General features: G+C 33.0%; 3 protein-coding genes across 26 annotated transcripts; 1 reads left to right on the forward strand and 2 right to left on the reverse strand.

The window, feature by feature from the left end:
- Positions 1-5,493: 5,493 nt before the first annotated feature.
- LOC108329675 (phosphoglucan, water dikinase, chloroplastic) lies at positions 5,494-9,376 on the forward strand. 18 transcript variants are annotated; one of them, XR_008247050.1, is made up of 9 exons: positions 5,495-6,270; positions 6,369-6,440; positions 6,509-6,615; positions 6,770-7,175; positions 7,281-7,367; positions 7,448-7,665; positions 8,097-8,649; positions 8,811-8,880; positions 9,149-9,376. XR_008247050.1 is itself a non-coding variant. In XM_052873173.1 (5 exons), exons 3-5 carry the CDS (start codon positions 6,972-6,974, stop codon positions 7,592-7,594), a joined length of 438 nt encoding a protein of 145 aa, XP_052729133.1. In that variant the 5' UTR covers positions 5,510-6,270; positions 6,369-6,440; positions 6,767-6,971; the 3' UTR covers positions 7,595-7,829. The 18 variants fall into 18 exon arrangements, 2 of the variants coding, with proteins under 2 accessions (XP_052729133.1, XP_017419497.1); XR_001832256.2 differs by having other exon boundaries at positions 5,496-6,270; positions 6,369-6,615; positions 6,767-7,175; positions 8,097-8,270; positions 8,367-8,649; XR_001832262.2 differs by having other exon boundaries at positions 5,494-6,270; positions 6,369-6,615.
- Positions 9,377-13,313: 3,937 nt separating this feature from the next.
- LOC108328032 (CASP-like protein 1F2) lies at positions 13,314-15,107 on the reverse strand. The gene is made up of 3 exons (XM_017561807.2): positions 14,603-15,107; positions 14,389-14,509; positions 13,314-13,730 (listed from the first exon to the last, which is right to left on the reverse strand). The coding sequence occupies exons 1-3, from the start codon at positions 14,848-14,850 to the stop codon at positions 13,473-13,475; spliced, it is 627 nt and encodes a 208-aa protein (XP_017417296.1). The 5' UTR covers positions 14,851-15,107; the 3' UTR covers positions 13,314-13,472.
- Positions 15,108-32,016: 16,909 nt separating this feature from the next.
- Positions 32,017-42,911, reverse strand: LOC108329602 (phytyl ester synthase 2, chloroplastic). 7 transcript variants are annotated; one of them, XM_052873398.1, is made up of 15 exons: positions 42,779-42,911; positions 42,200-42,609; positions 38,347-38,398; positions 38,141-38,196; positions 37,784-37,942; positions 37,492-37,596; positions 36,453-36,559; positions 35,999-36,120; positions 35,340-35,454; positions 35,068-35,198; positions 34,449-34,818; positions 33,237-33,368; positions 32,724-32,809; positions 32,484-32,593; positions 32,017-32,404 (listed from the first exon to the last, which is right to left on the reverse strand). In XM_052873398.1, the coding sequence occupies exons 2-15, from the start codon at positions 42,534-42,536 to the stop codon at positions 32,214-32,216; spliced, it is 2,073 nt and encodes a 690-aa protein (XP_052729358.1). In that variant the 5' UTR covers positions 42,537-42,609; positions 42,779-42,911; the 3' UTR covers positions 32,017-32,213. The 7 variants fall into 7 exon arrangements, with proteins under 7 accessions (XP_052729358.1, XP_017419376.1, XP_052729356.1 ...); XM_017563887.2 differs by having other exon boundaries at positions 33,237-33,350; positions 42,200-42,651; positions 42,779-42,886; XM_052873396.1 differs by having other exon boundaries at positions 42,200-42,651; positions 42,779-42,886.
- Between the last annotated feature and the right edge of the window lie 29,178 nt (positions 42,912-72,089).

Consider the following 72,089-nt stretch of genomic DNA (forward strand, 5'->3'; position numbering starts at 1 on the left):
TAAACATTAACATCCTAAACACATAACATTACTCTAAAAATAGAGTTCACTATACGCTATAGTGCACATATCAAGTTAAACACTAAAAGAATAAATACTTATACAAATAGTACTTTTTTGTCTATGGTGTTGTTTTCTCTATTTTTGTGCAAATCATAAAGAACAAAGCTTTATTCAAAAGTTCTGCATTGGTTCAGAAGAACGTTAAGAGTTAGGAAGACATTATGAGAATGTTTCATCAATGCCTTTTGTTTGACGTATCCATACAAGTAGCACAATTGTATCTAGAAAAGCAACATAGCATTTGACCTTTAACCAAAAGGCTATACACTTACGTGAAAGTCAATGCTCTGAGTAACAAATCTCTTTTGAAGAAGCCTGTATAAAGAGAATCACATGAAGAGAAGACAACAAGAATCAAGAATTATTATACCATAAGCCAAATTACATTGTTTCAAAAGTTTATACCAAAATAACTTTTAAAGAAACCCAAATATTTCCCCCGTCATCTCTCACATCTATCATGCTTCTAAAACATCTACAATATCATCTGCTCATGTATAATATATTATACGATCATCGCCGATAATTTCATTTTCATAAATAAACAAACACACACATGTATGGGTAACTTACCGATAAAATAATCATAAAAACAAGATATAAACACACTAATTATATCAACCATAAACAATCACCCCATACATAGTAGTAATAAAAATACGATTCCTAATCCTCTAACATAAACAATTCAATCATAATTAATTACTTGATCCTCGATCCTTCATCTTTAATCATTGATGTCATCTCCAACATCTCACACCTAGACCCTTGGTCTATCTATCCATTAGCACATATGCTAACTACTTACTATAACCATCATAGTAACACCACTATCCACATAGCATAACTAGGAGCATATTCAATACCATGATTATCATCATAGATACACCAACATCATGACTATCTCAATCATGAATAACACCATGAGCATCACTAAACCGTGAACTCCATTTTGACAAGACTTAGTTACAATCATGTACCCTACCTCACCCGCTTAAAGTCGCTCTTATAGACCCATTATAGGTTCCCCTACAAATACACTCGAGTCATCCTTCTTCTAGCTTTGGACCTATTTTCCTATCACACAAGCTGAAACATTTATTCCCCCACCAAAGAAGATTCAACACTCGAACACCATTATCTTTTCTACAACTATTTACTAAAGAGAACATCACTTTCTTTTCAACAACCAATGCCAAAGAGAGTCACCCCCTTTTCAACAAACAATGCCAAAGGGAATATCCCTCCATTTTTAACAACCAATGCCAAATGGAGCATCTATTAGTAGATAGTCTTAGGATTTACTAGGTACAATAAGTAGGCTAATCTCCCATGCCCCATGCTCATTAACCACACACACCCTTGTACCTTCCATCATCCATTCATGCTTTATCGCCAATTCAATAGTCAAACCTAACCCTAAACATAACCATTAATCTCGTTCTCTAATTATCATCACGTTCTACACCTCCTCAAGCTTAGTTCACATCCATTCTTCATCAAATTTCCTCAAGCTTAGTCCACATCCATTCTTCATCAAATTTGTCATTTTTAACAAAAATGCACTAGGATAACCAATTATCATAAGTCATAATCTATTATTCCCGAGAAAATCATAGTTACACAAAATACACTATGATAATCGATTATCACTTATAATAATAAATTATTCCAATGGTCTCAGATAATTGATTATTCCTGAATCAAAACACATATTGGACAAAATTCAAGTGTTGAAAACACACAACATCAATCCTAAATCACGAGAAAACATACTCAATACATCATGCATTTATTCAAGTCTCACATACCCTTATGAACAGACCCTAATACATACTACATCACTTGAATCATCCAAAACCCATCATTATGTAGATTACAACCTAAACAAACCCAACATACTGAATATGATCATCATACCACTCTTTATAACATATACTTGTATAGGAAAACCCTTAGCATTAATACATATTATCATGGGATAACCTAACAAAAACATACATACTTTCATAGGGAAAATCCAACACAAACATGATATAAACCCTATCATCATGCATAGAAACCCTTGCCCAACAATAACAACAAATAATCATAATCATAATAGCACAAACATGTATTAAAGCAAGAATTTCCATGTAAGAAAATCAAGAATGCATAGTATACAACAAACAAAGGTAATTTTCCCCATAGCTTGGCCAATCCTAAGGCTTTCTCTATGCCCAAAGATATTCTCCAATGTAGTTGCACTCTCTTGTTCACACTCTCTCTCTCTTTTCCTCTCATTTTCAAAGTTTCTGTCTTATTTTCCTATTGTCCAAAGTTTCTATATGAGGTGTCTAATATAGTTACAGTTATGTGTAAAATATACCTAAGATACTCTATTTATAATAAAAGCCCATAAAGAGTAATAACAACCAACTAAAATAAAAGATGTAAATAATATAAAATAAATTTATCTTTAACTTAATTAATTTTGATAAGTTCTTAGATAATATATCCTATCTTAATATTTTTATTCTAATTAATTATGATAAGTCTATCAATAATATATATTATTATTATCTAGCCACAATATCTAATTATATATAATAATATCTCAATATATCTTTTAGTTAACTATATATCAATGCTCAAGAATATCTTTTAAAATATTTAACAATATCTAATAATATCTTTTTCTAATAATAGTATCTCTTTTAATCTCAAGATTATATCCCCTATTTTCTTTCAACTACTTTTTTAGAATAACAACTAAATCTTCTAAAATATGTATTTAATTTGCATGTTTTTTCTTTCTACATCCCCTATTTTAATTTATGCACCTAATTAATAAATGTAAAATATCATTTTCCCCTAGACAGAAATATAAATATTATAAAAGAAAATAACATAATAATTATGTCTTAATAAATATGTACACACAAAAACATTAATTAACAAAAAAAATAAAGTCTCAAGACTAATTTATTTCTAATACTCATATTTTCTCGGATCTTACAACTTGCGTTGATTAAAGGCAAATAAATAAAGTAGAGAAGGGATGAGAAAAATTACACAAGTGTTTTTTATAATGGTTCGAATCAAAAGATTCTATGTCCAGATGTTAATCTCTTAAAAAGAGGGATTAACCTTTCACTAAAATGAATAACATTTTACAATAGGGAATTAAAGAAGAGATTAGAGAACACCTCTCATAACGAATAAGATATTATCAACACCTTCTTTTGACTCACAAAGGAATGAACATCTTGATTCTACTTTGTAGATAAACATTAACAACTTAAACACACTAAGTAATAGTTTTTCTTCTTCAAGTACCGAAACCACAAGCTTTCTTAAACACTCAGAGAGTTTTTCTAGACACTCTTGCTTTGTAATTGTTTAAGTAACCCTTAAAGAACTTTGAAGCACATTATTTATAACCCTAGGTTCGAACTAGGTGATGGATTTTGTGATTTCTGTTGAGTGATTCTCCTTTTGATAGGACCAAGGCTTGGGCCCTATTCCATTTGAACCATAACTCTAAAAATATTTTGTTATACATGATGGGGAGCAATAAATGGGAAATATACATGAAATAGGTCATGAATAAGCTACATAAGAGAATATGATGTCACTCTCAACACAAAATCTTAAGATGATAGGTTTATCAATATTTCAACTTTTTTATTACCGATTTCTATTAGAGTCGTAGCACAAAATATTTAATGTTGGATGAAAATCAAGAGGGGGGTGGGGATGAATTGGTTTGTTTAATAAAATTGATAATTTGAAATTTTCTTCAAAATTTATCCTTCAATCAAAACAATTTTTTCTTATTTTAATAACTTTAGTAAAATAAAGAGAGTAAGGAATATAAAATTAGTACATAGATATTTTATCTTATTTTGTATCAAAAGACCTTACGTTCAATTGTTAATCTCTTTAAAAAGAGATTAACTCAAACATTAAACACTTAAGAGATGAAATGCACGCTCCTTGAATCACACAAGACATGAAACACTTCCTTTGAATTACACAAAGGATGAACAATTTTTCCTATCAACAACAACAACATTTAATCATACAAGAACCCATTTGGTGAAAGGTATCGCTCTACCCACACTAGATTTTTCAAAGCCCATTTTCTCAAACATAAAGAGTTTATTTAGCAGTCACAACCATAAACCTCTGAATGGAAAAGTTATCTTGAAATAGGTCTCCCTAAAATATATAGATTTCTTATTTGAAAAATAGGTCAAGAGTCTATAGAGTCAAGTCACAACTACTGTTGATAATTGATAATCGATTATTTAAATAGATAATTAATTGTCATAGAAACTTTTCTGAAAACATTTATTTCACTACGATGATAAAAGCAACTCTTATGAAAAACTTGATTTCAATTCGTTAATCAATTATCATTAGTGATAATCGATTATCACAAAGATTTTTGGATAATATAAAATCTTTTTTGAGTGATCTTTGTGTATGTTTCTTTATGACTCTTTAAGCTAAGTCTTACAAATAATTTATTCACTATTATATGACTTATTACAAAGGCTCAATCAATTACATAAACAAAATACAAGTCTTCCAATATATTTTGTTATCACTTTAAGTTCCTAGACTTGCTTTTATCATAATCAAAATTTACTCTTGAAGAATGATCTTCATCATCTTCTTTTGCCAACAATTTCTATCCAACATGGAACCCAACTCACATTTGACTCAAAGCAGAAACATAAATGTTATCTTAACAATTAATTCAGATTTAAGTTTTTTAAAATTTAAAATTTTCCTTGACTAGTTAATTTTCAAGCAACACATTAGGATATTAGATATAGAATTTGGATTTGATTTTTAGTCACGTATGAGTTACATTTAATTTAAATTTTCAAAGGTCATAAGCTAAAAATAGCCATCAATTTGTCTTTGTAAACAACTTTGAAATATTGAATTAGAAAATTTATAGACTTCTTTGAAAAAGAAAGTTCTTTTCTTATTTGAGTCTTGTCTTTAAAGAAAGTTCTTTTCTTATTTGAGTCTTGTCTTTAATCCTTGGATCAAGTGGTGACTCCATCAACTCTTATCTTGGATATTCTCCAAAGTAGAGTGACATCCACCATCAACCCATAAGTTCTTTTTCGTTTTTATCTTTACTTCCTTCTTTGTGTCAAATTCATTTTTTCTTATCATTTACATTTTCATTTTCTATTCAATGTCTTGAGTTCACATTCTTGTTCACCATTTGGATGTGTGCTTTCGTACTTATGTAATCCTATTGGTTAGATTTGTGTCCAATGGTAAACATCCTTAAGTTTTATAATGATTCTTAAATCTTAAAAAAAAGTAAATAAAATTCTTAAACTTTTTTCTAGTTACTAGACTTATATATGATGTGGTTTCACAAGCTTATAATGATTAGAACATCCACTACAAAAATATAGCAGCATAGTAGGGGCTCGTTTCCCGAGGTTTGAAAAACCTCTCCTAATTATCCGTGGTTTCATTACAGAAACGCATTTCAATTTAATTTATTTTTTTTAAATATAATTCTAAGGGTTTCTTTGTGAAACTGCCGAAATGTCGCGCCTTTGCACCTCCGGTGCTTTGTTTTTCACTTCATCAGAGCTTCGAGTATTATTGACTTTCTTCACTACTCCGTTTCCATCTTCACCTCCGCCTCTCGACTTCTTCATCTTCAGCTTTCGCGTCTCAATTTCTCCATCTTCGTAACCCTTTGTCACTTCGCAGTCATGGTTTCCTTGCCTTCTCCTCCTCCAAATCCTTAATTTCGAAAACCTGAAGCTCACCGACCTTGTGATTGACTTTTTGAGGAGCTCTCGGATGGCGTTTTTAAGGAGCTTGTGATTCGCACAGCCTTCGTGTCTTGCCATTTCCATCTCCCAACCTTCGTGTCTCACCGTTTCCATTTTCACCGCCTTCACGTCTCGACTTCTCCATTCTCACAGTCCTTCTTCACTTCGCAATTCCTAATTCCCTTGTCTTTCCCTGCTTCAAATCCCTAATTCTGAAAACCCAAGCATCATTAGGAGCTCGCCGATGTTGCGATTGGCGTTTTTGAGGAGCTTGCGAGTTGCACAAGGTGGAATCAGACGTTGACTGGAGCCACCTCCTTCTTCACGGCCTCCTTGACGGTGTTAACAACTTCTTCAGAGGGGAGATTCCTCAATCTTTGGGACACCTGAGAAGCCTCCAATACTTGTAAGCATACATGAGCTTGGGTTTGATATCTTGAGATGAATCCATTTTCAGTATCAATCTCTAATGTTTAATGCTAAATTTTGCCAAAATTGTTTCAGGAGGCTCAATAATAACACTCTTGTTGGTGAATGCCCAAAGTCTCTGGCTAACATGACCCAACACAATTTTCTGTAATACACTTATGAACTCTTCTGTTTTATACTTGTATCTCATGCATAATTTCAGTTTATATTTCTAGTTTGGAGGTGTTATTTGGTGGAGACACAAGCACAATCAACAAGCATTCTGAAATATACATGAATGGGATCAACAAGCATAATTTCAGTTTATATTTCTAGTTTAAAGGTACTTGCCATTTGCACACCTTGAATGGGATCAAAGTAAAATATACATCGTTATATAATAATGTTCAAGTGCATCAAAAGTTAATTCAAGTATGGTATTGTTCTGAAATTTATGACCTTTTTGTTAACTGTTTCAAACCGGCATCATGAAGAAGTCTACCTTGGAAACTTGAAGAGGTTTCAATTCAGAGAACTCCGGATTTCTACTCACAACTTCAGCAGCAAAAACATATTAGGAAAAGGTGGTTTTGGAAATGTCTACAAAGGAGTTCTCCCTGATGGTACTCTTGTAGCTGTCAAGAGGCTTAAAGATGGCAATACCGTTAGTGGAGAGATTCAATTTCAGACGAAGTTGAAATGATCAGCTTGGCAGTTCTTCTGTTTCTGAAGAGGCAGAGCCAAGTCCCTTTGTTGGTCAGTGGCAAGGTAAATTTGTTTCTTTCATGCGATCCAACGAGCATGGAAACCATGAAACACAAGAAATGGGACACTTCAGGTCTTCATGGCTTGCCTCTCAAATTTGTTCAAGTTGACCAAAATGCCAGGAATTGGTGGAGAAAGGTACTTCAGTTCATAATACTCCCTTCCCTCAGTGCCTTCTTTAGAAACCAGTACCTTTACTTCTTAATTAGCATATTAACTTTATCCATAATTTTCACTTTGAAGCTTGATATCTTACGTGATATTATAGCTGAAGGTCTGCAAGGGGAAGATCGGTTGGAGGCTCTCTTGTACTCAGCTATCTATCTCAAGGTCTTGTTCTTTCTTTTTCATTCAATCATCCATGCTCTTATTTTACCATCTTCTGAGCCCTTCTTACATTATTTGTGCAGTGGATAAACACGGGGCAAATATCTTGTTTTGAAGATGGAGGTCACCACCGCCCCAATAGGCATGCTAAGATTTCAAGGCTTATATTTCGTGAACTAGAGCAACACACTACTCGGAAGGATATATCTCCACATGTGATCTATTATTAGTTTTGACAGTGGATCATGTGGTCCTGATTGCATTATCGAGGTTGCTGATGTTTAACAAAAGTTATATGAGGGTGGGTGTTTATGTTATAGGTTCTACATTGCAGTATATTTTAGATGTGTAGGTGTGTTTTGGCCTTAAGGCTTGTTTAGATAAACATAGGAGAAAAAAATGAGATGAAAAAGTTATATAAACTTTTCTAGAAGTTCAAATTAATTTATGCATAAGTTATCTCTTATCTATTTTTTTTTAAAATCTGTCTTTTTTACTTGTGCTTAAGTTAATGTCAACTTCTGTAGAAATTTATTTCAATTTTCTTGTTTTCTTCTCTTAAAAGCATTTATGGAGAAGTTTATTTAAACAAACCCTTATTTATATTTTTTGAAGATAGCATTATAGTTCAAAATTCAGTCAATTAGTTTCATATCTTATGTTTTCCTTGTTTTTTTTTTGTTTTAAACTTTTGTAACAGTTGTTCTGATTTAAATTATTTGCTTTGTTCAGCCACGTCCTTTAAAATGTCTGACATACATTCAATGTTAAACGTCCGGGAATTGAAAATTATTGTTTGCACTGCACTCACCCCATCTATGGTTCAAGCGGTTTGTGACTCATTCCCATCACTCCACACATGCTCAGGGAGGCACTCACTCATAATGACATGGAATTTTTTAATTTGTATGTATGCTTTTATGGCAAGAGTATAACACATCTTATTTCATGATGTTGTTAAATTCGTGGAATTTTAACTTGTGAATTTTTTTTTTCATTAAGTATTTTTGGAGAAATTAAGAAAAAAAATTCGGATTAACTTGGAAATTACCTCTGGGACAAAGCATGGATGACTACTTGGTCTTTTGGATTGGACTTGATGATTCAGCTTTTGCTAATGTTGTGCTCATATTCAATACTTGTGAAATAGGTTGACAGTTTCCCGTCCTTTAATTTCTCCATTTAATTTATGTTTTCCTTTACATTGTATTTCTATCATGAAATGACCCTAGGAAAGCTATTGGTAAACATGTGTCATGTATTGTACGACATCTCTAACAAAAAGGTATATTTTGGGAAGCTAATATCCCTGAAGTTATTTCTTTGTTTTAATATTTCTTTATACATGTATAACATCTATATGAAATCAAAAGTCTTCTCAACTTATTTTCTATTTTAGGATTTTCTGAATCATGATTATAATTATTATGATTTCTGATGGTTTAGTCAGATATAATGCAAATGAAAATCAAACGGTGACAAACTTGTTTCAACAAAGGAGGATTCTTAAACATAGGTATGTATCCCAATATAAACGCACTACTCTGTCTTGTGTTGTGTAAGCCATCTTATACTAAGCTAGAGTGATGACTATGCATATATTAACTTGTGGAGAGAGCTAAGGATGCTAATATTATTGGGAATTTTAATATTATTGGGATTTTAGTTGGAACTCTTGGGGTTGGTATGTTGTCTTGGTAAAACTACCGTGTTCTGTGTATATAGATATATTTCTTAATTTGATTTATTTCAATCTTACATCTTTATATTTCTTTTTATAACAGCTGAATTCATTACAATATAGAAGGATGTGCAGCTGTGTTAAGTGTGCATCAATTTGAAGTTCTTGATTGTTGGGAACAACATGCTCGTGTTTACTATGAACTATATGTATCAAAATCAACATTGTTAATGAACATCTTTCTCAGTCATATTTTTAGTATTTTAATTTAGTATTAAACATTTTTTTTTAATTTTTATATATAAATAATTAGATGTATGAATTATATTAATATATTGAATAATGTAGTTTATTTTACATATAATATTCACTTTTAGTTTATATTATTTCCTTGTCTGTGGTTATTAAAACTAATTTAATCATAATTCCATTTTATCACAATAAAAAACTAAAAAAAATTAATCTACACATATTTCCTACAGTTTTTTCAAAATTTCTGGAAATATTGGCGGTTTCTGAGGAACTCCTATTAATATCGGCGGTTTTTCCAAAACTTCTGCTAATACTGGTGGTTTTTCCAAAGCCCCCGCTAATACCAGCGGTTTTTCCAAAAACTCCGCTAATACCAGCGATTTTTCAAAAACCCGCCTGTAATTACTTAGTGACGCAATTTTTCTTAAAGATTTTTCAAATCGCGGATAATGCATTTTTCGAGGGTTAAAACAGCTAGAAATAAAAAAATAACTTTCAAAAAAATTGAAATTTTTTGTAGTGATCGATGTATCGTATAGGAGGTTAGGTATCTTAAGTCTCCTAACTCAATAATAATTATCTCGACACACTTAAAAGTTTTACATTATTTAAGAGTCGATGAAAGTTTATATATATAATCCTCCTTCATCATATCATGAAAACACATTTCAAGACAAAATTGTTATGAGAGTGAATCTAACCTTTAAAGAAAATAATAGCTCATATATAATGACTTTAATTGATGTTGAACGAATTTATATTTATCAAAGCATTTTTTATATTTTAAAATTTTAATTTTAATTTTCATAATTTTTGTTTAAATTTTAGCTAATATGATATTTTTAAATAAGACGAAATATAATAGCCACTTTATAAATATATAGAAAAAACAAATATTATAGATTAAAAATATAAGCGATGAAAATGTCTATTTTATTAAAATTGGATGCCAATTTTAAAACTAGAAAAGAAAATAAATATTATATAACAATATAAAAAAATAATTAAACTCAATTTCTTCTAGAAGCTTTAATATAATCAAATAAGTCCATTTTACAATTTAATCTGGATTGACGAAATTACCCATTTCACAACTTCAATTTTTGCAACATATTAGAGTGAAGGTGGAGCATAATCTTCCCATAGCCTTATGACATCACCGAGCCATGAAAGCTAACTTGTCCTTGAAGATATGCATGAGTAACATTGATAAGACACGTAAAGTAACGTGGCTAAATGAGTAATTTTCTCTTTCTTGGATTAGACGATTTCGCTAGAAACGTTACGATCTCAATGTGGAAAACTTATTTTGGATGCATCTCATACACCAAATGGGAATCACTTATGTATATGTATATCTAAAATATCACAATTATTGCCTCTTTTAAAAGGAAATAATAACAGTTCTGAGATAGGGGTGGGGTTGGGCTTAGAGAAAATATTACAAACTTCCAGTTTATACAACCCAACCATCATTGATCTTTATTTTAACTTTATTCAAGGTTGAATACGAAATAAACAAGTTGATATTAGTTGGAAGAGTCTACTAGTAATTCCAAATAATTATGTTTTAAAAGTCACTACGATAAAGAATTTAAACTTTCGAAAACAAAGATGTAAATTATTCTTTCACGTCTTGCTTAGATGTTTTTCTCTTTTAGTAAATATTCTTTGTTACACACGACTTTGGAAAATCTAGAATAGAAAAAAAAATAGATATTAATTAAACACTTTGTGACCATTTGGTAATTCGTGCATCTCCTTAGTAATTATATATGTAGGGTATTTTGTTAAAACTGTAACCACTCAACATCATTATATTCAGAGATAACTCTAAACTTCACCTATCGATCTCAACTCAAGAATACAACCTTTCCTCGCATTTAACAAAATAAATTTCACAACAATTAAGGACCATGTCATCTCTAAAGACAGTCACTACATAAAAGAAAATGATTTTTTTCTTCAGATAATTTCCCACAAAATAAGATTTATGTAAATTATGATTATCTACGAAAATATTTACAGATAATGTTGTTATTGATGAGAGAAAGGAAAACATGAAACAAATTACTCACGAGTAAATTTACCCATGAATAAGGTGGGAAAGTTACATGAGTATTATTATTTAATTCATGGATAAATTAAAAAAACAAAAATGTTTAAAATTTCTCCAAAATCTATAGATGTCATTTCAATTTCAATTAAGTTAACATTTCATAATTCCTTATTAAAATCTTATTCTCAAAAAGTCTCAAAATTTCTTTATTTCGAATGTGATAAAAATCATAAATCCTCAAGTCTCTCCTTAATGTTTTGTTTGTATCTACAATTCCATTGTTTTCACGTTAATAAACGGATGTATTACAAATTTGTATCAGAGAAAATTATTCTGTTCACACATTTTGGAGGAGATTTAGCATGATACATTGTGCATGTTCCTAAATAAGACCAAAATAATCTTTCCTTTTATTTCAAATTAAAATGTAATTACCACATATGTGAAATATGCAAAGTTGTGAAAACAATGAAGATTCCTGTTACACACATAGTGATATTCTTCGGCTCTTTGACCACACATGGGAGGGTGTGCTTAATGAATTTAAAACGCCATCAATGTTATGGTTGAGAGGTAGATGTGTTGCCTTCAATATAACCTTCAAACGTCCACTTGTGTGAGAGTATCGTGATCTTGGTGCTAGAGGATAAGGAAGTGTGCTGATTTCTCGTGGTGTAGGTCGTAGAGGAGAAGGTGCAGTGTTCTTAATCCACATGCAAGGTTCTTTAGGTAAGAAAACTTTCCAGAATCAATTCTTCCCCATTTATAAGTTCATGTAAACATTACGAATACTGATGGAATCCATTACGAGGTTGTATGGAACAGATTCCAAAATCCTTGAATCAATTTTGTGTTATGCTCAATCAATTCTATGCTAAGGAAGTTGGTGGGATCGACTATGTGCATGTTGTTCTATTCATGAAATAACATGGAATTGATTCCATTGTGTTGTAAATGCAATTCATTCATAGGTTATAAAAGAATTGATTATGTTTATTCATTGGTATTGGAAAATTGATTATGGTTGCAAGAGAATCAACTTTGTGTATTTGGTGAAATAACCATGAGACTAGAATCAATTCCATGGTCCCAAAACATGTCGCAGAATAGATTGTGTTCTTTCACATGAAAATCATTGATTATGTTTGTGAGAGAATAATTTTATGTATTTGATGAAATGACCATTGAAATCAATTTTGTTGAACTTTTTTATCGAATTTGTCAAACTTATTTGTTGAGTTTGCCGAACTTCTACTTTATTATCGAGCATTGTAACAAAAGTTTTCATAAAAAATCAATATTAAAACTAAAGGACTACTATTTTGTCTCTTAAATTATATAGTTCTTTAAAAATATTAATCTTTTTATGTTACATTCTCATGATGATGATAATAATCATAAATACTTTTAGTTTCTATTTAGTAATTAAAATTAAACATCTTAAATAAAAGGAATCGTTGAACCATATCCCAGGAAAAAGACAAAAAAATATAAAATCATTAATAGCTAATGTCCAAAATATATACAACATTTAAGACAAACAATTATTATTATTGAAGTAAATAGAGGTGGAAACTAGGAATATGTCTCCCGGATCACGTGCATTTCATAGAAAGAGAGGGTAAAATGATACACATTTCATATCAAATAATAATTAATATACACTGTTCTATATAACTTCATTAAAGTTTTCCTTTCAATAGTAAGTCACATTTACGTTAATAACGGACTTGGTGGGTCCGAATAACAAGTTTTGATATTAGAATGAATATAAAATGTTGGTTATATTTGAGTTATTCGTTATTGAACTTGGGATCTACTTAAGGTGAAAAGTCATGATTTTATTTTATTTTGTTTGTAAATAAGAAAATGAATAATAATTGGTTATAAATTTATGGAAGAACATGATATAAGTTATGGTAGAAAATAAGTTGTGTAGAAGAAAGAGATTGAAAGAGAAATAAATGCAGGAAATGTTATATATATCTATAATAAGGGAGTTTGTGTAGGATAGGCAAGAGGCTAAATGGTGTTGTAGGTAGCATTTATAAGGCATTAACGAAAATAAAAAGTTGTTGAAGAAGCATAGAATCCATTACATATAAAATAAGAATAGCTAGGTGGTGTGGTGTGGTTGGTTTTGTGTAGTTTTGTTGGGAGAAGAAAAGAGGGAGTTGTAGGCTGATAAAATAGTGAGTGCAAAATAGGCAATGAAGGCAAAATAAGAAAGCAAAAGGGAAACCAAGTTTCTTCTGCAGAATTTAGTGACATGATCACATATTGGCTGCCAACCCACATGCTTTTCTCCAAACTGTCCCACGTACCCTATGGAAGTTGCTGCTGCACATCCAGCTATTAACACCACCGTCATCACCTGCAAAAACTCAACTTCAATTTCTCTTCACCCTTTTTCTCTTTCTATCTTATTCTACAACATACATTTACCACCACATTTCAAATATATCTAATTTCACTTTACAAATAATACCATAATTTATATGTTCATATAAACATTTTCCAAATACAACTTCAGTTCTAATTAAAATGGAATGAAGATTACACATGCTACTCATATATGTTTAGTACTGGTTCAAACAAAATTTTCCAGTTGTACAAACTGCTTATTGACAACAGAGTCAAACTTTAACAACTCTACTCTAATTATGTATATGGAGTTTTATAAATTTTAACAGACTCAAATATATTAATTGAAATTAATCTCATTTTAAATCTAATTATTAAATGTTTTAATTTGAAAAAGTACTTCAGATTTATTAAATTTGAACCTTTTTTGTTTACATATAATGCTTAATTACGGTGAAATGTAAAAGATTATTTAAATATTAAACAATCTTAAATCCAAATAACATTTTAATAAAATCCAAAGAAACTATTAATATATCGATGATAAAAGATAAACATTATAGAAACTAACAAAAAAAATGTAACTTTTGTATGTGTATTATCTTCATATTCAACAGTGAATTAAAAATAAAACATGTTACGAGAGAAGGGGTGAGAAATAAGCTTACCATGTCGTGCAAGAGGATAAAGAAATTGTAGTTAGGTGACGGCTGACGTTTTATCAGACAGTTGGCTATCAGTGTCAGGAAGGACATGGCAGCCACCACACAATTCGCCGCAACAAAAAATCTGTGATAGGGAGAGAAAAGAAAACACAGAGGGTAATCGAAAAGAAGAAAAAGATGAAATCTTTGTGTGAAAAATGAAAGAATGTGAAGTTACTTTAAGGAGGGTGAGTAGTAGAAGTGGGCTTCGAAACGGAGACCGAAGATGAAAACGGTTTGGCTGTTGGTGACGGTGATTGCGACGGATGCTGCGGAGAGGAGAGTGGGTAGGAGTCTGAGGATGTTCTGAGCCATTAAGATTTTTGTTGTCTTACGTTGTTGTTGTTGTTGTTGAGAGATTGTGGTTGAGGTTGGGGAAGATTTGGATTTTGAGTTGAGAATGGAGGAATCTTTGGCGTCAGCCATATGGGAATTGGGAAAGGAAGAAAGGGAAATTGGGGAAGAAAAAGACAGAGAATGGAAGGCAGAGAATGAGATGTGGAGAAAGAGCTTTATAACTTTTACAGTAAAGAGAGAGAGTCTCACAAGGAAGCAATGAAATTGACCTTGTGGAAATACTGGGATGTGTGCAGTTGAGTCAAGGTTGTGTGTAACTGTTAGTGTGTGGGCTTCAGAACATAAATTGCTAAAAGAGGAAAGGGTGTTACTCCATCCGTCTCTACCCTTGCTTTCTCCACCTCTCCCTTCTACTTTTATCCCTCCTTTCATCTCTTTATTTCTATTTAATCCTTATATAAAATTTTTCTTTTAGGTTAATATTTTTTAACTCCAATCTCTTATGCGCGGTACACAACCTCTTTTTCCTCACGATATATTTCGTTGTTTTATTGTGTTCTTTTTCTTTTTCTTTTATGTTCATTCTTTGTCCTCTCTTTTTTCCATTGTGAGGTAAGATTGTGGTGAGTGAGAGGTTGCTAATGGGAGAAATTGTTATGAATTCATGTCGATGGTGTTTGAAGGTCTCCGTAGTGCTTGAAGTTACAAAGGGGTGAAGTTACGCGTATAAGTACGTAGTCTATCCTAAATTAACCTTTAAATTAACGTGTAAAACCTTAAACAAATGTCAGCATTTGTCGGCGGATGTCAACATCTGTTTAAGGTAAAACGGATGTCTTCTCCCTGATCAACAACGCCAGACGCCAATAGGGAATTTCCAGACTCCATGCGGTGTGTGACATTTGCTGGAATAGTATCTGTAGATGTAGGAATCCAATATACAAGCATTAAATATTTTCGTTCTGCATGGTGATACCAAATAAACGAGAAAATATGTATTGTTTTGTTTTAGCATTGGAACTCTTTGAAGCCATCACACACTGCTAATACATATTGTTTTGGAACTCACGTCTCTAATTCCCACTCCAAACAGTTATGGGATATTTTGTGAAGCCATCAACGCACTGTTAATAGGGTGACAACTGAATAAGTGTACCAAGCAGTATCCAGTGATAAAATATAATTTAAACTAATAATTTGGATGAAAAAGAGAATTGCATCAAAGCAGAATAGAACAAATGTAGAAAATTCTTCATTTTATTTAAGTCAAAAAGGCTAATCCCTTAGGTGTCCCCTCTTCTAACCCTTTTATTTTTGGCAAACTCTTTGTATTAAGATTTCAAAATTATCAAGTCATATTCGTAGATGATAACAGATGTTTGATTGACTTCAAGATGCATCTAACCACCAATTTTTCAATTGTTCAGTTGCGTATCTAAGTATCTTGTCGAAAAAAAAAACATTAAACACACTTATAATTAGAGGTGTACATATAATACCTATATATACATGCAATTTTTAAAATGGAAAAAGCCTTGTGCCTGGTTTGCAGATGTCCTAGTATGCATCAACCAATGAATAAAATCAGCAGGAAGATACTCTTAAATTAATAATCTAAAAACTAAAAAAAAAAATTAACCGCCACGAATATGACATATCCGTGAACGGATGTGACACATCCGTTTAATCACATATTATCAGTTTTAATTTTCTATTGAAATAATTAAATAAATAATAATTGAATAACTAAATTAAAAAAAAATTCCACTAACAAATTAAAATAAAAACTAAATTTAAATAAATCTATATATACATTTCAAATAAAAAAAAATTAATAAACTAAAAACGAAAAAAAAATCACCCAAAGCCAAAACAGATATCCCATATCTGTTTGGCCTTGAAAAACGGATATGGGACATCCGTCAACGGATATGCGACATCCGTTTCAAAGCCAAACGGATATGCGACATTCGTTCTGGCCTGAGCGGTTATCGTCTTCCTGCACACAGAAAAGGCAGCACAACAAAACACCAGCAAACAAAACATGCACACATTCAAAGTAGTGAATCAAAGATCTATGCATGCATACTAAAGACTAAAAAATGAACAACACCTAGTAGACGAACGAAGATTTGCACCACGCACCACCAATACAAGAGAACCACCACCGTACCAGCGAAACACCACCGCACCGCACCACGACTGAGAGCAAAGGTAGAGTTTGGATAACAAGTCTCACCGAGAGAAAAGAGTGTGACGGAAGTGAAGAAGAAAAGACGGATCTCAAACCTAAGAGAAAGCTTTTGAGGGGGTGAGACTCTGAGTAGAGAGTAAAAGTAAAGTACGTAGGATTTGATAAATAACATTAAAAGTAAAAAGGTTAAAAAAGGTAAAAAAAAAAAGGTTAATTTTGTAATTAAAAAAAGTTTCAAAAAGTTGGAGAGGTGGAGGGAGCATACGGGAAGGTGGAGGGAGCAACCCTAAGAGGAAAATGAACAAAGCCCCTCAATATTATTCAACAATTGTACAATAAGGTAGAGGTTTAATAAGATTTTAGTTTTAATTGGTGAAGATCCAATTTGATCTATATTTACACTTTTTATTACGTTTAGATAAATGGATATTGTATCTTATTTTCTTTTTTCTACATTAAGAAAAATGAAAAAGAAAATTATTAACAATTAAAAATGAATTAAAACATTAAAATCAGATTAAAATTTTGTTTATGATAATAAAAATGTTTGTTTCTAGAAGGATAAATTATTATTAGTATTATTATTACTAGTATTTCATATATACATAGTGAAGAAATATTTAGTTCAAAGCAAATTGTTGACATAAAATGAAAAAACAAAGTTAACTACATATCTTTTGATAAAAGTATAGTAAGCATATGAATATATAAGACTTTCTGACATGTATGTATTGTTGTTCAAATCATTTATAAAGTTGTTCAAAAACAAAGTAATGATATTGTCACAACTTTCTTCTTATAATGCTTAAGTAAAAAAAAAAACTTAATTAATAATTTGGTCTTTATATATTTAGGTTTTTAATTTATTTTAGTTTTTATAAATTTTTTATTCAATTGAATCTATTTTTTTAGAAAAAAACTAAATTGAATTCTTATTTTTGTAAAAAAATTTAGGTTTAATAACTTTTTTTGTCCCAATTTTGATTGGGAATGTTCGAAATGATTCTAATTTTATTTTTCTGTTCAATATTCTTTTGAAGAACATAATTTATGTTCAATTTAGTCCTTTTTGCAGACGGAGTTTAAATCGTTAACGGCGCACTATCCAACTGTGCAATAAATGACACATCACCCTTGACACGTCATCATCATCTCCTACCTCCAAAAGCCCTAATTTCCCCTACAGAGAAACCCTAGCCACCACCTAACCCTAACCGTTACCCCCACGGTCACGGCCAACCACCATCTTTGCACCTCCATGATCTTCTCCACCACCTAAGCCCTAATTTTTGAAAATGTATTTCTGATTAGGGTCTCAGCTCGCCAGACCACCATCTTCGTGCATCATCTTCCTCGCGCTTCCAAAACCTTAGGCCGCCACCACCGCTACGCAACAAAGCCCATTTCAGGCCGTCGTCGCCGTAAGAATCGCGCCACTCAACGCGAGAACCTGCAACCACCATATCTCCATCCGCGACGCCATCAAACCTGCATCAAATCACGAGTCTTCCTCCTCTAGCACCAACCTAAATCGAGAGTTTCGTACAACATTCATAGCCAACAGCAGAATCTCCATGGCCGCCGCTACTACTACCACTCTCCCTTCTTCAACCCGTCGCCGCGGCACACACCTCCAGCATCCTCGCCAACCTCAAACCTACAAACCACAAGAACCAGAAATCTGCAAGACCACGAGCTTAAATCGCAAATCCCTCTGGCGAACCGATCGACTCCCGTGCTTCCACCGTTCGGTAGCCTCACCCCTTCAGCCGTTCGGTTCCCTTCTTCTTCTCGCTCACTGCTCGGCCTCTTCCTGCGTTTCACCTCACTGTGCCTAAAGGGAATCCACGTAGGCAGTTAAATGCCATCTCATTTCAATTTTGCACACCTGGACAGTGTACGGTTAACGATTTAAACGCGGTCTACAAAAATGACTAAATTGAAATTAAATTACGTTCTTTAGGACAACATTGAACAAGAAAAAAAAATTAGGACCATTTCGAACATTCTCAACCAAAATTGGGACCCAAAAAGGTATTAAACCAAAAATTTAATGCGACTCATTTTGTTAAATTGATATTATTGTCGTCTGGTAGTATCACATGTTATAATATGAATATATCGGGTATCAAAATCATATAGGTTCCGAGATAGAAAATAACTTAGATTTTGACATGTGATGGATTTTAATTTTGATATATGTGTCATTTTCAAATGGTGTTAAATGAAATGAGTCACATTAAGCCTTTTTAGGAAACTAGAGTCAATTAAGTAAAAAACAATTATAAAGACTAAAACAAATTATATAATTAAACCAAAAAAATAATAATGTTGTAACTTTTGAATGAGTGACTATATAATGCATAATACTTTTCTTCGATGAGAAAAGCCATTGTGGAAAGTTTATGAAACTTGCCTATTTTATGAGTGTTATTATACTAAAAGTTTTGATATGTTGAGAAGTGTGTTCTCCAAATTTATGTTTTTGTAAGTTTTTTTATAGTACTTTCAAGTTTTAGTTTTCCAAACATGGTCCATTAAGCATATATTTATTTTTTAATTCCGATTTCATTTGTTTTCATCATCTTCTTTTGGATTATTCTAATTTCATTTGTTTTCATCATCTTCTCATGGTATGCTAAGTTAAACTTTGATATCAAAATCAAGTGCTCTAATTTCTAAGAGAGGAGTAGAGTCAATGAATCATACTCTTAAAATAACAAAGGAACTAAATAAAAATAAAATGTTATTATAAAAATATAAAATCAGATGAATTAGTCTTATCCAAATAGATTTTGTTAAGTATATACACACTCATTTCCATTCAGACTAAAATAACTATGTTAGAAAAACAATTAACTAATTTATCTCATTTTGTTGCTTAAGTTTGAATTTTATAGTCTTCTTGAAAGTTTAGATATTTTAAAACTTTAATTGTTCCATTTTACCATTGAGAAATGTTTATACCATGGTCAACCACTAGATCGAGTAGTCTTAACAGTAAAATCTAAAATAGGTAACGAGATTGTTGTTTAGTTAGATAAGTTATTATAGGTGATTTCATAACATGAAAACACAAACAAAACCAAGAATGTCTAACCTTTTAAGAACTCTTGTTATTTATTCTTAAGAAAAATAAATAAAAATAGTAGTAAGAGCCTCATGAAGCTTCAACATAAAAACATAAAAAAAGAAGAATTACAAATAGTAAAAATTTAGTCTGAAGCACATCCTTATGCTTCCACCCTTCTTTTTTTTAGCACATCAAGAATATGTTATGGAACCTAGAAGGTTATGCCAAATTTGATAACGTTGTCGTTAACGCGATCAAATTAATACTACTAAACTATAGAAACTTCAGTATTGCTAAGATAGTAGCCAACAAAATAGAAATGGTAAATTCAACTCTAAGTCGTTTCCCAATGAACACGAAATTTATTCTTAACAAAATTCTAGCCTTAATCCATTTTATATTTTCTTTTGCACCTTATTTTTTTATCCTTGTAACTATGGAAATTTCACATGCTTATCTATTTCTTCCTTGGGACTTCAATTTTTTAATACCTTATTGGACTGATAGATTGTCTCCCTTCCAAGAAGCACATCACACTATGTTTAATGAAACATTTATGTGACAATATATGCACTTTATTCTTCACTTTGACCAACTTTACTAATGAATGCTTGTATAGTAATATGGAGATTGGACTAGTTCCATACACAAGATCTATTATAAACTCTAACTCTTCCTCTTTAGCAATAACATAATAACATCATCTTCAAGGAAGACCTCTAAGAAATCGATTACCAATGTGATGTTATCCAACCTTGTGAATTCTTCAATAGATAAGGAACAAGATATCATGAAATCTTTAGCTTGTTGTAATCCCTTTAAATTATCATATCCCAACAATCTAAAAGTCTCGAGTTCTTTGGAAATAAAATGCAAGGTCTTATTTGTCAGAGCAACTGCAATAGAATGATTACGTGGAACAAATAACCAATAATGAGGTGAATTGGTTTCTTACAAAAACGTGCGTCTTTTAAAATTTTCTCTCTAATTAAACTTACTTAGCAGATAATAAGAACAAAGTAAAGAGAGTAAGGAAGAGAGAAATTTGCACAAGTGATTTTATTTTGGTTCAGATCTTACCAATCCTATGTCCAGTTGCTAATCTCAAATCAAGATTACCTATCCATTATCACAAAACCAAATAAACTTACAATCATACAGATACGAGTTTAAAGGTTTAGAAACATCTCTCTTGACGCACAAGAGATGAGACTCACTTCTCCTTACACCACAAGGGATGCACACCTCCTTTGATCCAAAAGGATGGTTGCTTCTTCAGAACACTTCCTTCAACACACAAAGGATGACTGACTTTTCCTCAAAAACAGCAGCAACACTCGATCGCTCTACATCAAGTTTCTCAAGCCTTTAGAGAGTTTTGTAAGATCTCTAGCTTTCTCAAGTGATTCAAAGAGTTCACAATATGTTTAGTGTTTTGTGTGTCCAAGAATGAGAAATGAGAGTCTATTTATAGACTCAATGATGGAAGTACCTCCACACTTCAAGCGAGAGTGCTCCAGGATTCAGAATGGACGTAGTGGAATGGAGAAATGAAGGATGTTTCTGGTGCACGCCAAGTGTTTGTGAAATGGTTCAGTGGAGGTTTGGTGAGTATGTAAGGTTTCTCCAGCTCAGAAGGCCTTTCAAAGGGGAAGGAAGCTAGAGGAAAGAGTGCTAAATAACCACAAGATAGGTTAAACTCTAAAGATAAGCCTGGAGTAAACTCAACAACATGTCTTTATCATTTCAAAGTTGATTTTACAAAGGAGATGCATCTCTCTTTTATAGGTGAAGAGAGAGCTCTAAATCTTGCTTTGCAAGCTTCTACAATATACAAAGGAAGTGTGCTTGAGACGCTTCAGAGCTTGGGCCGCAAGTCTCACAGAAAACACATTAAAAACGTGTTTAAAATGCTGAATTTTGGTGCGTTTTGGCTGGGCGCGAGTAGCAGATGGCTGGGCACGATTTCCGATCCGGAAGCTAAATTTACATGCATTTCCAATCCAGAAGCTATTAGCTTCAATCCGGAAAACACCCTTTTTCATCCCTTCTTTGATTCCTTTGCTTCCTTTGGCTCTCTAAGCTTCTTTGGTTGATTTTTCATGATCTTCAATCTTTATTTAAGGCCTACAAAACAATGCAAATATTATTTAGCAAAGTAAATCCATCTAAGACTTAGATAAGGAAAGAACTTTAGAAATCCTTATTCTACTTCCCTTTCTTTAGTCTTAGTTTAAGTTGTTTCTTCTTTGGATGGAAAGTCCTAAAAGAGTTGTCATCATTCCCCCCCCTCTTTAAAAACGATTTGTCCTCAAATCGGGAAGAAAGAAAGAAGCACAACTGTGGTTTTTTTTGTTTTCCACCTGGATCAAAAATATATCTACAAAAGATAGCAAAAATTAGGATGATTAAAAGGATGTATGCAAAGATAAGAAGACAAAATGAAGGCCTTTGAACAAAATTTTTATTAGAAGTAGTCTTGGAAAATGGAGAAGTCCATATTCACAAGTTATTTGATTTTTATCTTGAGTTAATTGTTTCCACAAGGGTAACATTAACTCAAAATTTGAATGGCCATGTTTTGAAAATGATTGCACAAAATATGGAATGACAATTGATTTAAAAGAAAAAGTAATAGTTGAAGAGTGCACAATGACTGGAAAAGAAGTAAAGAATGAGAAACCTTCCCTTCTAGGTTCCATGGTTATTGTAAGAGTAGGAGTTTCCTTCAGTAGCAATTGCTCCTTATCTTTATTTTGCTCTTCTTTCTTCTTTTCTTCTTCTCTTCGTTTTTCGCCTTCTATTCTCTCGCTTTCTAGTCTCTCTTCTTTCTTTTTCTCTTTTTCTTCTCTCTCTCCTTTTCGTCTTTCTTCTTCCTTTCTCTCTTCTTCTTCTCTCTCTCTTTTTCGTCTCTCTTCTTCCTTTCTCTCTTTTTCTTCTCTTCTCTTTTCCTCAACCTCTTTTTGTAGTCTCTTAACCTTCAACTCTATCTTCTTAGCTTTCAGCCCATTAAGGCTAATTTCAAATTCTAGTTCTCTAATAAGGAAATCATTTTCATTTAAACTTTCAAAAAATGTTTTTCCATCTTCAATGTAATCTCTCAGTAATTGTAGGTTTCTCTTAATAGTTGAAGGCACAAACTTTTTTCTCATGCAAGATTTTAATTCATACCAATCACGAATGGGAGACTTTCTACCTATCCTAACATGATATTGTCTTTCATCCCACCACTCTCTTGCATGCATTTCAAATCTAGATGTGTAGAGACTAAGGACATAAGATTCACTATTGCTAGAATGGAAATAGGATTCAGGTTTACTTTTTCTAGCAATGAATGAATGCATGTCATCAATTTCCCTTTCCTAAGCTAGGTATGTTAATGCACCAACATCGTCACCAAATAATGGAATATTTTCCCTAGCTTGTTTATACAAATCATCCTCAATCCTCTCAAATTCATGAAATGAACAAGTCTTCCTTCTAGCTTTGTCATGTTCTCTTTTAATGTCTTTGTAAATAAGTGGCTTATCAAAATTAGAAGACCGAGAGGACCTATATGAACAAGAAGACCTATAGGAAGTATAAGAAGACATCAAACTTTTTAGATTTTTGTGAAAGATTTCTAGAAAGATTCTAGAGGTAAAATGAACCAAATAGCTCCCAGGAAGGAGAGGTGAGTCACAAATGGACAAGCTTAAGAACCTTGTCCTTCCTAGCCAGAGTGTCTTTGGTTGTTTCTTACCTTAGTTTCTAGGTAGAAATCTTTCAAAAGCTTTTGAATGCAAGAATGAAATGCACCTAGAAAGCAAATGAAGGTTTATCTAAATGAAACGCGTTCCTATGTATCACGGAGACTTAAAACATAAAAGTCAAACAAACAAAGTAAAGCAAACAAAAAATGAAAGATGCTAGACGGTCCTAAGTGAAAGTGCAAGTGACACTTAAGTGACACTTTGAGCCCCTTAACACACTTTCACACTAAGAAGTGGAAACTAAGCTATTACAATGTTCAAATGTGCACTTGGAATTGCTTGAAAAACATTTTTCCAAGCCACTTTAAGTTGCAAATGGAAAAACAATTAAACCTCAAAGGTTCCGTGATACAAAATGGTAAGTTTCTTTGAAACAAAGCTTAAAATGTTACAAAATGAAGAGCTGGAAAAATCTGAATTGGTTCTGGCCAAAACTGGGTGGAAAATTATGGTGCAAAGTGTTGAAACTCTGCTGAATTTATGAGCAAAAGTGTCACTTTGAGAGCTACCTCCTTGTCCAATTCAGCAACCCTTCCACTTCCTAGGATGCTACCCCCTTGGAGCAAGGATTCTGGACCTGGGAAGTCTCACCAAAACGTCACAGCACCCTGCCACACACCAAACCAGTCACAGCAAAAATCTGCACTGCACCAGATTTGAATTTCGGGTAACACACTTTGTGGCACAAAATGGAGGCCAAACAAGTTGATTTCAAATAATTTTAAGCTTTGAATCAATAGAGGGACACAAAAGGAACCTAGGAGAGGCACTAGATCAGATTAAACACGCAAGAAAAATAAAAAACGAAGAGCCAAAAGTAGTGCAGTAAGGTGTTTGATTAAAACACAACTGTTTGATGAAAGTCCCCAAAGAAGTGCAGATTTTGGAATTTTCGGTTTTGGGGTTCAAAACTGGATTGCATGGTTTTCTTTTGCTTTTTATGGATTTTATATACTGTTTTGATCATATAATTCCATTTGGAAACATCATACCAGCTCTTGCCAATCCAGAAATGAGTTTTAAAGATTGGAAATTGTCAAACAACACTTAAAATGCACACTGCACCAGAAAATGACTTTGAAAATGGTGGTTTCAAACCCAAGAATGCTTGGAAGTGTTTCAACAGCTCAAGTGATGCTTCAAGCAAGTTTATATCATCAATTTGAAGGTGTGCAATCACTTAAACAGCAAAGAAAAAGACTACATCAGAAAATCACTGGTCTACTTCCAATTTTAGGCAAAATGTGGTGGTTTAAAGGGTGATTTTGCACAAACATGTTTGGATACATAATTTGATGTTTTGAGCAACTTTGAATCATCAATTTGGATGTGTTTAAACACTGAAACAGCCAAGAAACACACTGCAGCAGAAAATCACTAGTTCACTTCCAATTTTAGGCAAAATTGATTGTTTAGGAAGTGATTTTGCATAATGGCTTAAATTTGACCAAATGATTAGTGCATACAGGTTCCAAATGACAAAATAAACTTGCACTAATGGTAAGAATGCACTGAAACAATCAGATTCATCAAATCACCCCTGTTGTATCCAATTATGCAGCACTTTTAAACCAAAATTTTCACCAGAATTTAAAATATACACTAGAATCAAACTGGACAGCACAAACAAAGCTTATGGAAGTCCTAATTCACTAGATCTAGCTGCAGAATATTAGCTAGGAGATGTTTAAAGACCTAAAACACATGCAAGGATATCAATCACGGTGAAATGATTGATTAAAAACTGTGACAGCACTTGAAACCAGATTTTTGACGAACTCAACTATGCTTTTTGCATTCTAGTGATTAATACTGGTTGGCACTGCTTGGAACATGTTTCACATCATCAAATAAACTTGTTCAAAGCTTTACATGATCAATATATGGATATCAATACACTTGAACTCAAATTTAAACAAAAATTAAGCTAAAACAGATTCAAGACATCACGAGAGAAAGAAAAACTGCACATAAGGCACATGACTATGACAAAACTAGAAAGTGAAATTAAAGGCTGAATTGAACTCAAACAATGGATGTTCACCCATTAAAATGATCAACAAACACTTAAAGAATGAAGGAAGTAAACGAACAACACAACAAACACGAATTACAGCAAGAACAGAAGTGAAAACAAATGTAAAACAGTGACAAAACTGGAACAACACAACACGAAAGTGAAAAAAATGAATATAAGAGCAACTTAGCTCTTGTAGACACGCGTGGACGACCTGGCTCTTGATGCCAAATGATAGAAGCGGCTCCACACTTCAAGCGAGAGTGCTCCACGATTCAGAATGGACGCAGCAAAATGGAGAAATGAATGATGTTTCTGGTGCACGCCAAGTGTTTGTGAAATGGTTTAGTGAGGTTTGGTGAGTGTTTGTGAAATGGTTTAGTGAGGTTTGGTGAGTGTGTAAGGTTTCTCAAGCTCAGAAGGCCTTCCAAAGGGGAAGGAAGCTAGAGGAAGGAGTGCTAAATAAGCACAAGATAGGTTGAACTCTGAAGATAAGCCTAGAGTAAACTCAACAGCATGACTTCATCATTTCAAAGTTGATTTTACAAAGGAAATGCATCTCTCTTTTATAGGTTAAGAGAGAGCTCTAAATCTTGCTTTGCAAGCTTCCACAATATACAAAGGAAGTGTTCTTGAGACGCTTCAGGGCTTCGGCCGCAAGTCTCACATAAAACACATTAAAAACGTGTTTAAAATGCTAAATTCTGGTGTGTTTTGGCTGGGCGCGAGTAGCAGATGGCGGGGCGCGATTTCCAATCTGGAAGCTAAATTTACATGCATTTCCAATCCGGAAGCTATTAGCTTCAATCCGGAAAACACCCTTTTTCATCCCTTCTTTGATTCCTTTGCTTCCTTTGGCTCTCCAAGCTTCTTTGGTTGATTTTTCATGGTCTTCAATCTTTATTTAAGGCCTACAAAACAATACAAATATTATTTAGCAAAGTAAATCCACCTAAGACTTAGATAAGGAAAGAAATTTAGAAATCCTTATTCTACTTCCCTTTTTTTAGTCTTAGTTTAAGTTGTTTCTTCTTTGGATGGAAAGTCCTAAAGGAGTTGCCATCACTCAAGCAATGAGCACCTCTTAATTTTCGTTTCCAACCTTTCTGACTTTAATAATCGATTATCCATGGTTGGTAATCGATTACACACTAAAGGAAAAAAATAACAGACCATCAGCTAAAAACTCTAACGGCTAAAAGTGATAATAAGTTATTTTAAGTTCTAATCGATTAACACTAATCGATTACAGCCCCTGGTAATCGATTATTCCAAGGCTTAAATGCTTACTTCGTCCCCATGTTAAGAGGTGAATTTTTGTTTAGTACCCGGTTTTAAAAATGAAGACATTGGATCCCTATGTTATGAAAATTGTATGAATAAGGTCATGTTCGTTAAGTTCACAATAACGACGTTAACTTCATGCTAACGTGGCGTACTTTTTCTCTTCTTTCCTCTCTGCTGTGCAGTTTTTTCTCTCTCAAGTTCAACTTTTTCTCTCTCTTCCAATCTCATCTGGATCTGCTTCTTCTCCATCCCCAATCTACACCTTCCAATTTTCTTCCTCCAAGAGTTGTATTGACAGGAAACCTCCGGATGGTGTCAATGGATGCCATAGGGGCTCGCTGTTTTCTGATTGCAGGTTGTGCAATGACGACGGAGAAGAATCCCAGCGGCGATGCGGCGGGGGAGCGGTAGTGTTGTGGCGATCTCGATTGTGATGCTAACGGAAACCCTCCTCGGCGATGATGGAGACCCTTCGTCGGTGTCGTAGCGTTGCGATTTTCTCGCATGCAAAAGGCGCTTTCGATGGTGCTTTTGACTGCTGGGTGAATGTCGATCGGAGACTCTTCAACAACAGCGAAGTCACCGGATTCCTTGAGGACGCGGCGATGTCGGCTAGAGGTTGTTGAAGCGGTAAACTCCTCAAGAAATGTGGACACTGGGGAGTTTACATAGTCTTGATCTTTCCTTGTGTCACCTAAGTGGAGAGCTTTCTAATTCCATAGGAAACTTGTCCAATCTATCATTTCTAGATTTAGGTGGCAACAATTTTTCCAGCATCATTCCTCCTAGGATTGGAAAGTTGCACAAGTTGCAGTATCTGGGTATGGGAGATTGTAACCTTTTTGGTTCCATTCCTCAAGAAATTGGAATGTTGACAAACCTTGAACTTATTGATTTGTCAAGAAACTCTTTTTTCCGGTACCATCCCTGAAACAATAGGTAACATAAGCAGTTTAAATCAACTTTACCTTTCTAATAACTCCCTAATATCTGGGAATATCCCATCCTCCATGTGGAGCAAGTCTAACTTGACCTTGCTCTTCCTTGATGCCAATAATCTTTCTAGATCAATCCCAACTTCCATAGAAAATCTGGCAAATTTAGAGCAACTTGGACTTGATATCAATCAATTTTTCGGTCTCATTCCTTTCACCATTGGAAACTTGACAAAGCTCACCATGTTGTATTTAGGCTTTAATAATCTTTCTAGATCAATTCCTTCCTCTATAGGTAATTTGATCAATTCGGATGCCCTTAGTCTCCAAGCAAACAAACTCTCTGGACCAATTCCTGATACAATTGGAAATTTGAAAAAGCTCATCATTTTGGAATTGTCCAGTAACAAACTTAATGGCAACATTCCACTAGGCTTGAATAACATTACCAACAGGAAATCCTTGTTACTAGCTGAGAATGATTTCACGGGCCATTTACTTCCTCAAATTTGCTCTGCTGGTTGGCTACAGTTCTTCAATGTTTATGGCAATCGTTTCACGAGTCCAGTGCCGAGAAGCTTAAAGAATTGCTCTAGTATTGCTAGACTCAGGGTGGAAGGAAACCAATTGGTAGGAATTAATTGCTCTAAAGAGAGAGAAAAAGAAATTGGAAACCATTAATATGAAAGAGAGAGAAAAAGCTTAATTGGAGAGATAAAAAGCTGGACTACAGAGGAGAGAAGAGAAAAAGTATGCCACATCAGCATGGAGTTAACATCGTTAGTGTAAACTTAACGGATAGGACCTTATTCATACATTTTTCATAACATAGGGACCCAATGTTTTATTTTTAAAACCGGGTACTAAACAGAAATTCACCTCTTAACATGGGGACGAAGTAAGCATTTAAACCTTATTCCAAAGTCATTTTGAGTTTTCAGACCTTGCTGTAATAATCAATTATTTCTTGTGTTAATCGATTAACACTAACCGATTAGCATTAGTTATAATCGATTATTCCAGTACGTTTTTATTCTTTTTACAATTTCACTCATGAATGATACATGGAATAAAAAACTACTAAATACTTCATGTATTATATTTTTACACTTATTACAAAAGTTTTTCAATACAATACAAGTCTTCAATTGATCTTCTTCCATTTGAATGCTTGTAACTTGATTTGGGCATCATCAAAACATCTTCTTCAATTCATTATTTTTCTAACATTATTCTAGTAGTCTATGGGAATCATTGAAGCTTGAAGAATTTGATGATGTTTATAATCATGTCCTTTCTTAGTTTAGCTTTTGTAGCTTGTGCTAGGAGTTATTTAATATGTTAAAAAGAGTGTTTCGCAGGTTAAATGTCTTATATACATAGATATGTGATTAACGTATCAAATTAGCTAAAATAACTAATAATTAGTTTATTTCACTATGTTAAGTGAAATCAACCAATTGATCGTTATTTTTAATCGACATAATACGTCAGTTAGCATAGGCTATATATTTAAAACTTTTTTCTATTTGAAAAGTAAATCCTATTCTGAAAAAGCTTTTTACAAAATAATCAAACACTTTTCAAGAGAAAGTCAGAGGTGTTGAATTAATGTGTATTGGTTCAAGGAGTTGTGGAGCTATGATTGTCAACATCTTGATCTTAGATAAAGATCTATTAATTAGCTAGGGAGAGTTAATCCTCCAGGCTTTGTTAATCATGTGTTTTGTGTGTTGTTTCGTGTATTTGGTGTGATTCGTCGTCTGCAAAAGTGTGTCTTGTTGTTAGGTATGCTTCTTCTTATAAGTTTTTCCAAAATTTGTATGTAAAGAACTCTTGTAATTTCTTGATATAGTTGTTAGCCAAGCTCAAGTTGGTTTGGCTAAACTAGATGTAGCTCTTATGAGTGAAAAAGTATAAAATTTCTTTTGTAGTGTTATTCTAGTTTTTATCAATTTGTAATTTCTTCATCTTTGTATTAAGAAATTTAATAAGGTGAATCACGTGACAAACTTAAATGTTATTGAATGAATAATCAATTAATCTAACATTCTAATATAATCTTGATCAATCTTTGATAAAATAAATTGATAATGTTTTACACAACTTGCTTCACAAAAATAATTAAGTAATCAATCATAATTTTAATCAATTATTTGGTTATTTCAATCGATTAAAACGTGTGTGTTCAGTAACAACATGTTCTTGAATTCCATTGTTAATCAATATTAAACAAAAGTTTTCATAAAGTTTTAAATGACTATTATGTGGTCAATTAATATTAAACACCTTTCTTTGAATCTTCAATTTCACTTCATTGTTTCCTTTTAAGATAGGCTTGATTTAGGCGTTGATGGTCTTCTACAACTTGGATCAACAAAAATTAATTGAGAACCCTAGCTTTCATCAACAAAAACATCTAAGTTATTATGTATAATCATTCTTTATATGTGACCTTCCACATTGTTATCACGTACAATCATTCTTTATATGTGACCTTCCACATCAAAAACACACTTTAATAAATCAGAGTTGTGAATGACTATTCCACTTATAAGAAAGTTTATAGGTTATGATACAACTTCTTAAAGTGCCCTTAATATCACTTTTATTGCTTTAGTGATCCTTTCGCCCTTATATATCACTTTTATTGCTTTAGGGATCCTTTCCCCCTTATGTCTACTTTCTTTCACTTGCTTCATAAATATGACATTTATTGATTAAAGTAGGAAAATCAAACATTCACTTTAGTGAAAACTTTAGTTCTTAAATTTTTCTTCAATTGTGCCACAAGTCTTTAGTGATCTCTCCATGTCAAAAATGTGACCAATACTTCTAATTAAAATCAAGAAATTCATAAAACAAAACAACCAAGACAAATTTAAAAAAAATTCAACTTAAATTTTGAAATCCAAAAGAACGTGTAATTAAATTTCAAAATTCAAAAGATAAATTAATCAAATTTAAATTCAATGACTAAATCAAAATTCAAAATTCGATGAATTTTCTAAATTAAATTTTAAAATTCAATAAATTTCTAAATTTATCGGATTTATTAATAAAATTTTAAAATTCGTTACATTACCTTTCTAATATTTTATATATATATATATATATATATATATATATATATATATATATATATATATATATATATATATATATATATATATATATATATATATATATATATATATAAATATAAATATAAAGTTTGAGGTTGAAGAAGAAAGTCAATTGTTACAAACCAATGGGCCCATAATTCTCCTCACGACCAAGACCGAGAGGAGACCTTTTTCTTCTTACTCCCAATACTAACTTCATCCATACAAACACAACTTTATTTTAAAAGGTTTCTAGAATAGATAATCTAAGTTACTTTGACAAAAGCTCAAATGGTTTTTTAAAAATATAGTAGGATATAAGTAAAAATTATGGGAAGGAAAAGTGTAAGTGGAAAACATGCAACCATATCTTTCTTCCTACAACCCATAAATTTTTGTCCATTTTGCCCTTTGTAGATTATACAATCTGAAAGTCAATTTTTTCTCTTTAAAAAAATTTGGATTGCACAATCTAGAAATGAAAAATGAATTTCAAATAGTGGAATCCAAAAAGCCAAATGACATTCAGATTATGTAATTAAAAATCAAGCTTTTGAGAAAAAAAAGTTCTTTGGTCTTCTGGATCCAGAAGTTACTTTTGACTTTTGAATTGTATACTTAAAAACTATTTTTCTAATAAGAAATGGTTTTCAAATTCTACAATTCAGAGACAATGGAAAATAAATCTTATGGGGTTGCAGGAAGAAAGTCATGGAGATTAAGGAAAGAAACTGTTGCAAATCGGCTTGAAGACTTCTTGAACCTGAGCTCCATCCAGTTTTGTTTACTCTTCGTTGCTCACTTTTTGTCCATACTTCCATGAAGACTGTTGAGCTTTTTGTTGTTCAACCCAATTGCCAGTAGCCAACACAAATAAAAAAAAAATGCCTTTTAAATAAAACTTGACTAGTTGTTATCCTTTTCCAATCACTAGCTATTAGCAATTATCACTTATTGATTTAAACTTTGAAAAAAATGTACTACTACAATGTTTCTCCGAGAATTGTGTCTTATGGCCAGTAAACAATTACTGAAACTACTGGCAATATACAAAGTTTGCTTCCAACCCAAGGAATGCAATGCCCTGTCTAAACCAATTATAAAATTACCTTTTTATGGGTGCAGGACAATCAAATTTCAAATGTTGGAACTTCAGATTCAAAACCATGAGTAACTTGGTATAACAGCCGAGGTCCTATACTTCTATAGGGATCGCTTTCTCTTTTCAACTTCAAATAAGCAATACATCTCTCTACCTCGGATTTCACTTGTAAATAAAACTCATGAGCTTTCTCCTTATCTCTGAGTTCTTGTTTCCTCCCTGTCAAATAATATCTCATTAATTAAAGGTAAAAAGCATGTCATGGACATTCCGAGATGTAAATATGAACTAGGCCTACCTTTCGTTTCAAATGGTTTTCCAAAATAATAGTAGAACCGCCCTGGAACTTTAGGCAAAATCAACGGCATATGCACTTGCTGATTTGCCACCTCACCACCAACATCACCCCTAGATTTCCAATTTGTAAGGGATATATTAATATAATGACGTATGTGTATACATATACAGCAGATGGAAAGGACAACGAGGATGTATGTATCAGTGTTTAATATGGTAAAACACACAACAAACAAGATACCTCAATTGCGTAACCTCACTTGTGAGACTTTCTATTTCAGTCCTAAAGTACGGAATCTTCACCAAGTCATCATAATCAAATACTACCTGTAAAGGCCAATGTGACATGATGTGTTATGGTAATTCCAGGTCCAAGGCATATCCACATATCACGGGAAAATGAAATTTAAAGATGTGCACATTCATGCATAAGAATAATAGTGTTATGTTACTTTAGTCCGTAGCTAACCTTTAGCGAAGTGGTATTAACATGAGATGTATATGCTAATAACTACTTGCAAACTTAAAATTCATTAGCGATATGGTAAGACTTGGATGACAGTGAAAAGAACACATTTCACTCAGAGTGAACCAAGATTAAATCCTAAATTTTACAGAGAGAAGTTTGTAGATATGAGAAGTTCAGTAGAATTTTGTTTTCCTGAAAAACAGTAGATCACGATTTCACTGATGCAAGCAGTTTTAAGCACTTCGTAAAGGAAAAGGATTGGTTCAGAAAAAGACCAACACTTACTTGGCCAAGGTCATCTTCTCCAACTGCTCCAAATGGTACAATTTTGGCTCCAAATCTTGCCGCCATCCTGACAAACTCAGATTGTTCAGGCCAGAATAACTTGTATTCTTCACCCTGAGAATTATTACAATGCTGGAGACTTTAAACAAGTCGGTATATTTCTAAGCATTAACACAGATAAAGCGAGCCTAAAATATTGATGGGTCCTTTGAAGTGGACTTCACCAAAAAGAGACAATAACAATGAGACATGAGCTTACTGTATAAAGAATTGATACTACTTTTAACCTAAAACCTTAAGACAATAAGTTTATGGGTCATCTTCCTTTTATTTATATATATATATATATATATATATATGGGTCCTTTGAAGTGGACTTACCAAAAAGAGACAATAACAATGAGACATCAGCTTATTATATAAAGAATTGATACTATTTTTAACCTAAAACATTAAAACAATAAGTTTATGGGTCATCTTCCTTTTATATATATATATATATATATATATATATATAAATAAATAAATGAGACTTATATTCACACTTAGATTCCTAACAAATATATCCTAACAAATATATCCAAACCAAAATATATCACATTTTCCCCCCTTTAGCAGCTTCCTGGCAGGCCTCTTGAAAAAGAGATTATTTCTCACATAAAATTGTTTCCAAATGGGAACAGACATGAGAATGATAAAATTCGCATATCCTTTCATTTTTAATGCCTTATTTGTTTGAACCTTGAAAGATAGCCCAACTTCTTATACTTCAACACTGTTCAACCTCAGAACAACGCACTTGTCATACAACATTGGGAAAATGAATGCCAAGCATTTGAATAAAAACTCTTAGAAGAGTACTATATATCACCTCACAGTAAAACTAGTGGAGTAATTTTATGATGATATAGGGAAAGTAAGACTTGGAAGTATGTGTTTTTGCTTACGTGGAAATAACCTGGAGTATATGGAACACAAATACTTTTCCAGCATGTCAACAATCCACTAGACTTCATTCAATTTCCCTTTTCTCTTTTTTTACTTAAATGAATATAGTGACATCTGATAATTCGTGCAAGTTTCATATGCACCTTTAAAAATATATGACCTAGCATTTTGCATTCATGTCCCAAATGGTATAAACAAGTTAAAGACCTTAGAAGTAGTCAAACGAGTAAATCCTAGTTCCATGTGAAAGATAAAAGGCTTTACCTTCCTATGAAGCGCCTCGCGCATCCCTCCAGGATATAATAGCATATGGGCTTTAGAAGAAAAAAGCTTGAAGAAGTTAGCTGGTGCTACAGGGACAGCACCCATAATTCTGAAGTTGTCATAAGAAGATATCTCTGGCATTTTTCCAGTATTAGATCTCATAAACATCATGGGATGAGCTATCCCACGTATAAGTATATTTCTTTCCAAAAAAATTCGAGAAACCAGGGGAATTTTTTCTAATCCGAGGAGCATGTGGTACCCAACAAACAAAACAGGCCCCTCTAAGGGAATTCCAGCAAGGCCTTTTACAATCGTCCCGTCCTCCAAGGTTGAGAGCATTACAGCACTTGCGACAAGGTTAAACAAACTGGAAACATTAAAAGTGAAACGTGTCAAGGTTATAACTAGTTTGGTTACACTACAATCAGACAATCAAACCGAGAAAAGCTAAATTGCCAGATAGATACACATATATAGTTATTGATATCTACTTATCTAGCAACGGATCACGGCTGAGCTCTCCTTTCAATCTACTATCTTTACAATATATACTACCAAGTCTCTTGTGGTTCTTAATTGATGGTTTGTATGCTCAAATTAATCCTCTTGTTTTTACCTGTTCGATTCTATTATTTTTCTGGCTTCATCAGGTGTTGGCGGTATAAAATCTGATGCATAGTCATGATACTTGCCACGGCGGTAGTATGAAGTGCCCTTGATTATCGTTACCAGGTCAACGCTACCTTCCTGCTAGCAGTGGTGGACACAGTTAAATATTAGGGTTTAATATCGTTTTTCTCCCACCAGATGTAAAGAATCCTGATGCATGCCTGAATGCAAAGACAAGCACACAGGCTTGAAGAAATGTATAAATGGAGAAATCCATACCAGGAATAGGAAATGGCCACTGTCATCAAATTTACGAAGCTCGCATTTAGATTTAGGCAGTAAATTGAGTAATCTTTCCCCTTCCTGATGACTAGGTAGTAACTGATCATTTCCACTAGAAGGGCAAATCACAAAGTAAGTTTCACTTCATACACTTGAAAATATGCTGGGTGCATCAGATATTCAGTGAGATTAATTATTCAATTCAGTCAGGAAATTCAGTGAGATTAATTATTAAAATTCAATTCACTTCATACAGTTACCATCCGCTCAGGAAATTCATTATTCAATTCAACAAGAACATAAATTTGATAGAAAGAATTGCTATTAGTAATGGGAAATCCCACTAGGTTCATGATAATTTAATGTTCATAATAATTTAATTTTGTTTTCAGATAAAAACATTTATTTTGACCATTTAAGCTTTTATCTTTCATTTGTTCTCTAAGTTTACCCATAGCAACTGATCAGGATCTGGTTTATAGATTATGAGATTCTTCCCTTTACAGATTCCCTACATTGAGTCTAACTGTATGATGTAATTCACCTCCAGTGGGATTTGAAAAGTTAATGAAATACTTTTTTTAACCAAATTAATGAAACACTTATTAGTCCTTGTTTTCACAGTCAAAGTATGCACAACGGCAAAGAGAATGAACCTGCAAAGAATCAAAGTCTGAGCCTTGATAGCATAAAGGCGTGATTGGGCGTAAGCAGAAGCTGACTTAAGCATCTGTAGTTTCCACTCAAGTGTTTCTTTTGGTAATATGTCAGCAAGAACCTGAGAATTAATCAATAAAAGATTTTCAATATTAAAGGTAAATGATGAGAAAGCTCAAAAACCAACCTTAACGGCAAGAAGCTAAAGTAAAGAAAATTCAGTCATGTCAATCCACGCCCTTCAAAAGTCCAGCATATTCCACTTTTAAGAAGTTTTTTTGCAAGAAAGAAACAAAATAAGCTATCCAATTTTCATTTCATATTTCTTCTAGAATATGCCTCATGCATTGCCAATTTGTCCTTTTTTTCTCATAGTGCTTACTTATTCAAAGCATAAACAAAAAGCACCAAAAATAAAACTCTATTTTTTGAACGAAACCAAATGAACCTTACAGGCAAAGATAATGAGAAAGTAGTTAAATCCTTCACTAGCTCTTTAGTCGTATTTTGTAGAGGAAGCCCTTGGACCACATTATCCAACATCCTCCTCAGAGATTCACCTAATGTTACCAGAAATGTTGATGACATAAATGGAAAATGGCATCACTTTCTTTGGTAAAAGAAAGGTAGTATATCCTTGATCCATGAATTATAATAGATATTTTCAGTATGTAAGGATCAATAACTAGAAAACTTACCTTATGAAATTGATGCAAGTACCTGATGATTTAATATTTTAATTATCTAATGAACTATGATTCAGGAAAATTCAGGGAATATAAGCATAAGCAACAAAAATGGGAAAATCCCGTTTTACTAGGCACCAATTAAATATCAAATCATGAAAGGGGTAGAAGGGGGGAAATGACAAAGATTCAAAGACTTGAAACATTTATATGGTCAAGGACGAAAATGTAATAGATCCACCGAGTCGGACATAAAACAAGGGAACACATATGCTACAAAAGATACATGGAAATAATACGAAATTATACGTATATGACACGAAACGCATGGATATTTCTCATTGAAAAATTCGAGGAGAAAAACATAGAATGGAATTATGTTTACGATTTGAACCATTGAAGAAAGCAGAGACCTATAACTGACTAAGCAAAAATTACTCACTGCTGAGACTTAGATAACTGCCTGATAATATAAACAACCTACAAATGGAATCTTTCATAGGTTCCCAGCATCAGGTTTTGTTTCAAGAGTAGTTTCTTTTTCTTATAGCATTTATTATCTTATATATAGTGCATTGTCTTACATGTAGTCCATGTTTAGGGTAGCTTTTATCAGAGGGAAAAAATAGCGTATTTTTCAAAAGTTTTCTTAGAAGCTGCACAAAATAAGATTTATTTTCTTAAAATAAGGATACACAGATTTTGTTGGGTTGCGGAACGACGCAAGTATTTCAAGACATTAATCATTGGAAAATAGTGCATAAAGAAAGAAAAAAAGCACAGCCTTCATAAAAAGATAGACAAACCTGCCATCGTTCTGAGAATGTTAGGCAGGCCAGGGGAGAGTGGATCAGGTAAAGCTTCCAATAATGGTGTTAGAAGTTGCAAGTTTGACCTGCTGAATGAAGTAGCTGCCAAATTGGGTGGGGAAGGTGAGATCAAGTTTTGTCCATCTTTAGTACTTATACAACTTTGAATTAGTAGTTCATAGCGGCTACTAGAGATTCTCTAAAGTTAAAATCTTTCTTGAACTCATGTTTATGGTGCTGAAAAATAAAATCCAAGAGAATAAACCTTATCTACGTTAATTAAAGCTACCTGGGTTTGCCAAAATTAGTACAAGATCAATATCAGGATTAAGAGCTGCAACAGCCAGCGCAACGCATGCTCCTAAAGATTCTCCAACAAGATATATGGGTCTGTTAGGTGACCGTTGATATTCTGACTTAACTGTTCTCTCGACTATTTTCACAATGTCTGCAAGAGGGAAGTATACATAACATAAATTATAATACATCATTATTTCTAAAAAAATCATATTTTCAACACAACCAACATACTCTCAAGCATCTTCCGAAAGTACGGCAGAAACAGCAGAAAAAACTTATGGTTAGAGCCAGAGAGTTCAATTTGAGCACGGAATAGTATAATGAGGTACAGAGGAAAAAAGTGTACCTGTAAATGATGTTCGATCCGCGACCGGAATATGCAAGCACCATATATCAAAAATCCTTCGTTGAAGAAAAAGAAACGAAAAGAGTATTTCTCACATATCAATTAATAAACTTTTCCTTCAAATTCATCTTATCACCTAAAAAGTGCATTCCTAAAATGACAATTTGGTGCGTGCAATTAGGCCTTAACATTAAATGAACACAAACCTTCCCAGCTTCTGATGATGTGAAATAAGTCCAAGTCCCACCCCATCGATCCCTGAAAAAATTGGAATGCTTTACACAAGTTTATGAGTAACCTTGTATGAAATCATGACATTAACGCATGGACATTATAATTTAAAAATATAGACATAAAGTGTGCATAAAACATAGTTATATCTCATTATATATATATATATATATATATATATATATATATATATATATATATATATATATATATATATATTAAATAATAAAATATATCAAATAATTCTGTAAAAAAAATATCATGACACTTCTAAATCCGAAAAATAAGAACTATAACTATAAATAATTAGATGTTTGATAGATAAAAATTAAAACATAAAACACATTATTTCTTTTGAAGCAATCACTAAATAACTTATAATATTAAGCACTAGCTTTTGTAACACATGCATGCACGGAGAACTTGATAGGTCCAATAAACTTTATTGGAATGATTCAAAATGGTGTTTGAGAGCTTAATAGCTTATTATCATAATCTCTACTATGGATGACATAAATTCTAACATTACATCCACAAAGACTTGAAGTGAAAATAAAATAAACCATCAGAGAAGGACTAGAACAAAAGATAATTACTCAAGGAAAATAAGATCTCAATTAGATGTAGAAGCATAGATTGAAAATTGAAAATAAGTTACATACTACAAAAAAATAAACTAATTTTTTAAAGTTGTATATTAGAAGTTGAATATAAAGAATGTCTGTGATTTTAGTAATATTTTTAAATATAAAATAGATAGTTCGATGACAATTTTCCAGAAACAACTAAAACTTACTAAATAGCTGCAAATTATGTTCATAAATTATTAACAGTAATTTTATAAAAATATAGAAAAATTACACCCTTATATTTTTTATTACAAGAGCTAATCCAAACTTTTTATACTATGCAAATTCAATTCTCTTTTTTTTTTCTTTTGTTAGAGAACAAAGTGAAAGAAATATGAATAATTTAAGGTTAAAACAATTTATATAATTAAGATAAATGAGAAGTGTAAACTACATTTCAAATGTCAAGGTTAATCCTCCCTTGCTATTTGAAAGGAAAAGTTGTAAACAGTATAACTGAAAGAAATCATGTTACAGCAGTAAATTTTATAATTTCGTTGACCACAAGACTTTCAATTAAAAAGAAATAGCCAAAATAAACTATTAGAGCTTACAAAAAGACGACATGATTTGCAATTAGGTAGAGATAAAAGCAGCAAGGGAAGCAGTTTACACCAAATCAGAAATAAATAAAGAAACCAGATCACATATTGCATCTTCACAAGTATTTTTCATCATATTTTGTTTTCTTTCATCCTAATGTCAAGGAGTCCGTCACTTACTTAGGTCCACCTCATGAAATTTAGGCTTTAACTTGGTCATTTTTAGTAAGATAAAAAGAGCTAAAGAGTAATGTATTTGTACCTTGAAGACAGTTTTTCAAAACATTTAAATAAATTTAAAAAATTCGTAAGTTGAATTTTAAAACACGATTTTAAAATTAAACAGGATTTTATACTTTTTGAAATATAAGTGAGCTCCACCTATACTATCAGGGGTTGATATGTTCTTTTAATTTAAATTATATAGTGTTCTCTCATGTAATCTTTAATTTTTTGGGCATTTATTTATTATAAAAATTATTTATAGTACATTTGACATTTGAAATTATGATTTCTAATTTAAAATTTTGTAAAATATATAAATCTTTTGTATTTTAAAATGCAATAACTCAACCTACTTAAAGTAGTAAAGTTTTTCAATCATCATAAAATTAATCAAAGGGAGTTAATTAGCCTTTAACTTAATTCAGGAAGAGTGAACATGTGATTTAGTCTTACATCCCTTCATGTACACCTTTCGAGGCTATATTTATTTTTGTCCAGTCCTTTGAAGTCTTGATCAGATCATGTTACCTTTATTTAATATAAACCAGTGGAATAGCAGCAGCTAGTCAGAAAAGTAAAACCTTATCACAAAGTGCAAGGAGGTCATTACACTGTCTATAAAAAAAAAAATTGCGTAATTCCAGTTTTAGCCCTTCAATTTTTATTTAAAACATTGTCTTCCATGAAAGATTGTGTTGTTCCAGTAACTGAAACTTGGAAGGGAATTATTCCAGTCAGGGTGGTGGAACTTGTGATGGTGTTTGGAAGCCACTGAGGTCGGCAACAGATACTGGAGCTCGTGGCCGTGGTGGTGTTTTGAAATGGTAAAGTTGAGGTTACCAAAATTCAGAGTCCATAAATATGCTTTCGGAATGGTATTACCAGAAGTGTTAGAGGACAGTTCCGTAAAAGGAAAATCTAAAACAGTAATAGGAGGTGCTATCTGTGTCGTGTTTTCCCAAGGTGACGTAGTAGTCTAGTGACACAATATTTTTAAAGAAAATTAATATTTTTTAATATTTTTAAAGAAAATTAATATTTTTTAATATTTTTAAAGAAAATTAATATTTTTTAATTTTTTTACCTTTTCTTTTGAAATATATAATTTTTATTCAAATTTTTAAAGTGAGCAATTATCTTTACAAAATATAAAAAGTAAACTAAGTCATAATTAATCATTGATATTTTCTGTCAGAGCATCCTCCGTTTCCTCTGTGTTCAAAAAATGTATATAAGATATAAATACCCAATCATCTATGTCAACTTAAATACATTTTTATGAAAACTATCCTGCTTGTATAAATTGTGCACAGGTTGACCTAAAAATTTAGTAAAATAAAAATTTTATAACCTGATCCTTGTACGAATTGCACACAGGTTGAGCTAAAAATTTAGTAAAACAAAATTTTTATACCTGAATCAACTCTTTCTACAAGTTGATATATAATTGATAGATTAGTAAATTGATTTATTTTATAATTTAGTTTATATATTTGTTATAATACAATAAAAATAAATTGACTCAATTTAGTTTTTTACAATAAAAAAATAAAACATTCATCTAATTACTTAAATATTATTATATAAATAATAGTTAAAAAGTAAAATATAAAATATATAATTTAGAAAAAGTAAATTAAACTTTAAAATCATTCAATATAACATTTTAATATTTAAAACGATGAAATTATAAATCTATATAATTAAAAATAATAAATAATTATAATAAAAAACTTATAAAAAATTGCAAAATATCAATATAATGTTGTTAATAATAGATCAGGGATCTACAGACATTCAATCCAATTCGAACTGTTTCATCTGTTAATTAATGATCCGATTTCAATTCAATAAAAACAAAAAGCATAATGTTATTCTTAGCTTGTTAAAAAATTATATGGAAGAATAGTAATATATTTATTCACACAAAATTGCCTTTTTCTAACTGGATAGAGTTTATTCCAGTGTTAAAAGAATAGATAATTTATATTTCCACGAAAAATATGTTTTATCTTGTAGCATTTATTTTATTTTATTTTAATTGATGTAATATAACATTTTCATGAATTAAAGAAATTTTATTAATTTTAAAATCCCGGACGTGCATTGCTTGGATATAACATATGTAAGAAATAATATTCTGCAACAAATAATATTTCTACCAATTACATTTCCTAAATTATAAAATCACATAGATAGAAACACGGTGATGGTATCACACACGTGTGACAAAATGTGCGATTGTGTGACAAATGTGCCATTTAAAAAAGCAAACTTGCAAAGCAAAAGTGGGGGCAACTAAAAGGTGAGGGAGCAAAAAGCAAAACACATCTAATTAAACCAAACAGACAAGTAAAAACAATTCAAATGCAAGAGAAAAAAATACTAAAAAGGAAAATAGTAAAATATTTAAGAGAGAGAAAAGTACTGACCTGGCAAAAAGAGCAGAAGAGGAGAATTGTCCAAATGGGAAGCGCACTCCAACGGCGAAAACCACCGCGGCGGTCCACCGTCTGGTTTGATCAATTCCTTCGATTGTTCCAAATATTCGTTCCAACCGTTTATCCGTCGCTTCTCCTTCTTTTCTAGAACTTTCTTCTCTTTCTTTTTCTCCACCGCACTGAGGCTTTCTCCTGTAGATACTAGAATCTGGTCTGCCGACACGGCGAGGCGGGGAGTCACAATCGAGATCTGGTTGGAGTTCAGTTTTCCAACTGACAGAGGGCTGAAGAGCACAGTAGGAAAGGGACAGGCTCCGACGGCCACCATGGTAGCAGGTTATTAGAAAAGGCGAATCGGATACTATGATTAATTGGAGAAGTGTTTAGCAGTGAATGAATGACTGCAGAAATGAAAGTCTGAATCTGGAAGCTGAATATACACTCTGGTATTTATAATAATAATAATAATAATATGCATTAATGATAAATTAAGACTAAGATTATTATTTTCATATTTGGTAACAGAGGGGAAAATCAACACAAGTATATGGCAAGAGAAATGGTGCTTACTGACGGAGGAGGAAGAGTCTTCTGGATGTGAGACAGTACTATATGTGCTCTTCTCTGCTGCGCGTCAGCTTGTGGGTGATGTGTTTTCACAAATCAATGTTGTATTTTTAATAGTATATTTTGTTTCGGCTTAAATACCTCTACAATAAATTTATATTTTTTATGAAAAAAAATTGGAAAACATTACACCTACTTGGCAGCCCAATCTCACTATCATTTTCTTTTCTAATTTTAAAATAAGCATGTCTTTCATATTTTCAGTAAAATGTATTTACACCCGTTTAAACATCTACTGTTCTTTTATCTTTAACAAATAACAATCACTGTTTTATACTTTAATATAGTAAAATTTATCTTTTTTAATTTGTTTACAAGATAATATAATAAAAATTGTGAAATTAAATTAAATTTTAAATACGAAAGAAAATATTTTTCATAAAAAAAACAACTTAATTACATATTTAAAATTTCTTAAAACTTTTCCATATAAATATAAAATATTTGAGAAAATATTAATTTAAGATAAAACATACATAGACAAAAATATACCGATTATTAATATATTTACGTTAATATAGTATAAAGATAAATCAAAAGAAGTACAATTAAATTATTTTAAGTAATTTGTATATTTTATTTAAATTAGTAGGTTAAAGTAAAAAGACACAACTCAAACAGGGGCATCTAGAGAAAATTTTACTTTTCATTAAGGCCTTTAATAATAATTAATTGGAAAGGCTTTGAAAAATCTAGTATGATAAAGTGATAAATTTTACCAAGTGAGTTCTTGTATGATTGATGTTGTTGTTATTATTAGGAGAAGTTGTTATCTTTTGTGTAATTCAAAGGAGGTATTCATTCTGTGTAAATTTGAGGAAAATGTTTCTTTATTTATTGTGTAATTCAAGAAAGGTGTCTTCATATTTTTGTGGGACTCAAAGGAGGTGTTTCATGTGTGATTCAAGGAAGATGTTGTTTTCTCTTGTGTCTTTAAGAGAAATGTTTCCTAAACTTAAAATCTCATCTCTGTGATTACAAGTTATGGTTTATTTTATTGTGTCTTTAAGAGAGGTGTTTTCTAAACTTAAAATCTCATCTCCGTGATTATAAGTTATGGTTTATTTTAGTGAATGAGTAGTCCCACTATAGAGACATTAACATTAACAACTAGACGTAGGTTCCTTTTGATCCAAACTAATATAAATTTATTTGAGCAAATCTTTCTTTCCTGTGCTTTTTATTTTTCTTGTTATTATTTAAAAGGAATCAATTTTAGTTGTAAATTCAGTTTATTAAAAGGAAAAAAAAATAAAAAAAAACAGTTTTATTTTAGAAACTAATTTACCCCCTCTTGATTTTTTCTAAACGCAATTATTCCATAGTATGATTCTAACAATTGGTATGAGAGTTTGCTTTAATAGTCATTTAAATTTTTTGAAAATAGTTGCACAAAATCAAATATTTGTTGAGGGGCTTCAATTAACATACCTCATTTGTTTGTTGTGGAAAATTATCATTTCTAGAAAGTAAGAATACAAATATTTTTAGTAACTGTTGATAGAGGCATTTGGGATGCTATTATAAATGGTCATTTTGTTTCACACTAGATTACAAATAAAAATATAAGGACTCAATATGAAGTTAAGGTTAGAAATATAATTTCATCTGTCTTAACCCTTGATGAGTTTTATAGTATATATTGTCCATTCGAGTGCTTAGGAAATGTTATAAATTTTAAGGATAACCCATGAAGGAACAAATGATGTGAAGTGTGCTAGGAAGAACTCATTAATTGAAGAATATGAGATGTTCCAAAAACCATCTATTGAAGAATATGAGATGTTCCAAAAACCATCTACAAATTGCATAAGCGATTCACCCACATTGTAAATCATCTCTCTAAGTTAGGTAAATTTTTTTATATTAACAAACTTAATATAAAAAATTTGAAATCCTTGAACAGGTATTGGCAACCAAAGGTCACTACAATAATGGAGTCAAAAAATCTTGTGAATGAAATTATAGAAAAATACTAGAGTGGGGTGAATAGTGTTTTTGAAAACCTTTCTCAAAGCAGCCTTTAATGATTTATAAAAGATATAATTTGTATGAGATGTTTATACAATGATTTTTGTAGAATGCGTAAATGGAAAACGTTTCAAAGAGTAAAGTAGTAAAGCACAAATTTTATACTAGTTCACTCGACCTAAACTACGTTCAATTCTCCCTTAAGAAATATTAATCTTTTAACAAGATTACATGAGTTTTACCTCTCCAGGTTTACAACGAGTATTCTTACCACTTTTGGTTCACCTAGTCAACACGACTAGTCCGAGTTCAACCACTCCTGGTTTACAAGTATTCTAACCACTTCTAGTTCAAGTATTTTAACCACTTTTGGTCCAAGTATTTTAACCACTTTTGGTCCAAGAATTTTAACCACTTCTTGTCTCAACCCTAGACAAAACGTATAGACAGCTTAAATCAATTGAGCTAAAGACCAAATATTTTAATTCTCTTCAGAATTTACAACACAAACAGTATTTTGAACATAACAATCAGTTTTGACTTTGATGTACTATGAGTGTTATTGCCATTGAAACCTAAGCCGTGTTTGTTAGACGAATTCTTACATCCTTTGATTATAAGCCCTAGACATTCATTTCCCTCAAACGTTCATTTTCATGTTTGAGAATTTCGATATGTTTAACATCTCTAGCAATGATTGTATTTTTCACAAGCTTTCCATTTTTCGAAATGAGTTTTTCATTTTCTTTTTTGAAAATATATATCTTCCCTTCCAGGTTGCTAACTTCTTTTTGTAAAACCTTAACACTATCATTAAACGATGTTAGTTTATTTTTCAAAATGTCATTCCGAATAGAACACCTACTAAAAGGTTGAAGAATGTTACTCTAGAGGAAGCCTAAAGTACCATTAAGCCAAATCTAGAGCATTTGAGAGTTTTTGGCTCGATTTACTTCAAACATGTGTCAGATCAGTTGAGAAGAAAACTAGATGATAAGGAAGTACCACGAATTTTAATTTGTTATCATGCAACTAGTTGGTATAAGTTGTACAATTCAGAAACTAGACATGTAGCTATAAGCATAGATGTGATAATTGATGAGGATAAAGTTTAGGATTGGAAGTCTATGCAGAGAAAAGTCTACTGATAAGGAGGAAACCTGAGAATATCCTCTAGAACATCACAGCTACCATCACATCTGAAGGACTATGATCAGTTCTATGAGGCTGCAGTAAATTCAGAAGGTATTCTTGTCCATTATGCACTTATAGATGAAGTTGAACCTGTTACTTTTGAGCAAGCTGCTTCAGATGATAAGTGACTGAATGCAATGCAAGAGGAAATAGGTTCCATTGAGAAAAATCAAACTTGGGAACTAGCTAAGCTACATGTAGATAAAAGGTTGATAGATCTGAAGTGGGTTTACAAAGCTAAAGTAAATCCACAAGGAGATATTGTTATATATAAGGCCAGACTGGTTGCAAAGGGATTCCTACAAAAGGCTGGAATAAATTATGGTGAGGTGTATGCACATGTGGCTAGGATGGAAACAATGAGACTTGTAGTGGCTTTGGCAAATCAGCTTGATTGGTCATTACATCAATTGGATGTGAAGATAGTTTTCCTAAATGAAAGGCTAGAAGAAAACGTCTAAGTAGTGTAGCCCCTTGGGTTCACTAGTATAGTTAAAGGAATAAGCATCGGGTGTTTTCGGCCATAGACATCGATTTGAAACCGAGGCATATGTAGCCGAGGTAAATAGGATTCGGCTCGGTTCTCTTTAACCGAAGCAGTATCTAGGATTCGACTCGGTTCTAAGAACCGAGGCAGTATCAGTTCTTCCACCACGGACCTTCCCTTCATGAGCCTTTCATCGAACATGTTCTGTGCGGGGTGCCCATCCTGCTGGGAGAGAACAGGATGAGGAGAAAGGGCAGCAGAGGGAAGCATCAGTCACCGACCACGTAAGGCCTCAAGTGGTGACAACAACTAGAAAGCTCTTCCAGTTCAATACATCAACGAACAACCCAGATATTGTTCATCGAAAATCCAAAAAAAAAGTGAGCTTTACCGTGTGTTCATCGAACAACCCAGATGCTTTTCAATCCCCCTTCAATCCCTTCATCACCGAAAAACAGCCCAAAGAAAAAAAAAACCTTCTTTTCACAATCTAGCTCCAAACCACTCAATTCTTCTTTAACAGAGCCTCACTCGGTGCCTTACAGAGGTGAATCACCCAAGACTAACCAAGAGTTGCGGCAAAAAACAAAAGTTCAAGATCAAACAAAAAAACCTAACACCAAAAATACTTCCCTTCTCCAAAGCTTCAAACTTTTATCGATTCAGAGTCCAACAAACCCCACCACATGCATCAATCAGAAACAAAGGAGGGGGGCGATGGAGGAGGAGTGGAGGAGGAGTGGAGGAGGGGTTGGTGGTGGTCGATGAGAAGAACAGGCGGCGGTGGTTGATGAGAAGAACAGGCGACGTTGGTGGACGATGAAGAACAGGCGAAACCACAACGGCGGCAGTGGTGGACTTGGTAGTGGCGACGGCGGGGAGGCAAGGACCAGTGGCAACAATGAAGAATAGGCGAAACCACGACGCCCAGAGGTTGAGCCAGCGACGGTAGTGGGGCACCTGGCAGGGGGAACTGAGACGACGGGGGCGGTGGTGCAGTGGCGTGGTGGTCGAAGCAAAAAGCAGTGGTGAACGGCGAGGGGCAGAGAGGTTTTGCAGGAAGAAGAATAGTGAAAGTGAATAAAGTTTTGAACTTTAACCCTCAAACCCAGCCATCAAGGCAAATATAGGCCTCAGTTACAATAAAACCGAAGCATAAATGTGTTACAACTTCGTTTAATTTCCAACCGGTGCAGTATACTCTTTTAAAAAGCGGGTTTAGAAGAACCGAGGCATATAGTGTCTCCAAAATTACATTTCTGCCACCGCGTTTTTATACGTCTCGGGTTTTCAAAAATCGAGGCATAATATGCGATTTAAAAACCCTATTTTTTACTAGTGGTTCGAAGTTGAGGTGCAATAGAGAATGGTATATAGGTTGAAGAAAGCCTTGTATGGGCTAAAACAGGCCCCTAGAGCCTGAAATCAAAGGATTGATCAATTCATGGACAACGTTGGTTTTGAGAGGTGTGTTTCAGAACATGGTGTCTATGTGCAGAACAGTCAAAGAGAGGGGAGAGTTGAAAGACTAATAGTGTCTATATGTAGATGATAAGTTGGTTATTGGAAGCAATGAAGTGCCTATTCAGAATTTCAAAATGCACATGCTGAGTGAGCTTGAAATAAGTGATTTAGGAAAACTAAACTACTTCCTTGGCATAGAGTTTGTTGAAACTGAGAAAGGGATAATGATGCATCAGTCACACTATGCTAAAGAAGGCTGAAATGTAGAAGTGTAATGCTGCAAACATGGTTATCAAACTCGCGAGTTAACTGGTTAACTCAGACGAGTTTGCGTTCCTAGTCATGGTTGTCGAGTTCACTCGGTAGTAAACTCGTTTTTGGAGTAAACTTGGTGGGCTCGCAAGCGAACTTCGTGAAAATGTATAAAATCGCGATTTTTCCACAATTTGGAGAGTTTAAAATAGGTAGAAACGAAAAAAGAAAGATTTTGTTTTGAGTTTAGTATTTGATTATGTTATTAGGGTTTCTCTTCATTCTCATTGTGCTTCACTCCAGTTTGCGTTCATGGTCGCGTTTCATTTCCTCCCTTTCGCACTCCGTCTAACCGTTGTTCGTCGTAGTCGTTCATTGTCGTCGTTCGTCGTTGCGTTTCATCCGCTCACAGTTCGTGGTCACCGCTCATAGCGTTCTCATTTGTGGTCTCGTGGTCACGCTCCAGTGGCCTGGTTCGCCTCTGTCGCAGTCGCCGTCGCAGCTTCTGGTCTCGCTCCTTTAAGTAGTGTGTGTGAGTGATGTTTTTTATTGTAAACATTACAACCCCCTGTTACAACCCCTGTCAGGCCTTGTTTTTTATTAAAAACATAATTTCTATTGTCATGGTCTTGTCATGCTTTTTATTTAAATAATAAATGTTAATGGTTTTATCAAATAAATGAAAACACTATTTCTGATTTCTGATTATGCGTTTCTCGAAGTCCATTGTCATGCCATTTTTTTCTTTTTTTTTCTGAAAAAACTTACAACATCATGTCATGTCTCTCTGAATCTACTTCTGCCCTATTTTTTTAGTGAAAAAATTTAAAGGACCATGTTTGGAAATACATCAAGTTCAATGGAAACTAATCCAAGTGCATCTTCAACCGATAAAAGTAGAAGTAAAAATGCTCCAGGAAATTGATCTGATATTGGATAGAAACATGGATTTAATGTTAATGGTAATGGAAGAAAAGTGAAATGCAACTATTGCTCAAAGATTGTAAGTGGAGGCATAATTAGATTTAAGCATCATCTTGCTGGAACTATGGAAGATTTTGAACCTTGTGCTTCTGTTTCAGATGAAATAAAAAGTTTGATGATAAAAATAGTTGCAGAAGCTAAGAATGCTTCATTAAAGAAAAGAAACATAAATATTTGATGACATTGAATCAGATGATGAATGGATAACTGAAGAGGAAAATGATGTTATTGAGATTGAGCAAGTTGAAGGTGAAAATGATGGTGAAAATGTTCACTTAGATGAAGCAACAACAGATCCTGCTCTAAATGCTCTTAATCTTGATAACATAACATTTGGGGACAATGAAGATGCACAATATTCATCAGAGGAAGAGTTAGATGAGGATGATGATGGAGATGATGATTCCATCATTAGAGGATTAGAGGATTAAACATAGAGACTTTGACATTTCAATTTATGTTTTACAATATTTCTATGAACAATATTTCTATGAACTTATGTATTTGAATTTATATAATTTTGTTATCTTATTTGAATTAAGATGTTTTTTATATTTTTTTTCATGCAAAGTAAAATCTTACGAGTTTACGAGTCGAGTTTACTGAACTCTCACGAGTTTACGTAAACTCTCGAGTTTGACATCCTTTGCTACAAATACATCTGCAGAAGTGGGCTTGAGACTTGAAACTGGTCCAGATGAGGAGGCTATAGACGCTACTTTCTATCGAAGCATGGTAGGAAGCCTAAGATACTTGAGTAACACAAGGCCAGATGTGAGTTGTAGTGTTGGTCTTGTGAGCAAATACATGCAGAATCCAAGAACATCACATTTGAATGTTGTAAAATGCAGTCTAAGGTACATACAAGGCACACACAACTATGGTATTCTTTTTCCATGAAGAAGAGAATGTGTGGAAATGAAAATAACAACTTATTCTGATGTAGACTGGTGTAGGGATAAGTGTGATAGGAAAAGCACAGGAGGTTATTTATTCTTTCTTAGAAACTCATCGATATCATGGAGTTCAACCAAGGAACCTGTTGTAGCTTTAAGCTCTTGTGAAGCAAAGTACATATGTAGCATGTGAGGCAACATGTCAAGCTATATAACTAAAGTTTGTGATGAAGGGATTGAAGATGGAATTGGCTATTGACAACAAATTTGCAATAGATCTAGCTAAACAACCCTACTTATATGGAAGAAGTAAATATATTGAAACATATGTTAGAAGTGGACTTTAAACCTAACTTAACCCCACAAAATTGGCTTGTAAGGTGAGGTTTGCACCTCACTTATATATTATAATTTAGCCTTATCTCTAGTCGGTGGGACTTCCAACACACCCCTTCACGCCGAAATATAGACATCTCGTGCATGATAGTAGAAATTGAGTGGTCCAATAACGGCCCGATAGCAGGTGGAATAAAAGAATAGAATGCCCACTTAGAACTCGCTAGAATAGACTCTAAGAATTGGTCTTATCTCTAGTGGATGTGGGACTTCCAATAACATAATTTCATTATATTCGTAATCAAGTGAAGAATAAAAAGTTGAAGCTGTGCCATTGCAAGTCAGAGATGTAATTAGCTGATATTCTAACTAAGGTTGTAAAGTTCGAAAGATTCAAGAATTGCAAGAAACTTATTGGTGTTGTTGGAATAATGTAGTTTGGCTTAGGGTGTTGTTAAGCGAAAGTAAAGCTGTTACATATGACAGCCGTCCTCTGTTGCTTTCCATATTCTTTTTATTAAAATATGGCCCAATGTGTCTCTGAGCACTGTGCGGCCCAATTGTGGCAGAAGCCCGTGAGAGGACTTAATGTCTCTCTTGCACGAGCGTGTTGACGAAGACATATCTTTCGTTCAGACAGTCGAGAGAGAGAGAGAAAGCCTAGGGCTCTTCCAGCAGCTAAGGAGAAGAGTGGAATGGCGTGCTTCCAGTGCATGGATGTTCGGGAAGAGACGCAACCGGCACAAAGACTTCGTCGGAGGTAAGAAAGAGCTCTTGTTTTATTTACTGTAATGAAATCTATTTGTGTGTATCTTGTTACAACTGAAAATAAAATGGAGAACTCTATTTATAGAGTTCTTTGGGGAAAGGGAAAACTACGGGAATACAAAACTGGAATAGCCGATTACTGTCTTTTGACAGTAATCTCAATAGCCTCCCCTCAAGCTGGATGGTGTATGCTCACCAATCCAAGCTTGGGAACGATGGATCTGAACCGCACGCGATGGGGAAATTTTGTGAAGACATCAGCCAGCTGTTCATCCGACCAAACGGGGAGAAGACGTAAGAGATTGGCCTGTAGTTTTTCACGAACAACATGACAGTCAAGCTCTATGTGCTTGGTCCTTTCGTGAAAGCTCTGGTTATGAGCTATGTGTCGCGCTGATTTGTTGTCGCAGTATAGGGCAGGAGTTCCAGCTTCCCGGACTTGAAGGTCTTGTAGAAGATAGTGGAGCCACTGTATTTCACATACAGTGGCTGCTAGGGCACGATATTCCGCCTCGGTGGAAGATCTGGAAACCGTGCTTTGCTTTTTGGACTTCCACGAAATGAGGGATGATCCAAGGAAAACACAAAACCCTGTAGTGGACCTTCGAGTATTTGGGCACGTTGCTCAATCAGAGTCGCTAAAAGCTTTTATATGAGTTTGAGAATCAGCCCCAAAGAACAAGCCCTCCGAGGGCTTAGATTTGATGTACCTGAGAACATGTTGGGCAGCCCGATAGTGATGGTTAGTGGGAGATTTCATAAACTGACTCAATAGATTAATGGAAAAGCACAAGTCAGGTCTGATATTGGTGAGATATAGTAACTTCCCTATCAATCGTCGGTAGAGGCCAGGGTCATCTAAGTAGCTGTCTGTTCTATACAGTGTGCTTGTATCACTTAAAAAAGGAGTAGAAGATGGTTTGCATCCCAGCATTCCTGTCTCCTTAAGGATGTCCAACGCATATTTTCGTTGACATAGGTGTATACCTTTCTTGGATCTGGCCACCTCTAAGCCTAGGAAGTATTTGAGTTCTCCTAGGTTCTTTATTTGAAACTTGTTGTGCAACAAAGCCTTTATGCTGTTGATTTCAGTCATGGAGTTTCCAGCCAATATGATGTCATCTACATAGACAAGTAAAGTAGTGAAATCTGTAGAAGTGCCTTTGATAAAAAGGGAGTGATCAGATTTTGACTGAGTGTAGTTGACAGAAATGAGAAAGGAGGATAGTTTGTCGAACCATTGCCGACTAGCTTGTTTCAGTCCATATAAAGACTTAGTAAGCCTACAAACATGACCCTCTTTATAGGTATTAAGACCAGGTGGTGGTTCCATATAAACTTCTTCATTTAAGTCTCCATGAAGGAAAGCATTGTCCACGTCAAGTTGATGGAGAAACCAATTATTTGAGGCTGCAAGGGCTATGAGGAGTCTAACAGTGGTGAGTTTAGCAACAGGGGAAAAAGTGTCTAGATAGTCTATCCCTTCTTGTTGTGTGTATCCTTTTGCCACCAGACGTGCCTTGTATCTTTCTATAGTACCATCAGCATTGTACTTGGTTTTGTATACCCATCGACATCCAATGGGTTTCTTGCCTGGAGGCAGCTGTGTTAAGTACCAGGTGTTATTGTCTTGCAAGGCCTTGATTTCCCTTTGCATAGCCTCTTCCCATACGCACATGCCTTTGGCTTCACTATATGACCGAGGCTCATCATTGGCAGTAATGGCCATAGTATACTTTAAGTGTTTTGCTGTCAAAGATTCACAGGACAATAGATTAGATATGGGATAAGGGGTTTTAAAAGTATTTTTCACAGACAAGGATTGATTAACCTGATGCACATAGTCATTGAGATATTCAGGGGTTTTTCTAACCCTATTAGATCTCCTGCAGTTATGATTCTCTTCACCATGAGCAGCATGGTCACTGTTATTGTTCTCGGTGATATTCTGTTGTGTCTCTATTTGCTCAGTGGCATCCAGCTCCGGATGTGTGGCATCACCAATAGAGTCATGAGTACCCAGGAGGTCATTAAGAGAGGAGGGTCCACCTTCTCCTTTGTCAGCAACATCTCTGCTGTTACACTGGTCTTTGTAGGGAAAAATGTCTTCATAGAAGACAACATTTCTGCTTATAAAAAGCTCTTTAGTGTTCATATCAAGAACAACATAACCCTTGACACCACTTTTGTAGCCAAGGAAAACTCCTTTTCTAGCTCTTGGGTCAAGTTTATTTCTGCTGTTTTCAAGAGTAGAAGCAAAGCACAAACACCCAAAAACTTTAAGATTCAAATATGTAGGAGGAGCATCATAAACAAGATCATAGGGAGTTTTGTTATTAAGAATGGGAGAGGACAACCTATTTATCAGGTAAACAGCGTGACTAACTGCATAGGACCAATAGGCATTAGGCATGTTAGACTGAAAAAGAAGACTACGGGTCACATTAAGAATATGTTGGTGTTTTCTCTCCACAACAGAGTTCTGTTCAGGAGTCTCGACACAACTCTTTTGGTGATCAATGCCATATAAATCATACAAATTAGCACAGTTAAATTCTGGACCATTGTCTGATCTAACAATTTTGACCATTTTATCAAACTGATTTTTAATCTTGACAATAAAATTCTGTAACAAATCCCTTGTCTGACCTTTATTGTTCATTAAGAAAATCCAAGTATGCCTACTGTAGTCATCAACTATAGTGAGAAAATACTTATGGCCATGGACAGAAGAAGTGGAAAGAGGGCCCCATATGTCACAGTGAATAATCTGGAAACAATTAGTAGTCAAAGAATTACTTCTAGGAAAAGGTAGTTTATGTTGTTTAGCATAGTGGCAAGCATCACAAACAATATCAGGACCCATTTGTACATAAGGGAACTTTGCACATATCTGTTTCATAGTATTATGTCCAGGGTGGCCTAACCTATAGTGCCACAAATTTACATCAACATGTTCATAAGAGAAAACGGATTTAAAAATGTAATTCTGATCTGGGTTAGGAAAGGCTTGTAGATAGTAGAGTCCTTTGGACGGTTTAGCATACCCAATCATCTTCAATGTAGAATTCTCCCTTATCTGACAAATCTCACAAGAAAATGTTAGATTGCAATTTGAGTCTCTGATGAGACTTTGGACAGAAATCAGATTGAAGCAAAAATCTGGAATATAGAGAACATTAAAAATAACCAAAACTTTAGAAAATTGTACAGTCCCTGCATGTTCGGCAGTGATAATAGTGTTGTTTGGAAATCTGATAGAAATAGGTTTAATTTTGTAAAAAGTAACAAAGTTTTTCTTGTCATGGGTCACATGATCTGTGGCCCCGGTATCAAGAATCCAAGAAGAAATACCTTGTTTAACCTCTGTGCTGTCTCTCTGCACCTGGTTAATTTTGTGAGTGGGTTCATCAACCTTCTCTATCATTTTGAGGAGCTTCTGCATCTGTTCAGGAGTAAAGGAATTGAGGGCAGCGTTGGTGCTGACCTGGTGTGCAGATTGAACACCCTCTAAGCCAGAACTGTTTTGACAAACGTTGGCAGAGCTCCAGTCTCCTTTCCTGTCCGAATTGTTGTCAGGTTTCTTGTACCAAGGGGGGTAACCGTGTTTGGAATAGCACTCATCAACGGTATGATTCATTTTATTGCAATAGGAGCACTGTTTTCCATAGTTAGGGTTCCTTCCTCTCCCCCTTCCTTGACCACGTGGCCCATTACCACGTCCTTGGTTTTTCCAGTTATTGTTTCTTTCAGCAGTGCTGGCCAGAACTTTGGTTTCAGTGGTTTGGCTCTGACTGACAGTAGCCAAATCTTGTCTCTCTTGCCTTTCTTGTTGCATGATGAGGGAGAAAACTCTATTGATATTAGGGAGAGGATCCATCAAAAGGATTTGGGTTCTTACAGTATTGTATGTGTCATTCAGACCTTTCAAGAAGCATATTACATGTTCTATTTCTCTGTACTTCAGAGAAATCTTTGAAAGCTCACAGCTGCAGGGAATATCACAGGTACAAGTGGGTATAGGTCTAAGGGATTCTAATTCTTCCCATAGAATTTTTAAATCTGTAAAGAATTGGCTAACACCTCTCTCTCCCTGTTTAATTGAGTGGATGTCTTGGAGTAGATCAGAAATTTTGAAATAGTCACCTTTAGAGAATCTTTCTTTCAGCTCTTCCCATAGCTCCTTGGCTTCTTCTACGTATATAACGCTTTCTGCAATTTCTGGAGAGAGGGTTTTTATCATCCAAGAAAGAACCATCATATTACATCTCTCCCAAGCATCAAACAGAACCTCACTTCTTTGAGGTTTCTTGATTGACCCATCTATAAACTTGATTTTATTCTTAGAAAGGAGAGCCCTCCTCATGCTTCTACTCCAAGAAGAGTAATTGTTGTCATTTAGAACTTGAGAGATGAGAGTAAGTCCTGGATTCTCCCCAGGATGCAAGTAGAAAGGGCTGGTAGGATTAGTAGATTGATCTATGTGCTCCATAGCAGTAGAAAACGATCAAAAGATAAAAACAAGAATTAGTCCAAGAAATGATGCAAGACTTGAAAACAGGGGCAGCGGAAGCAGAGCAGGTTTAAAACCTGCTCTAATACCATATTAAAATATGGCCCAATGTGTCTCTGAGCACTGTGCGACCCAATTGTGGCAGAAGCCCGTGAGAGGACTTAATGTCTCTCTTGCACGAGCGTGTTGACGAAGACATATCTTTCGTTCAGACAGTCGAGAGAGAGAGAAAGCCTAGGGCTCTTCCAGCAGCTAAGGAGAAGAGTGGAATGGCGTGCTTCCAGTGCATGGATGTTCGGGAAGAGACGCAACTGGCACAAAGACTTCGTCGGAGGTAAGAAAGAGCTCTTGTTTTATTTACTGTAATGAAATCTATTTGTGTGTATCTTGTTACAACTGAAAATAAAATGGAGAACTCTATTTACAGAGTTCTTTGGGGAAAGGGAAAACTACGGGAATACAAAACTGGAATAGCCGATTCGTGTCTTTTGACAGTAATCTCAATACTTTTGCTTTCAGTTTTACATATTGTATATACTGGTTGACTTATAAGGGGTTGTTCTGTTTTAAGTTAATACAGAAGAAATAACGACGCCTGGTCCGTACTCTGAAAGTCCAACAAGAAAGCCTTCTACGACAACCAACTCAGAGTCCTCACTAAACCCCCACCCACGAGGAAGAGGAAGAGAAGCAGTACGGAGGATGCGTTGATGGTTCTCGGAGGAGGAGTAAGAGGAACTTGGGTAAGATGGATTTGAATGCAGAGTTCAGCAACGAGGATGAAGGGAATGAAAATGGGAGTGGAAATGCTGAGGATAATATTGAAGGGATTGGGATTTTTAAGTCTTTGCTTTGCCACTATGCCAGTTTTCGGTCGCACCAAATCATACTGATGAGTTCCTTTATTGTTCTTGTTATGTTAGTCTTTTAATAACTATCTTGTGAGTATTCTTTCCCTCCTGTTCTGTTCTGTTTTGTTCAGGAAGGATATATTACTCATTCAAGTTTACTCTCTCTCTTTAACCATCACATTCACTAATGAGTCTTACACTGAAACATTGATTTATTTGTTAAAATTAGTATTAACGATCATGCCGGTTTTACAAAGTATGAAATTATAAATTTTGCTGTTTATAAACTTTATTATCAGTTAATTTGATTCGTTGTATTTTAATAGTAGTAAAAAAAAGGCCGGTTTGGCTAAAAGAAAAGCCCAATCTAGCTTAATCTATAAGTTGATGCTTGTAGACCCAAACCTTTCCAAGTAACCGTTAGGGTTGGATGGTTTTAATTTGGGTGGGTTTTGATTAAGTTGCTTGGATTCGCATGCTTATGTACTTAATTCGGTTCAAATTCATTTAATTGGTCGAAATTAAATTTTAAGCTTTTATTTTTAGTTAATTTTCTTGTAAAATTTTCAGTTTTTTAATCTTTTTAATATAAATTCATTAAGCCCACTTCTAGTCTGAGTATAAAAAAACTTAAATACCATTTACCACCTGTTTCCATTTCTGTTTTGCAAGTAAAATGTTTTGTTGACCATAAAAGTCATGCTTTTACGTTGTAAATTACCTGACGTAGTTTTTTCAATGATTGCTTTTGGAAAAAAAAATGTTAACTATATTTTTTATTAGCATTTTTCGTGTAATTACTTATGTATTTTTTTTAAAGTTAAGCGAAAACAAGGTCAAATTAATGCGTTTTATAAATTATTTTGAAGAGTTTATTTAACAAATTGTAAACAATTTATGAACACATAATAAGTTATTGAAAATTTTGCCAACACTTCCATAAATGTTTATACAAAAGACATAAATATTCAAATTTTTTAAATCATAGATTTTAAAATTTAGAGAATTATTATAGTTTTTGTCTTCAATATAAATTTTAGAGAATAAAGTAAGTTAATATATTATATTTATTTTTTGAAGCAATGACACTGTTCATGTGCAAAATCAAACGTATCTTGCAATTTATTTCTTGATTAATATATTATATTTATTTCTTGATTAATTTTTGTTAAAGTTTTTACCACTAATCAAAGTACACTCTTAATTATTGAAAAAAAAGTCATTCAATCATATGAAAATTTCTAACTTTAATTAAAGCAAATTATCAATTAAAAATAAAAACACTTGGACTCATATGATTGATATGTTATATAGATTTAACACCATGTTAACTTGCTATAATGTAAAAATCATTACTTTTACTTGATTAAGAAGTAAAAGACAAATCGATTATCACGAGAGAAAAAGATGACAACGAATTTTTAGAGGTGTCCTTGATTGAGGTATTTATAAAGAGGTTTTAGACTTTCATTCCAACACACATCTGTTTGCTTAAACTATGAAAAGTGTGATTTAGGGTTTGTGTAACTCTTGTCCTTTGGCTTTAAGAACTTGGTGTTGGAAAAAGCAAGAACTCTCATTGGGAGTGTGATTGAGTGTTGCTGTTGTTGTTAAGTGAAGTCTGTCATCCTTTGTGACAATTCAAATGAAGTGTTCATTCTTCGTGAAGCCTTCGAAGGAAATGTTCATCATTGTGGCCTTCAAAGGATGTGAGTTTCATCTCTTGTGGTAAAAGGAGAGGTGTTTCTAAACCCTTAAACTTGTCTTTTTGTGTGATAGTGGAACGTTAATCTCAGTTTGGGATTAGTAACTAGACGTAGAATCCTTGTGATTTGAACCAGTATAAAATCATCTGTGCAATTTTCTTTCTTCCTCTACTCTTTATTATTGTTTTAATTATTTTTCTAAGGAAGTTAAAATTAATAGAAAATTATTAAAGGCACACATTTGCGATAAGTAACCAATTCCCGCCCCTCTTGGTTTATTGTTCACACTAAACATTCCGTTGCACCGTTCTGACAAATTATTTTCGAGAAAAGTTTCTAAAATAATTTATTTTGTTTGTCTTTTAAAATTGGTTTTTCAATTTATGACCTAATTTTGAATTGGGTTTTTTCTAAACTAGTCCAAAGCAAGTTTGCATCTATAAATTAAGCATAACTATATGTTTTCAATTACAGAAGCTATATTTCAAAAATTATCTTTTTGACAAGCTTTGGAAAAACCTGGTTCTTGTAGGTGACTTAAATTTCATCAAGTGTGATTCTTGAGTGATAAGGTGTTGTTGTCTGCTAGGATCTGTAAGTTTGTTCATCTCTTATGATTTAAGAGAAGTGTGATAATCTTTGTGTGATTCAAAGAAGGTGTCCATTCCTTGTGGATTCAAAGAAGGTGGTTCTTCATCCTTTTTGGTATTCAGAGGAGGTGTTCACCCCTCATGGATTCAAGGAAGGTGGTTTTTCATCTCTTGTGGTATTCAAGAGAGGCGTGTTCATCCTTTGTGTGATCCAAAGGAGGTTTTCATTCGTTATGGCTTTAAGGAAGTTGTTTATTCATTTCTTGTGATTCTTCAAGGCTGGTGTGTTCTTTCCATATTCTAAATTGTTGATTGCAGTAATGCTTGTAATCTTCGTTTTGATAGTGTTTACTTCATAACTCCTTTTGAGTTGATTAACAATAGACGTAAGATTTTTTATCTAATCCAATATAAAAATTATTGTGTAATTTTCTTTTATCCCTGCACTCTTTATTTTATTGTTGTGATTACTAAGTTAATAAAATAAATTTTTTTATATATCTCTCATTTTTAAGGAAAAAAGTTTAAAGTTTCAATCTTTAACATCAAACCAATTCATCCACATCTTGATTTTTTTCCTACAACAAATATTCCACTACAACGATCCTAAGAATCTCAACCATGACGACCACAAAATACTCAATGACTAAGAACAATGATAGACTAATAAGAGATCAACCTTATGCACAAGGTACGACAAGTAACTCAGATGAAAAAGGATGAAGTATAAGTGATATTCTTTGGCGAAGTGTTAATGTCGTTGAGGATTGCTATGAGGAAATTTGAAAAAAGGGTCTAAGAAAAGCTTTGGCTAGGAAAAACAAGGTTCTTAAGTTTTTCCATTATGACTCACCTCTCTTTCTTGGGAGTCCACTTAGTAAACTTTCAACAATATTTCCCTCTAAAAATTTAATGCATTGTGCAGTTTTCAATTTGGGTATTACTAGTATCAACTTATACCGTCCTTCATTAAAAAGCCTAAAGCTTAACCAAAATCATCCTCATAGGAAAAGTGATTTACCGACTTGGCAAGGCAACACTTTGACAAGGAGGATTGCCAACTTGAGCTAAATTTTATACAAGAAGTACGGGAAGAAGCTTGTGGTATAAATAATATCTCAAAAGCATGATATGCGGCAGAGCCGAATTTTATACGAAAAGTATGGGAAGAGGCTCGTTCCATGAAAAATACCTTAAAAGCAAGATGATACAAGGTTTATCATTGTCACCATTGTCAATTGATAGGTGTACAATCCTGATCGACCTAAATAGATGAGTAACTCGACATGACAATACCGGAGTACAGGACTAAGAGCAGTTCCACATTCTAATAACAAAGTACAAGAGTAACTTACTGTTTCAAAAAAACCAAAGTATAGGAAAACTTCTTCATTATTCCCATGATAACGGTAGAGCTCAGTATGACATTCTTGCTCCACCAATTCATGTCTAGAAAATAGCAGCCAAACAAACGACAACCCAATGAACTCAGAGAGATAATCAAAGATATCAAACTTAGTGAAAATAGTCATGTAAGAAAAGTAATGACTAAGTAGATAACAATTTGATGTTACAATACCTAGGTTCAAGAAAGAATGTTCAAGAAGGTAGACCTAGTCTGGAGAAAGTACAATGATGAAAGTTTGCACCCAACTGGGAGGAACCATAGTGTATTACAAGCTCCCTTCAGAACAAAGCCTACTAGCTAAAATAACTTAATAAAAAGCTAATCATCGAGGTCACCTCAAGATAAACCTTAAGAGGAAATAAGTATGAGGACAAACATCCACTGATGAAACGCCTAAGACCCCTTCTGCCTAAGACGGTAGCCTGGCGAAAGCTCGACATTGCCTACCATGTTAAAGCAAAATACTAAGGGCATTAACATTAATAAAACCACACCCCTCTCTTTAGAATCACCTATTCTCTTTCTTCCAAGAGACAAAACAAACATTTAATTTCGAATAACTTTGTTTACTTGGGATCTTTTATCTGACCTTATCTATTTAGTTATTAGTTTATGCTTCTTTATGCTAACAATAATTGCAGCTAGCAGTGCCAAAACTATGATCATAATTGCATAACTTTATAGAAAATAACCATAACGAAAGAAAGTTAAAGCAAAGAAAGCTGAAGAACGAAAAGACTTACAAGGGATAATAAGACAACAAGTGCGAGGAAAATTTCCTTCCTTAGGCTCCTCTTATGGAGTCACAAGTACAAACATCCGCTATCAGAATGTCTTCCTAAGTTGAAAACACATAGAAAGTTTGTCTAAGACGATAACACATACAAAGTCTTTCTAAGACAACAACACGTACAAAGTCTATCTAAGACAACAACACATACAAAGTCTGTCTAAGAGGACAACGTATGCAAAGCCTGTCTAAAACAACAACACATACAAAGCTTGTCTAAGACGATTACACATACAAAGTTTGTCTAAAATGACAATACATGCAAATCTCAATATTTTGATTATAAAATATACTAATATCATAAATATTTTTTTATGCGATATATCAACTGAATATATGATTAATTTCATTAAATAATATATTATGATTATTATGATATTGATTTATAATAATTTTGTAAGTTTGTATTATCTTTTGTTTTATAATAGATTTCATAGGATCAAAAACTCTATAAATATACGTAATATTCCCATGAAGTACAATTACAATTCAAATTGACTACTCTACTCATCTAAATCCTAATATTATCTTAGTGTCTTGAGCATTAAAAAGTCCTTACATGTGAATCTTTAGAAGAACTTGATTTCAGTCAGGAACATCCAAGTCACCACTTGAATCTACCACATGCAACACTCTACTCCCAAAAATTTTGTTCAAAAGTTATATAATCATTTGATTTGTTAATTTAAGTCATCACATGATAGAATATTAAATTAAATTTAATATAATATGTACTGGAATAATTACAAAATTTATTTAATAAAAACTTGTAAAATAATTTTCTCTAATCTTACTTCATTGAAATAATTTTTATATTAAAAATTTTATTTAGGAAAAGGTTATACAAAATGGACAAGTTTTTGTCGCATCCAATGTTATTTGACAGTTTCTAACAACACTAAAATTATGTGTTTCTAAATTGTCTCATATGCACTAAGAACAGCAGAGACTAAGAACAGAAGTGGTAGAACACGCTACGGAAACTTTATTAGTCGTAGTTGATCGATCTCAACATCAGTTTCAGGATCCACTACTCCATCCGATGAACCCAAATCTATTCAACAAAATATATTATTTTTATTCTTTTTAGAAAAATATTATTTCAACCATATTTTCAAATATGGGTATTTACCAAAATAAAAAGATAAGTACAAAAATATTCGGTACTTATCTTCACTCTCTCCACAGTTGTACATTTGAAATAAAAATTGTGGAACTATTTTTCGTTAAATACGTTTTTAAATATAATTGAATAGTAAATAAGAAATTATTTTATCATTAAGATATAATATCAGAGATTTATTAAAAAAGTATGTATGAGAGGTAAATTAAATTTTTTAAAATTTATTGGGATTATGTAATGCATTTAAAGATGAAATTAATAATTTAGGTGAAAATGAATTCAAGTTGGCGACTTTTTCTTTTTTCTTTTTCATTCTCCACACACATGGTAATAGAGTATTCCACTTTACTATCGGGAAAATGTCCAGTTAAGAGAGTTTGAATTATGGCTAAAAGTTTGGTAAAATGTTAGAAACTCGGTTCCAGTTGATTTATTAAAAAGTCACCTTTTTTAAGTTGCTTTCAAAGTTATTAATCTATAACTTTCAAAGCTCTTCGAGATAAATTCTCTAAGACCGGAGTGAAATATGAGATATGAAAAACGATATAAAAAATTGAGAAGGTATAAAAGATATTATGATCTTGAGAAAAATAAAACTTCAGACAAATAAACCAAGAAGCATATTATAAAGTTTACTTGATACTTCATCATTTAGGCTTTCTTCAATTAAATGGATTGAGAGAAATTAATTGAGGGGATTTAAGAAGTTTTAGAGGTAAAATTTTTTGTTATTTATTTGAATGAATTTGGAAGTGAGAGTGAATTTAAAAGTAAATTTTTTTAATCTGTCACATGAATCAAATCTTACGTTAATTCTCATAAATTTTACTTTCAAATCCACTCTCACTTACCTTCAAATCCACTCAAATAAACAACAAAATAATTAACCTTCTAATTTTTTCAAATCTCCTCAATCTCTCTTCCCTGTTCAAGTGAACAAAATCTTAAAAGAGAAAAGGACTCAACAGAAAATTAAATAAAAAATATTGAGAAAGTGACTTGTAAGATAACAGAGAAAAGGGAGAAAGAGAACCAGAGAACAAAGAAGAAAAGAATAGTATTGAAGAGAAATTGAATTAAAAAAGATACAACGAGGTAAAGGTATATATACAGCAAGTAAAAAGGCTTCCTAGACCGAACGTCCTAAAAGGGAACGATCGATACAAAGAAGACAAACGGAAACAATAAAGGAAAAGGAACGAACGACAGAGCAAAGGACGAGCGTCAAAGGACGAGCGTTCCTGTCGAGCAGTGTGAGCGACAGGCACTCGGACGAGCGTTCCTGTCGAGCGGAACGAACGACAGGCACGAGGACGAGCGTTCCTGTCGACCAGTGAGAGCGACAGTCACGATGTCGAGCGACCCTGTTGAACGGAACGAACGACAGGCACGATGACGATCGTACCTGTCGAGCGATAAGACGAGCGACAATAACCAGATGAAGACGAACGGCAAGCGGCAACAAACAGATGATGACGAACGACCATAATAACTCTATCATCCCCCCTCAAGATGAACATGAATGTTATGCATGTTTAGCTTGGAAGTAACCATATTGAAAGGAGAAGGATAAAGAGATTTAGTGAAAACATCTGCAACTTGACTGGTAGAGGAAACATGCAGAAGTTTGATGAGACCATCTTGAAGCTTTTGTCGAGTGACATGACAGTCTATATCAATATGCTTTGTTCGTTCATGAAAGGTGGGATTCTTGGCAATGTGAATGGCAGAGTTGTTGTCACAGTAAACAGAATAAGGTGTCGGGCACGATATATGTAAATCTTGTAAAAGATATTGCAGTCATTGTAATTCACAGGTTAATGAAGCCAAAGACCTGTATTCAGCTTCAGAAGAAGATTTGGAGACGGTTGTTTGTTTCTTTGATTTCCAGGAGATAAGAGCAGTGCCAAGAAAAACGCAAAAACCAGAGATAGATCTTCTAGTGGTAGCACAAGTAGCCCAATCAGAGTCAGAATATGCGTGAATGCGGAAGGAATTATTAGCAGCATATAAAAGACCAGAACCGGGAGCATTCTTTAAATATCTAATAATTCTCATGGCTTGTTGCATGTGAGGTTGGCGAGGAGTGGAGATAAACTGACTGAGTTGTTGAACAACAAAGGAAATGTCGAGCCGTGTATGAGTGAGATAAAGAAGACGACCAATGAGACGGCGATAAGAAAAAGGATCAGTAAGAAGAGTGCCTTCATCAGCATGAAGTTTGATGGAAGGATCAGCAGGAGTAGAAGCAGGTTTACAACCTAACATACCAGCTTCAGAGATTAATTCAAGACAATATTTTCTTTGATTAATACATATCCCAGCTTGAGATCTAGCAATTTCAAAACCCAGAAAAAATTTGAGATCTCCAAGATTTTTGATGTGAAACTTGTTGTTTAGATGATCTTTGACATTGGTGATTTCAAATAGGTTATTTCCAGAAAGAAGTATATCATCAACGTATACCAGAAGAACAGTGATAGCAGTAGGAGAATGTTTGATAAAAAGAGAGTGGTCAGCAGTGCTTTGTTTAAAACCAAGAGAAACCAACTCATATGTGAGTTTATGATTCCAGTTCCTGCTTGCTTGTTTTAAACCATAAAGAGACTTGTTAAGTTTGCAGACAAGATTGGGAGCAGAAGAACGAAGACCAGGAGGAGGCCTCATGTATATCTCTTCAGATAAATCACCATGAAGAAAAGCGTTGTCGACATCCAATTGATGGAGAAACCATTTATTGATGGCAGCAAGAGCAAGAACGAGCCGAACAGTAGTGATTTTAACAACAGGTGAAAAGGTTTCATAGTAATCCAATCCTTCAGTTTGAGTGAAACCTCTTGCCACTAAACGAGCTTTATATCTATCAATAGAGCCATCCGGTTTGTGTTTAATACGATATACCCAACGACAACTGATAGGTTTCTTTCCAATAGGAAGATTAACCAAAGTCCATGTCTGATTTCTTTCAAGGGCAGCAAGTTCAGAATTCATAGCCTGTTGCCAACATTCAAACTTGCTAGCTTCTTTAAAAGAAGAAGGTTCAACTTGAGCAGAAATATTATGACAAAAAGAAGTGTGGTTAGAGGAACAATTATTATAAGAAAGAAACAAATGCATGGGATATGGGTTAGTATGAATTGGTTGAATAGCAGAAGTGATACCACAGTAATAGTCATTTAGATATGTAGGTCGAGTTTTATTTCTAAGAGAGATTCGTTGTTCAACAGTAGGAGTAATGATATTATCAGTGGGGTGAGGAATGTTACAAGGAGAATGATTTGTAGCAGTGGAAAAAGGTAGAACAATAGGAAAATCAAAGAGAATAACATCAGAATTATCATCATTTGTAGGAGAAGAAGGGGAAGTATAACAATTTTTATAGGGAAAAATATGTTCATGAAAAATCACATTTCGAGAAACGATAATTGAGTGTGAATACAGATCATACAGTACAAACCCTTTGGTTCCAGATTTATATCCAAGAAAAATACATTTATTGCTTCTGGAATCAAGTTTTGTACGTCCTGCAGTGGCAGAGCTGGAGTAAGATAAACAGCCAAAAACTTTTAGATTTGAAAAATCAGGTTTGATGGAATAAACTAATTCATAAGGAGATTGATTATGAAGAAAAGGTGTTGGAAGTCTATTAATGATGTGAATGGCAAGTTTGACAGCATAGGACCAGAAGATATTAGGAACTTTAGATTGAAAAAGTAAAGAACGACAAACATTAAGAATATGTTGATGCTTCCTTTCAACAATGCCATTTTGTTGAGGAGTAGCAACACAAGAGGTTTCATGAAAAATACCTTTAGTAGAGTAAAAGTCATTAAGAAAAAATTCTTTGCCATTGTCAGACCTTAGAATTTTAAGTTTACATGAAAACTGATTTTCAGTTAAGAGAATAAAGTTTGGAAGTAAGTTTTTAACATCAGATTTTTGTTTTAAAAGAAGGATCCATGTAAAACGGCTATAGTCATCAACTATAGTTAAAAAAAATTTGTATCCATCAATAGAAGAAATAGAGAGGGGACCCCAAATATCAACATGAATTAGGTGAAAGAAACAAGGAGATTTAGTTTTGCTAACAGAAAATTGAAGACGTTTTTGTTTAGCAAAAGCACAGGCGTCACAAGCATCAAAAGATTGAAAGGAAATATCAGTATATTGAGAGGCTAAAATTTGAAGAACTTTATTTGAAGGATGTCCAAGTTTCATATGCCACAAATTACAGGAATCATTAGAACTGTTATGAAAGGCAGAATGAGAAATATTCAATTCAGAAGTAGTTGTGACATTATTACTAAGAAGATAAAAAAGGCCCTTGTATTTCTTAGCTACTCCAATCGTCTGGTAAGTATCCATCTGCACAATGAGACAGCTATCTTGATGAAAAACAATGAAGAAATTATTTGAATGTAATAATTTTGAAATAGAAATAAGATGAACAGAGAAGTTAGGAACAAAAAGAGTGTTATGTAAAATCAAATTGCCTAAATTTACAGTGCCAGAAAATTCAGCAGTAACAAAACTATGATTTGGTAAACGTATAGAAATAGGAGTAATGGGATGCAAGGAATGAAAAAGAAATTTAGAAGAACATATATGATCAGTAGCGCCACTATCTATAATCCAAGAAGAAAAATTAAATGAAGAAAAAGAACCTGATGACTGTGGAGTGCATTGATTAACACTGGCCTCCTTAGTAGTAGGAGATTGAGATTGTTTCAATAAACTAAGAATGGCGTTATACTGATCTTGAGAAAAAATGTATTGAGGTTGAGTTTTATCAGCAGAAGAATCATCATTAGAATTATCAGTAGAGGTGTGTGAATCACCATTAGTCATGTTGGCAGAAGAATTGGAGATAGCTAAATGAGGTTTGATGACGGGTTTATAACCTTGAGGAAGACCATATTTGAACCAGCAATTATCAGAAGTATGATTAGTTCTTTTGCAATGATCACAGTACTTAGAACGACCACCAAATTTAATATTACGTCCTCGTCCACGACCAGAAAAAATACCAGAACGATCAGTTTTATAAGGTTTGTGTTGAGGATCGTAAGAATTGAAATTGGCCATAGAATCTTGTGGAGTTTGTGAGGACGAATTATGAAATTCACGTTCTTGTTGAAGAATCAAAGAAAAGGTTTTGGTAAGAGTTGGCATGGGTTCCATTAGCATGATTTGAGAACGTACAGAAGAGAATTCATCATTTAACCCACGGAGAAACTTGATTACAGAATCATCATTACGATCTTGTTGAATCTTGATTAACAATCCACAATTGCAAGGAGAATGGCAGGTACATACAAGAATGGTTTGATATAGAGAAAGCTCTTTCCAAATTATTTGAAGACGAGTATAATATTGAGATACAGTGGAATCACCTTGTTTGCAAGAATGAATGGCTTCTTGAAGATCAGCAATACGAAACTTGTCACCATGAGAAAAACGTTGAAGAAGATCAATCCAGATTTCATAGGCAGACTCCATCCACATAACAGATTGTTTAATAGGGAGCGTCATGGATCGTGTCAGCCATGAAATCACCATCTTGTTACAACGTTTCCAGGCTTCGTGAAGAATATCATCAGCAGCAGGGCAAGGAATAGTGCCAAGAACGAATTTTTCTTTATTCTTGGTTTCCAGAGCAACGAGCATATCATGGCGCCATTGTTGATAGTTGTTGTCAGAAAGAAGAGGAGTAACAAGAATAAGAGCGGGATTCTCACCGGGATGCAGAAACAGAGGGTTGGCAGGGTTGGAAAGATAATCAGTGGTAGAATTGGAGAAAGCCATGAGAAAAGTATTTGTCTACTGATACCATGTAAGATAACAGAGAAAAGGGAGAAAGAGAACCAGAGAACAAAGAAGAAAAGAATAGTATTGAAGAGAAATTGAATTAAAAAAGATACAACGAGGTAAAGGTATATATACAGCAAGTAAAAAGGCTTCCTAGACCGAACGTCCTAAAAGGGAACGATCGATACAAAGAAGACAAACGGAAACAATAAAGGAAAAGGAACGAACGACAGAGCAAAGGACGAGCGTCAAAGGACGAGCGTTCCTGTCGAGTAGTGTGAGCGACAGGCACTCGGACGAGCGTTCCTGTCGAGCGGAACGAACGACAGGCACTCGGACGAGCGTTCCTGTCGACCAGTGAGAGCGACAGTCACGATGTCGAGCGACCCTGTCGAACGGAACGAACGACAGGCACGATGACGATCGTACCTGTCGAGCGATAAGACGAGCGACAATAACCAGATGAAGACGAACGGCAAGCGGCAACAAACAGATGATGACGAACGACCATAATAACTCTATCATGACTACATTCTGGAATAGGTAAATCTAGAAGTAATTTCTAGATTGAATAAGTATAATTTTGTCACACATTGGTCGCACTGCGTTATGAAGGTTTTCTATTTTCGAAACGTTAACTATCATTATCAGTAAATAAATAGGACTAATAGATACTATTCAGTAAATATATATAGTATGAGAAATCAGTGCACTAATAGTAATTGTTGTCGTAATGTGTTTTTACAAAAGTAATTGTTTTACAGATGTAATCTTAATATTCATATATATATATATATATATATATATATATATATATATATATATATATATATATATATATATATATATATTTATTTATATATATGAAGTGTCAGTGTTCAAGTGGTTGATGTGTTATTTGTTATTAATATACTAATATTACTATTAAAATATTTAAATTATTTTAAACAATATTAAATGAGTTTATCTAATTAATAAATATAATCAATATAAACAATAATAAAAAATATATATTAAAATAATTCTTAGGTAAAATATTAATAAATATTATTTGTACAAATATTAATGACTTGTGAAATAAGTATTAAAAAACTCATTAAATATTTATCTAATTGTTTATTATAATATTGTTTTAACTCCATTATCTTATTTGTAAATTTTTAATAATTCATTTCCAATGAAAAGTTCATATGTGAAAGATATTACAACTAAGTGGACTTCTTTTATTTTAAGTGTTAGAAATTTGACTACAATTTAGTAATATACGTATATTAATGTAATATTTGGATTAATATATAGTTTTATGTACAAATAAAGTATTAAATATTGTTGATAAGGGAAGCTCGGCTTCTTTACATCTTAGTTTTTGATGATGATTGGTTAAATGATTAACCATGGTTTTTTGCATAGCAAAATGACATAACAAATGTTTATATCTTATCATGTTTATGCTAGATGATTAAATCCATTGAATCATGTCTAAAATAGATTAAAAATATAGTTTATGGTATAAATAACCGATTACATAAAATGCATAATTTGTTAAATTTAACTAGAACACTTAGAAAGCTTAAAAGGAGCAAATCACTTTGTTATAATCTATTATATAAGTTACATAACCTATTTAAACTGAGAGCAAGCTATAATGTTATATAAGTGAGATAATCTCTTAAGGATGAAAAATGGATAACTAAAATGGTTAAGTATTAATATAATCGATTACATAAGTTTGATAATCGATTAAAATAGAAAGGTTAGTCTAATCTATTACAAAAATAACCTAATATGTTAAGACCGTTAAAAGAAGTAATAATAGGCTTAAGAGTTTAAATAATCGAATACACATATAAGATAACATATTATGAACTTAACATAATCGATTATTATGTGATAGGATTTGAAAATCCTATATATGTAACTTGAAACTTGTTTCAATAACATTTCAATTTTCAAATACTAACATTCTTGTTGAGTTCTAATTACAGATGATTTCCAGAAACATTCTTGGAGAATCAAAGTTTATTTGTTGATTACATATCAAAGATTCTTTCAAGATTTTGAACTACATTGGTTTTGATTCAATCTGCACTTGAAGAATGTGTTAAAGATCAGGTTTATCAACAATTTGTGCATTGTGTACCTGTGCAGGGATAGCCAAGTTTGAAGAGCTGAGATTGCTCTTGTATCTGTAAGAGATTGAGTGTGTTCATCTCTTGTTTTACTATTTTGATTTTGAGTGGTGAGAGGAGTGCAATTGAGGGATTGTCATTGTATTCTTGTATACTGAATCATTAGAGTGGATTCCCTTCAACTAAAGTTGTTGAAAGAGGAGTGGATGTAAGCTTATGATAGCCGAACTAGTATAAATTGTTGTGTCTTGATCTTTTTCTCTTTCTCGTTATCTTTGTTGATTCATTTGCCTTTGATTATTGATTTCAAGTTTCAAGAACTCATAAATATTTTAAAAAGATTTAAAAAAGCGTTAAAACAAATTATCACTCCCTCTTTGTTTGAGATATAAGGCTTATCTTTTCTAACAAATATTATTAGACAATTTAATGTATCAAATGAATTCCATTTTCCTTGTTTAATTGAATATGTTGATTTTCATAAATTAGTTGTAAATTGATTGGATGAGATGATAAAACAAGAAAATTGATTATAAATTGATTAGATGTCAAATGTAATTTTTAAAAAAAATTGAGTTTTTATGACATACATGACAATGCATGTCATAGTAAGCTAATTTTGAATAACATATATTATCTTAAGTGAACAAATATATGTTATAATACATTAAAGATATTATTATACGTGAAAATAACTAGGTCATAAAAGCTCACACATATTATCATAGATAAATCGAATTACGTCATAATATATTAGACATATTATAACGATATAACAAGTGACAGAAATACCTCATAGTAGATTGAATCTATCGTACTTTTTTACTAGTCATAAAATATGCTGACTTATTATAATTATTCTAATTATAACATCAACATTTATCATAATATATTTATTTTACTCATCATAAAAAGTTTTTTTTTTTTATTTCAGTGTTCGAAGACAAACCTTCTAACTAACACTCCATTGGAAATAATGAATCGTTTCCCTAAACTTTGACCGAAATTTTTTTTAAAATAATCCCACGGTGCTTAAAAGTTGGATTAGTGATTGTTAAGGTTGCATGATAGTCTTCTAAGTTTGAACCATGTTGTACGAAGGTTTTACATTTTATTGTATATCTTATGCAGCACTTTAGAGGAGCAACGTGTTCTGTTCTTAAATAGTCCACGCAAAAAGCTACTATTTTCCAAATACGTATATCCGCGGATACGAACACACAACTTCACGTGATAAAAACACACATTTGATAATAATTTGATAAACTTTTACTTAATGATTTTTAATCAATATTCTTAAAAGTTTAAAAAGAAAACATATACAGAAAAATTAATTTTTGTGGTGGGGTTCAATCAGCACAAATAAGCAAAAGAGACAATAGATAATTATTAATTATGTCTTGTTTTGTATACGCGGATGGAGGAGCGAGAGGCTGCGGAAAGAAGACATAATTTATAATATATATAAAATGGAAATATAATGTTTTTTTTTTCCATTTTATCTTTTTAATTATTATTTTCTAAATTTAAATCTTAATTTATAATATAAATCTATTTTTCAATTTTATCATTTTAATAATTATTTTTAATTCAAAAACTTATTTATTATAAAACAATTATTTATTTATTTTTATCGTTTTAGTAATTATTTTTGTAAATTTAAATAATTAATCATGATCCAAAAAAACTTTACATAATATTGTATATAATATTTTAATTTCAATAAAAAAAACTTATTTATCTATAAATATATCAATAATTATATATACCTTTTATTTTTTTTAATTTTAACATTTTAATTACTATTTTTAAAATTTAAATAATTTATAGCGATTTAAAAATACGTATATATACTAACTTATAATATTATTTATACTTAAGTTACGTATTTAATTATGTCATAAATATTTCTACTTTTAAAAAATAATAATAAATAGTTTTAAAAAGTAAATAAATAACATTAATTATAATTTAATTATTATTT

This window comes from Vigna angularis, chromosome 2 (genome assembly GCF_016808095.1).
Source record: "Vigna angularis cultivar LongXiaoDou No.4 chromosome 2, ASM1680809v1, whole genome shotgun sequence".
NCBI classification, from domain to species: Eukaryota; Viridiplantae; Streptophyta; class Magnoliopsida; order Fabales; family Fabaceae; genus Vigna; species Vigna angularis.

Bases quoted from the DNA above. Each gene is read 5' to 3' on its own strand.
- LOC108329602 (XM_052873398.1), bottom strand. From the start codon at position 42,536: ATGGTGGCCGTCGGAGCCTGTCCCTTTCCTACTGTGCTCTTCAGCCCT. The intron at 37,597-37,783 runs GTAGCTTTAATT...CCAATTTGGCAG, and splicing joins ACTAATTTTGGCAAACCCAG to CTACTTCATTCAGCAGGTCA. The intron at 32,594-32,723 runs GTATCTTGTTTG...TTGGAAATCTAG, and splicing joins AGTGAGGTTACGCAATTGAG to GGGTGATGTTGGTGGTGAGG.
- LOC108328032 (XM_017561807.2), bottom strand. From the start codon at position 14,850: ATGGCTGACGCCAAAGATTCCTCCATTCTCAACTCAAAATCCAAATCT. The intron at 14,510-14,602 runs GTAACTTCACAT...TCCCTATCACAG, and splicing joins TACTACTCACCCTCCTTAAA to ATTTTTTGTTGCGGCGAATT. The intron at 13,731-14,388 runs GTAAGCTTATTT...GAGTTTTTGCAG, and splicing joins TTATCCTCTTGCACGACATG to GTGATGACGGTGGTGTTAAT.
- LOC108329675 (XM_052873173.1), top strand. From the start codon at position 6,972: ATGATCAGCTTGGCAGTTCTTCTGTTTCTGAAGAGGCAGAGCCAAGTC. The intron at 7,176-7,280 runs GTACTTCAGTTC...TTCACTTTGAAG, and splicing joins CCAGGAATTGGTGGAGAAAG to CTTGATATCTTACGTGATAT. The intron at 7,368-7,447 runs GTCTTGTTCTTT...TTATTTGTGCAG, and splicing joins ACTCAGCTATCTATCTCAAG to TGGATAAACACGGGGCAAAT.